Genomic DNA, 72,089 nt, shown 5'->3' with positions numbered 1-72,089 from the left:
AGTTATAAAAGGTGATTCAGGTGCACTCCACCAAGTTGTAGCTCTGTCAAATTACAGATCACTGTTCAAATAATACTGCATACTCTAAAAGAACCCTATCAAGATAAGCAAATTCCAAGAGACCAAAAACAACAGAAAATTACAAAGCATATGAAGAAATTGGAAGATAAGGATAACCTAAACATACAAATGAGAAACCCAGAAGAGACACAGAACCGGAGCAATTAATCAAAGAAGTACTCAAAATCATTAATATTATACCTGAGGATATAAAGGACATGAAGAAGACCCTAGAAAAGCATTAAGAAGAATTTGCAAGAGTTAATAGAAAAATAGTGGATCTTACAGAAACAAAAGATACTGGTGATCAAATTAAAAATATTCTTGAGACACATAACACTAGATTTGAATTAGAGGACTGAATTAGCAAATTTGTAGATAGAATAATGAAAAGTGAAAGCACAAAACAATGACTGGTGAAAAAATTTGAAAAAGTTTAAATGTGTCTTATGGAAATGATAGATGATATGAAGCACACAAATATAAGAATTATCAGTGTCCCAGAAGGGGAAGAGAAGAATAAACCATTACAAGGAATATTTGAAGATATTGTTGGGAAAATTTCCCAACCCTTATAAATGACATAAATATGCAAATCAAAGATGCCCAACAACTCCAAAAAATAAATCTATATAAACACAAACCAAGACATATCCTAATCAGACTGTAAAATGCTGAAGAGAAAGAGAAATTTCTGAAAGCAGCAAGAGAGAAGAAATCCACCACATACAAGGGAAACAATATAAGATAGAGGACTGACTATTCAGCAGGCACAATGGAGGCAAGAAGGCAGTGGTATGTTATAGTTAAAACTCTGAAAGAGAAAAATTTTTAGCCAAGAATGTGTTAACCTGCAAAGCTCTCCTTCAAAATTGAAGGAGAGCATAACATTTTCACAGAAAAAAAAATGCTGAGAGAATTTGTTAACAACAGACCTGCCCTACAAGAATTACTAAGCGGAGCTCTACTGCAGGAGAAAAAGGAAGGAGAGAGAGGTCTGGAGAAGAGCACAGAACTGAAGAGTCTTATTAAGGGTCCTTTAAAGAAAATAAAGAGAAAAAGAGTAAAAATAGATCTGACAAATAAAAACCAAAGGATAAGATGGCTGATTCAAGAACAGCCTTCACAGGAATAACATTGAATGTGAATGGATTAAACTCCCCAGTGAAAAGATACAGATTGGCAGAATGGATTAAAAAGCATGAACCATCAATATGTTGTTTATAAGAGACTCATCTGGCACCAGGTGACAAAAAGAAATTGAAAGTTAAAGAATGGAAAAAATATTCCATTCAAGGTACAGCCCAAAGAAAGCAGTGGTAGCAATACTAATTTCGGATAATATTACTTTAAATCCAAGGATGTTATAAGAGACAAAGAAGAACAGTATATACTAATAAAAGGAAAAATTCACCAAGAAGAAATAATCATAAATCTTTATGCACCCAAGCAAGCTGCTCCACACTACTTGAGACAAATATTGGCAAAACTGAAAGGAGCAATAGATATTTCCACAAAAATTGTGGGAGACTTCAATACAACAGTCTCTCCTAGAAATAAATCATCTACACAGAAGAGCATTAAGGAAATTGAGAATTGAAACAATGTGATAAACAAATTAGACCTAATGGATATGTATATAGAGAACATTACATTCCAAATTACCAGAATACACTTCTCTAGTACTCATGGACCTTTCTCCAGGATAGATCATATACGGGGACACAAAACAAGCCTCAATAAATTTTAAAAGATTAAAATTATTCAAAACAAATACTCAGACTAAAATGAAACACAACTAGAAGCTAATAACTATCAAAAAAAAAAAAAAAAACAAGACCATTCACAAGTGTCTGGAGGTTAGACAACATACTCCTAAACAATCAGCGCTTCAAAGAAGAAATTGCCAAATATCTAGAAAGGAATGAAAATAAGAACACAACATATCAAAACCTATGGGATGCAAAAAGGCAGTATTGAGAGAGAAATTTATACTCTAATGCATACACTAAAAAGGAAGAAAGAGCTAAAATTAATGAACTAATGGAAAAACTGAAGAAGCTAGAAAGTGATCAGCAAACTAATCCTAAAGCAAGTAAAAGAAAAGAAGTAACAGGAATTAAGGCAGAAATAAACGATATGGAAAATAAAACAGAAGAGAGAATAAATAAAACCAAAAGTTGGTTCTTTCAGAAGATCAAAAAGATTGACAAACCTTTAGCTAGACCAACAAAGTCAAAAAGAGAGAAGACTCAAATAAACAAAATAATAAATGAGAGGTGGGATATTACTATGGATCCTGAAGAAATAAAAAATGCAAAAGTATTCTATGAACAACTCTATGCCAACAAACCAGATAGTTCAGAGGAAATGGATAATTTCCTGGAAAGACACAAAAAACATAGATTGAATAAAGACAAAATAGAAGAACACAACAAACCAATTACACATAATGAGATCCAATTAGTTATCAAAAAGCTTCCTACAAATAAAACCTCACTTCCACATGGCTTCAGAGGGCAATTCTACCAAACTTTCCAAAAATAACTGACACAATTCCTACTTAAATTCTTTCAAAAAATTGAAGAAAATGGAACACTACCTAAGTCATTTTATGAAGCCAACCTCACACTATTACAAAACCAGATAAAGATGTTGCAAGAAAGGAAAACTGCAGGCTAATTTCCCTAATGAATATAGATGAGAAATTTCTAAGGAAAATACTTGCAAATCAAATTCAAAGGCACATTAAAAAAATTATAGGACATAGCCAAAAGGGGTTCATCCCAGGAATGCAAGGGCATTTCTACATAAGAGAATCAATTGATGTAATACAACATATTAGTGAATCAGAACGGAAAAATCAAATGATCAATTCAATAGATGCTGAAAAAGCACTTGAAAAAATCCAGCATCCTTTTAGACAAAAACACTTCAAAAGTTAGGAATTGGAGGAAACTTCCTCAATATGATAAAGGGCATATATGAAAACCCCATAGCCAGTATAGTTCTTGATGGTAAGAGACTGAAAGCTTTCCCTCTGGGATCAGGAATGAGACAAAGATGCCCGCTGTCACCAATATTATTCAACATTCAACAACTCTCCTAGAAGTTCTAGCCAGAGCTATTTGGCTAGAAAAAGAAATAAATGGCATCCAAATTGGAAAGGAAGAAGCAAAACTCTCTTTATTTGTGGGTGATATGATCCTGTACTTTGAAAACCCTAAGAAATCAATAACACGCTTACTTGAGCTAATAAACAAATTTATCAAAGTGGCAGGATATGAGATTGATGCAAATAAATCAGTAAGGTTTCTATACAATAGAAATGACATAACTAAAGAGACACTCAAGGAAAAGATTTCATTCTCAATAGCAACTAAAAAAATTAAGTATCTAGTAATAAACTTAACCAAGGATGTAAAAGACCTCTATACACAAAATTATATAATTCTACTAAAAGAAATAGAAGGTGACCTAAAGAGATGAAGAGATATTCTGTGTTCATGCATAAGAAGGCTAAACATAGTTAAGATGTCAATTCTACCCAAACTGATCTAATGATATAATACAATTCCCATCAAAATTCCCACAATATACTTTGCAGACTTGGAAAATTTATCTGGAAGGGAAAGATACCTCAAATCGCAAAAAAATATTCTAAAAAAGAAAAATGAGGTGGAGGGACTTACACTGCCTGACTTTGAAGCCTACTATAAAGCCACAGCATTCAAAACACCATGGTATTGGCATAAAAATAAACATATCAATCAATGGAATCAAATTGAGAATTCAGAAATAGACTTCCAGATCTCTGGTTGCCTGTTTTTTTTGTTTTTTTTTTCCTTTCTAATTTTTATTGGGATTGTTCAGATACCATACAATCATCCAAAGATCCAAAGTGCGCAATCAGTTGCCCCCAGCACCCTCACACAGCTGTGCATCCATTACAACACTTAATTTTTGTTCAATTTTTAGAAACTTTTCATTACTCCAGACAAGAAATAAAGTGAAAGATGAAAAAAGAAAAAAAAAAAAAAAAAAGAAAAGAAAAGGAAACTCAAATCTTCCCATATCCCTAACCAACCCCCCTCAATTGTTGACTCATAGTGTTGGTATAGTACATTTGTTACTGTTTATGAAAGAACATTGAAATACTACTAACTGTAGTATATAGTTTGCAATATGTGTATATTTATTGCCTATATGCCCCTCTATTATTAACTTCTAATTGTACTGTCATACATTTGTTCTGGTTCATGGAAGAGATTTCTAATATTTGTGCAGTTAATCATGGACATTGCCCACCATAGGATTCAGTTTTATACATTCCCATCTTTTGACCTCCAACTTTTCTTCTGGTGACATATATGACTCTCAGCTTCCCCTTTCCACCTCATTCATGCACCATTTGGCACTGTTAGTTATTCTGACATCTTGCTACCGACACCTCTGTTCATTTCCAAACATTTAAGTTCAGCCTAGTTGAACATTCTGCTCATACTAAGCAACCGCTCCCCATTCTTAAGCCTCGTCCTATATCTTGGTACCTTATATTTCATGTCTATGAGTTTACATATTATAATTAGTTCCTATCAGTGAGACCCTGCAACATTTGTCCTTATGTGTCTGGCTTATTTCACTCAGTATATTGCCCTTGAGGTTTTGTCATCAACCCATTTTTTTTTAAGATGGTTTTGTTCACACAGCATACATTCCATTCTAAGTAAACAATCGATGGTTCTCTGTATGGTCATATATTCATGTGTTCACCATCTTCACCACTATCTATATAAGGGCATCTACATTTCTTCCACAAGGCAGGAGGGAGAGTCAAAGAAGGTAGGGAGGCAAAAGAAAGAGGAAAAAAAATGACAACTAGGAAGCAGCAAAAGGAAAAATAACCTTAAATCAAAGTGGAGTAAGGAGTCAGACAACACCACCAATGTCAAGTGTCTAACATGTCTCCCCTATCTCCCCCTCTTATCTGCATTTACCTTGGTATATCACCTTTGTTATCTTAAAGGAAGCATAATACAATGATTCTATTAGTTAACATTCTCTAGTTTACATTGATTGCAACCCTCCTCCAATGACTCCCCATTTTTAACACCTTGCAAGGTTGACATTTGCTTGTTCTCCCTCATAAAATAATATATTTGTACATTTTTTCACAGTTGTTGAACACTCTAGATTTCACCAAGTTACAGAGTCCCAGTCTTTATCTTTCTTCCTTTCTTCTGGTGTCTCATATGCTCCCAACCTTCCTTTCTCAACTATTTTCATAGTTATCTTTGTTCAGTGTACTTACAGTCCTCTGCTACCATCTCCCAAAATTGTGTTCCAAACCATGCATTCCTGTCTTCTCCTATCACTCTGTAGTGCTCCGTCTGGTGTTTCTTGAAGGGCAGGTGTCCTGTTCACAAAGTCTCTCATTGTCTGTTTGTCAGAAAATATTTTGAGCTCTCCCTCATATTTGAAGGACAGGTTTGCTGAATATAGGATTCTTGGCTGGTGGTTTTTCTCTTTCAGTATCTTAAATACATCACGCCACTTCCTTCTTGCCTCCATGGTTTCTGCTGAGAGATCCACACATAGTCTTATTAAGCTTCCTTTGTATGTGATGGATTGCTTTTCTCTTGCTGATTTCAGGATTTGTTCTTTGTCTTTGACATTTGATAATCTGACTATTAAGCGTCTTGGCATAGGCCTGTTCTAGTTTGCTAATGCTGCCAGAATGCAAAACACCAGAGATGGATTAGCTTTTAGAAAGGGGGGTTTATTTGGTTACACAGTTACAGTCTTAAGGCCATAAATTGTCCAAGGTAACACATCAGCAATTGAGTACCTTCACTGGAGGATGGCCAATGGTGTCTGGAAAACCTCTGTTAGCTGGGAAGGCATGTGGCTGGTGTCTGCTGCAAAGTTCTGGTTTCAAAATGGCCTTCTCCCAGGATATTCCTCTCTAGGCTGCAGTTCCTCAAAACTGTCACTCTTAGTTGCTCTTGGGGCATTTTTCCTCTCACAGCTTCTCCAAAGCAAAAGTCTGCTTTCAACGGCTGCCTTCCATCATCTGCAGCTCCTCTCACAGATCCTGTGCTTTCTTCAAAGTGTCCCTCTTGGCTGTAACTCCTCTTCAAAACATCACTTACAGCTGCACTGAGATCCCTCTACCTGTCAGCTCATTTATATAGCCACACTGATCAGGGCCCACCCTGAATGGGTGGGGCCATGCCTCCATGGAAATATCTAATCAGAGTTATCACCCACAGCTGGATGGGGCGCATCTCCAAAGAAATACTCATAGAAATCTAATCAAAACTGATAACGTCTGCCCACACAAGATTACATCAAAGATAATGGTGTTTGGGGGACACAATACATTCAAACTGGCACAGGCCTATTCAGATCTATTCTGTTTGGTGTATGCTGCCCTTCTTGGATCTGTAATTTTATGTCTTTCATAAGAGATGGGGAATTTTCATTGATTATTTCCTCTGTTATTGCTTCTGCCCCTTTTCCCTTCTCTTCTCCTTCTGGAACACCAATGATACATACATTCTTGCACTTTGTTTCATCCTTAAGTTCCTGGAGATGTTGCTCATATTTTTTCATTCTTTTCTCCTTCTGCTCCTTTGCATGTAGGCTTTCAGGTGTTTTGTTCTCCAGTTCCTGAGTGTTTTCTTCTGCCTCTTGAGATCTGTTGTTGTGTGTTTCCATTGGGTCTCTTTCATCTCTTGTGTTGTGCCTTTTGTTTCCATAGATTCTACTAGTTGTTTTTTTGAACTTTTGATTTCTGCCTTATGTATGCCCAGTGTTTTCTTTACAGCCTCTATCTCTTTTGTGAAATATTCTCTAAACTTTTTGGATTGATTTAGCATTAGTTGTTTAAATTCCTGTATCTCAGTTGAAGTGTACATTTGTTCCTTTGACTGGGCCATAACTTTGTTTTTCTTAGTATAGGTTGTAGTTTTCTGTTGTCTAGGCATCTGACCTCCTAGGCCACCCCATTTGGGTTTTCCAAGATGAGAACAGGCTCAGGTCACAGAAGGAGGAGATATTCAGTATCTGCTTTCCCTGATGGTTTTTCTTAGAGGATTGACATGCCTGTGTTTTTCTGCCCAGCAGTTGCACCTGTCAGCCTGTCACTGGCTGATGTACGTGGGTGTGGCCCATGGCTCTCCTCCCCCAGGCTTTGGGGTCTGGTTCTGGTAAGGCAGGCAGTAGAGCTGGGCCCCTCCCTTTCCTCTTGGGAAGCTATGCCCCCTCCATAGATGTCATCTGAATATCAATAAGTTCTTTGTTTTTCTGACTCTGCCGATCAAAGTGTTTTGATTTTAAAATGGCTGAGGCTTTCTTTACTGCAAAGCACTGTGGGCTGAAAATGGCTGAGGTTTTCTCCACAGAGAGAGAAAGGGAGAGAAAGCTCCCAGATTCACCCATCAGCCAGAGATAGCACCCAATCCTCTGGGCTCCCCATCCTGGGACAGATATGTGCCCTGACTCTCCCAAGGTCAGTTGTCACCAAAAGCGTCTGTCCGCTTGTTGAGGATTCACTGTCTGTATTGAACTGTTAACATTAAAACCCCACTTGGAGTTGGGCTGAGAGAGTGCTGGTTTCTAGCACCATGAGGCTTCCATGAGGGAGGGTCTCTCGGCTCTCAGCTCTCAGTGCGGGTATGCAGTTTTTACTTACAGATTTTATGCTGTGATCTCAGGCATTCCTCCCAATTCAGGTTGGTGGATGATGAGTGGACCATCACATTTTTCTCCCCACAGTTATTCCAGGTTATTTACTAGTTTTTTGGTCATTTATGAATTGTTCCAGGGGGGATTAACTGTCTTCCACTCCTCTCTATACCACCATCTTAGCTCCTCCCTGGTTGCCTGGTTTTTGATAAGGCCCCAAAATCCACTGAATTGAGACATGACAACCTCTTTAATAAATGGGGCTGTGAGAATTGGATATCTATATCTAAAATGATGAAAGATGACCCCTACCTCATACTCTATACAAAAATTAATTCAGCATGGATCAAAGATATCAATATAAGAGACTCCACAAAAAAACTCCTAGGAGATAATGTAGGGAAGCATCTTCAAGATCTAAGTATTAGGAGGTTGCTTCTTAGACCTTATACCTAAAGCACAAGCAATGAAAAAACAATAGATAAATGGGAACTCCTCAGAATTAAAAGCTTCTGTACCTCAAAGGAATTTGTCAAAATGGTAAAGGAGAGAGCCAACTCAATGGAAAAAAAAATATTTGGAAGCTACCTGTCTGATAAGAGACTGAAATCTTGTATATATAAAGAAATCTTACAACTCAACAACATTAGTACAAATGCCCAATTATTAAATGGGCAAAAGATATGAAAAGACATTTCACCAAAGAGGAAATACAAATGGCTAAAAACACATGAAAAATGTTGATCTAAGCTAATTATTAGGGAATGCAAATCAAGACCAAAATGAGATATCATCTCACACCAATAAAAATGGCTTCCATGAAGCAAACATGAAACCACAAATGCTGGAGAAGATGTGGAGAAACTGGAATGGAACTCTTATTCATTGCTGATGAGATTGTATAAAGGTTCAGCCACCTAGAAGACAATTTGGTGGTTCCTGAGAAAAGTAGGTATTGAATTATCCTACAATTCACCAATTTCAGTTCTCAGTATTTACCCAGAGCACCTGAAAGCAGTGACACAAACAAATATTTGCACACTGATGTTCATAATGACATTGTTCACAGTTGCCAAGTGATGGAAGCAACCTAAATGTCCAACATCAGATGAGTGGATAAATTAAATGTGGTACATACACACAATGGAAAACTACATAGCTGTGAGAAGGAATGAGGTCATGAAGCATATGACAGCATGGATGAATCTCGAGGACATAATGTTGAGTGAAATATGTCAGATACAAAAGGAGAAATATTGTATGATACATTAATGGGAACTCTGTGCAAAATGTTAAGTGCCTTTTGTTGTAGAATGTAAGGGACCTAGAGATAGACAGTAACTGGTGAAGGGTGAATGATAATCTAATAAGGACAGATAAGACATTGATGTTAATCTTAATGATATGGGAATATTCAGGAATGATTATTGTGCCAGTTTGTATGATTATGTCCCTCAAAACACCATTATCTTTGATGCAATCTTGTGTGGGCAGATGTTTTAGTGTGGATTAAATTGTAATTCTTTGATTGACTGTTTCCATGGAGATGTGACCCACCCAACTGTGGGTGATAACTCTGATTGCATGATTTCCATGGAGGCGTTGCCCCACCCATTCAGCATGGGCCTTGATTAGTTTACTAGAGCACTATATAAGCTCAGAAAGAAGGAGCAAGCTTGCTACAGCCATGAGGGACACTTTGAAGAATGCACAGAAGCTGAGAGAGTGGCTGCAGATGAGAGATAGTTTGAAGATAGCCATTGAAAGCGGACTCTTGCTCTGGAGAAGCTAAGAGAGGACAAAGGCCCCAAGAGCAACTGAGAGTGACATTTTGAAGAGGAGCTGTGGTCATCCTCAAGTGAAGTTATCCAATTGTTGATGCATTACCTTGGACACTTTATGGTCTTAAGACTAACTGTGTAACCAAATAAACCCCCTTTTATAAAAGCCAATCCATTTCTGGTGTTTTGCATTCTGGCAGCATTAGCAAACCAGAACAATTATGGTTTGTTAATTTCCTTGGAGTATGGCAGGAGGATATTGGAAGCAAAGTAGTTAATTTTGGATATTTGTTTCTCTTATTACTTTGCTTTGTTTTGTTTGAAATGTTTTGTCTTATTTTTTCATAAGGTTAATAAAAAAAACAAATACCTTGCTCTCAGAAAAGTCTGATATTAAATATGAATCTCAAAGTGAATTTATTAAGAAAATTGCTGTCAGAAACTGAACAAGTGAATAAAATCTATATTTAATAACTACATAATATTTAAATATTTAATTTTATTAGGAAATGATTATTACAAAACCTGAATTAAATGTACCTTGGAAATTTTAAAGTGTGATTGTACTGAAGAACTTCAAGTTTTATTTGTATACAATTTTCCTTGCCAAAATGGAAATGGGCCATTGCCTAAGAACAAATAAACTCATTTAGATGAGAATGAGTAAATTTTTTAATTGTAGTGCTATAGCTTTTATCAAATTAGTGTTTGATGAGATTAATTATTATATATGTGAACTTGTTTTCCTGGACTCAGAATCCAGAGGATATTCTGTGTGCTGACAATGCAAATATCAAGAAAAGCCAGAACTTGTTTAATTTTCCTAAACTGCATGTTAGGTAGAAATTCAAAATCCTGATTTCCACATCTCTGTAAACAGTCCAAGCAATCTCTTTGAGGTATTTGCTATATCAAAAAATACATAAGCAGTTTATCAATGAAAAATAACCCAAGAAAGTGCAAAGTCATACTTCTGTAACAATTATGTTGTAGGTCTACCACTCACCCAGGAATCCTGGAATTGAGATAACTTTGGCATTGTCCAATTGCATTAAAGTGGATCACAACAGTCTCAAAACAAAATTTAGTGCTAAAAATAAATATCCCACAGTCAGTTTCAACACTGACTGTGTGTTAAAACTTCAACTTTCATGTGCGACCAAGGGAAGGATCTATATTTGCTAAACAATATAACTTCTACAATCAATTTGTTCACACACCATAATTACATGGAACTTTGAATAGGAAGTGAGATATGGTAGGTTTGTATTGATTGGAGCAAAATAGCAACACATCCTGCAGCAATTTGGGCAGAAAATAAAAATATATATGCAGGCCCCCCTGAGGAGCTGGGGGAAAATGCGGAAGTGTTGGACTTCCTCACCTGGATTGTTGCTGATGTTCTCACAGACATTGAGGACTGAAGCCTTGGTATGCTGAACTCTCTATCTTGGGGCTTGCCCTTACAAAGCTTGCTGCTGCAAAGGAGAGGCTAAACCTGCTAATAATTGTGCCTAAGTGTTTCCCCCGAGTGCTTCTTTGTTGCTCAGACGTGGCCCTCTCTCTCTAGCTAAGCCACCTCAGCAGGTGATTTCACTGCCCTCTCCCCTATTAGGATCTGACACCCAGGGTGTAAATCTCCCTGGCAATGCAGGTTGTGACTACCAGGGGTGACTCAGGACTTGGCATTGTGGGATTGAGAACATTTTCTTGACCAAAAGGAGGATGCGAAATGAAACAAAATAAAGCTTCAGTGGTTGAGAGATTTCAAATGAAGTCAAGAGGTCACTCTGGTGTATATTCTTACATGCTATATAGATAACACTTTTTAGGTTTTAATGTATTGGAATAGCTAGAAATAAATACTTGAAACTATTAAAGCCCAATCCAGTAGCCTTGACTCTTGAAGACAATTGTATCACAATGTAGCTTAGAAGGGGTGACAGTGTGATTGTGAAAACCTTGTAGATCACACTCCCTTTATACAGTATATGGATGGATGAGTAGAAAAATGGGGACAAAAACTAAATGAAAAACAGGGTGGAATGGGGGGAAGACTTGGGTGTTCTTTTTTACTTTTTTTTTTTATTATGATTCTTTCTAGTGTAAGAAAAATGTTCAAAAATAGATTGGGGTGATGAACTCATAACTGTATGATGGCATTGTGAACAGTTGATTACACACCCTAGATCATTGTATGGTATATGAATATAACTCAATAAAACTGAATTTAATTAAAGAAAATAAGCACAAAGATACAAGTGCTAGAAAAATAAATAAATAAATAAATGTACCCCTGTAATGCCTGGTGTAGTATCTGAGTTGAAAGAAGAATTGGGGAATGTTAGAATGTATACTAGTCAGGGATCTGCAGATACAAACTGACAGGATACACACACATACACATATACATATATATATAAAGACACATATATACAGACATGTAAGAAATTAAAGAGATTTGTTATAGGAACTGGCTCACCACAACTACAGAGATTGGCAAGTCCAGTTTCCAAAGGACAGGCCACAAGTTAGAAATTCAATTGAAATGACATAAAATTCCCCAGGAGAAGGAGGCTGACTGAAGTAGAAATAGAAACTCTTCTTTATGTCTGCTGAAATCCTCAGTTCTCTCTTTAAGGCCTTCAAATCATTGGATGAGGAGACTCTTCTCATTGCTGCAGGCAATCTCCATTGTTGATTGCAGATGTAATTAGACATAGATACGATCAATCAACTAATGGATTAAATCCATGAAACACCTTCATAATAACAATCAGGCCAGTGCATGCTTGCCCAAGTAACTGGGCATCATAACCTAGCCAAGTTGGCACACGTCATTAACCATCACAGAAAATAACCTCAAGAATAAATATTTCCCTTGAATCTAAATTTGGGCCTCAGGGAATTGGAAGCTTAAACAAATAAACTGATGTATATTCCTTTAACTATAGAAGAGACAATAAAGGCATGTCCTCTATCCCCTCGACCTGACCCTGCACAACCACTACCTTATGCTTAAAATAAATAGCAGAAACTGTAATAGTCATAGGTTATTCATCTGACACATTTCCTTCCTCTCTTATGGTGACTTTCCAAGGCATAAGCCACTAAAGCAGTAAATGCTTTCCAAGTTTGAGAAGCTCTGTGGCTTTTTGAGAACTCTGTCCCCTTTTTAAAACCAATTCACTGAACTCAAATTTATATTCAAAAATACATCCATTTTAATTGTATATAAGACCTTGGATTTTCACCAATTCATATACCCTTGTAACCACCATCACAATCAAGCTTTGAAACATTTCCCCAAAATTTCCCTCTTGCCTTTTTGTGGTCAATTCACACACACACATACACACACACACACACACACACAAACACATATATTTCCAACAACCATTGATTTGCTTTCTCTTAGTATACATTTGTTTCCTTAATTTATAATTCATATATATTGAATCATGCCAGTATAAGCACTTTTGTTTCTATCTTCTTTCCTCAGAATTTTTTTTGAGATCTATACATGTGTGGATCAGTACTTTTTTCCTTTCAGTGCTGAATAGTGCTCCATTGTATGGACTTCCCACACTTTGTTTATTTATATCCATTGTACATGCCTTTTATTTCATTTTGTTGACTTACTACTCTCGCTAGAACTTCCAGTACAATGTTGAGTAATGGTGGTAAGAGTGGGCATCCTTATCTTAGAGAGATCTTTCAGATAATAGAGAGAAAGCTTTCAGTCTTTCACCAATGGAGTAAGACGTTAGTTGTGAGTTTTTCATATATGCCCTTTATCATGCTGAGGAAGCTTCCTGCTAGTCTCATTTTGTAAGTGCTTTTATCCAAAAGGGATGCCAGATTCTGTCAGATGCCTTTTATGTATCAATTGAGGTCAGTATGTGGGTTTTTTTTTTTTTTTGCTTTGTTTTATTTATGTGATGTATTACATTAATCAATATTTTTTGTTGAACCACCCTTGCATACCTGGGATAAAACCCACCTGTTTATGCTGTATAATTCTTTTAGTGTGCTGTTGGATACAATTTGCAAGTTTGAGGATTTTTGAATCTATATACATAAAAGCAATTGGTTTATAATTTTCTCTTCTTGTAGTATTTTTATTTGACTTTAGTATTAGGGTGGTGTTTGCTCATAGAATGAGTTAGGAGGCATTCCCTCCTCTTCAATTTTTTTGATAGAGTGAGCAGCATTGGTATTAATTCTTCTCGGAATATTTGGTAGGATTTCCCAGAGAAACCATCTGGTCCTGGGTTTTTCTTTATTGCTAGGCTTTTGGATACTGATTCTGTCTCTTTACTTGTAATTAGTCCATTGAGATCTTCTATTTCTACAGTCAGTGTAGATTGTTCACATGTTTCTAGGAATTTGTCCTTCTCATCCAGATTGTCTAATTTGTTGGCACATTTTTGTTCTTATGTCTTCTTATGATCCCTTCTCTTTCTGTATGGTCAGTAGTAATGTCCCCCCTCATTTCTGATTTTATTTATTTGTGTCTTCTCTCTATATTTTGTCAGTCTAGTTAAGGGTTTCTCAATTTTGTTAATATTTTGAATGAACCATCTTTTCTTTAATGCTCTCTATTGTTTGTTATTCTCTATTTCATTTATTTCTGTTATAATCTTGTTTTTTTCTTTGTTTCTGTTAGCTTTCAGTTTAGTTTGCTGTTCTTTTTCTAGTTCCTCCAGATGTGCAGTTAGGTCTTTGATTTTAGCTCTGTCTTCTTTCTTTATATTGACAATTACAGCTGTAAATTTCCCTCTCAGTACTGCCTTTGCTGAATCCCATATGCTGTGTCATGTTCTGTTCTCATTTTCATTCATCTCAAAATATTTACATGTTTCTCTCACAATTCCTGCTTTGACCCACTGATTGTTTATGACTTTATTATTTAACTTCAATATATTTGTGGATTTTTCTGTTCTATGATTGTTAATTCCAGCTTCATTCCGTTATCATAGCAGATGCTTTGTGTAATTTCAATCTTGTTAAATTTAAGGAGACTTGTTTTGTGATCCCACATGCGGCCTACCCTGGAAAATGATCCATATGCACTGAGAAAAAGTACTTCTGGGTGTTTGGGGATGCAATGTTCTGTATATGTCTATTAGGTCTAGTTCATTTATCATGTTATTCAAGCCCTCAGCTTCTCTATTGATCTTCTGCCTAGTTATTCTCTGCATGATGAGAGTGACGTACTGAAGTCTCCTTTTATTATTACAAAGTTCTGTACTTCTCCCTTCAGTTCTTCCAGTGCTTGTCTCATGTATTTTGCTTATATGCATAAATATGTATGATTTTTTCTTAATGAATTTCCCTTTTTATTAATATATAATGTCATTCTTTGTCTCCTATAACAGTTTTTTACTTGAAGTTAATTTTGTCCAATGTTAGTATTAACTACCCCAGATATTTTGTTACTGCTTGCATGGAATATCTTCTCCATCTTTTTGCTTTCATCTGATTTATATCTTTGGGTCTAAGGTGAGTCTCTTGTAAATAAAAAAAAAAATGGATCATTCTTTTATCCATTCTATGAATCTGTTTCTTTTGACTCAGTAGTTTAAACCATTAATATTCAGTACTATTACTCTAAACTCAGTACTTACTTTGGCGATTTTGCCTCTTGGTTTTATGTGTCACATCTTTTTTTTTCTTTTTTTTTTTTTGAGTCTATTTCCTTTATTGCAAACTTCTTTTCTATATAGTTGATCTTTTGATATGTATCTATGGTTTCTTTCTATTTATAAATATATATTTATATTTTTAAAATACTTTATCTGAGGTTGATATTCTTTTTATTTTAGCCAATCTAATGGTGAAGTGCCATTTCACTGTGGTGGTACTTGTGTCTAGCTCATATCTAATGATTTAAAAAAATTTTCTCAGGCTTATTTGCCAATTGTGTATTTTCTTCCTAATCTTTTGCTTACTTTCGTTGGTTATTTTATTGAGTTGTAAGAACTCTTTATATATGCTGATAATGAGAATATTTTCTCCCAATCAGTGGCTTCCATCATATTCATAATGGTAATTTTAGAGGAGCAGAGAATTTTATTTTGATAAAATCTTATCTACTTGTTCTTTTATAGTTGTTAATTTTTATGTCCTAAAATGTATTTTCTTAAACCAATATGCAATGATTTTCTCCTATGCACTCTTTCAGATATTTTTAGTTTTAGTTTTCACATTTGGTCTTCAGAACACTTCAAGTTAATTTTTTCTGTATGGTGGGAGGTTAAATATTGAGGCTTATTTGTTTTCCTGTGTATATCTACTTGCTTCAGCACCACTGGCTGAAACAATCTCTTTTCCCACCATATTACCTTGGCATCTTTGTAAAAGGAACAATGACCACATATATGTGGATCTATTTCTGGAAACTCAATTATGTTCTATTGTTAACTGTCTCTAACAGACATTTATTTTGATATCACACTGACTTGATTAGTATAGCCTAAAAATATTTCTTGAAATCTGCTACTATGGGTCATCCAATTTTATTCTCTTTAAAAACTGTTTTGGTGACTCTAGGTCATTTGCATTTTTATTTAAATTTAAAAATCAGCTTGTCATTTTCTACAAAAAAATAAAAAGGCCACTGGAAATAATAATTTATTGTTTTGAAATGCTCATTCACTTTGGAGTGAATTGACATCATAATGGCATTTACTTCTCCATCCATAAACATGATATATCTCTCCATGTAAGTTATCTAATACTATCTGACAGCAATGCGTAATAGATTTCAGTTTCAGGTGTTTATGTACATTTTGTTCATTTTTTCCCCAAGCATCATATTTTGGCTTATAATGTCAATGATAATTATTTTGTTTTACGATTTTTCATTGCCACTCTACTAAAACATAATTGGTCTTTATATATTAACCTCATGCTACTGACATTTCTAAATTTATTCCTTAATCCTATAAGCCTTGTGATAAATTCCTTAGGATGTCCCATGTACATGATCACATCATCTGTTCATTAATAAAGAGTTTTGATTCTTCCTTACTAACATTTATGCCTTTCATTTGTTTTCTGGCCTTAATTTCTAGTTTGAACTTCCAGTAAAAGGGTGAATTGGTGAGAGGGGAATTCCTTGCCTTGATCCCAAACTGAGGATCAGTCTTTTAATATTAAATATGTTATCTCTGTTAACATTAAATACATTTTCTATAGGTTTTTCATAATTTAGGTTTTAATCATGCATCAGTGTTGGGTTTTTTTGAAAAGTTTTCTTGTATAAATTAAGATGTTCATATGATTTTTCTCCTTCACTCTGTTAATGTGGTAAAGTAGTGAATTACATTGATTAATATTTGAATGTTTAACCAGCTTTGCATTCCTGGGATAAATCTCATGTGGTCATAAGGTATTGTCATTTTTAAATATTGTTGAATTTGATCAAATTCTCTTAAGGATTTTTGTCTATGTTCATGAAATCTGTAAGTTTCTTTATTTTTCCAATTTATGTATCAAGGTAATGCTTGCCTGATAAAATGAATAAGAAAATCACTCCACTACTCTGTTCTCTGTGGTAATTTGTGTAATATTATGAGTATTTCCCCTCTAAATACTGACAGAATTTACCAGTGGAGACATTCAGGACTGGAATTTACTTTATTGGAAGATTTTTAATTAGGAATTTAATTTTGAAAATGGATTCAAGTGTATTCATATTTTCTATATTTCCCTTAATTAGTTGGTAATTTGTAGCTGTCAAGGAATTTGTCCATTTCACCTAAATTGTCAGATTTATTGGCACAAATTTAGCCTGCAAAACTGTCACCCATTACATCCTTGTTCTTTTTTTAAGTCAATCATTGTGTGGTATTTTGATAACCACACTGACAAACTAGGATACCAATCCTGACACCATCATGTAGCTGAATATATTCAGAAAAAAATGCATACACGAAGGTATCTCGCTGTGTTAGAACTATTATTCCTCATTTGTGCAATCTATTATAAATCAGCTTTTCTAAAATCTCAACTTTAATATATTCCTAACTAAAACTATCTATCCTTAATATTTCCATTGTTTCACTACAATTTTTGCCCCACTGATCCACCCCAGGTCCCCTGGTATGTGTGCTGCAAATACAAAATAATAGTCAATACTCTGCCTCAGTATAGGATCTGTATGTGTACATGCTTGCTGAATGCTAGCTAATATTATTATAGGTAATATAGGTTAACAGGGCACATGGAGTGGGAAGTTAAGGCTGAAAATGTGTAGGGTTCCCATTTGGACTGATGGAAATGCTTTGGTAATGCATACAGTGATCAAAACATGATGTAACGAACATACTTAACAGCAAAGATACATGTAACTAAATGTGATTGAAAGCAGAATTCTTTGATTATATATATGGTAACAGAATTAAAGTTTTTTTTTTTTTGAAATCCATGGAATGACACTACACAAATAATGAAGTCTAAGTTAAACCATGCACTATAATTAACTATACAATTCTACAAAATGTGCTATCATCAATTGTAACAAATGTTCCACATCAATGCAAGGTGTTAATAATAAGGTGGTATATGGGAATCCTAAACTTTATGTTTGATGGCTTTGCAAATGTACTTCTCTAATAAAGAAACAAAATAAAAATATATTCCTTCAATAAAAATGATCTCTTGAGAATTAAAAATTATCACACAGGATGGTGGCATAGAGAGGAGTGGAAGCTAGTTATTCCCCCTTGAGCAACTAATAAATAACCAGGAATGACTAGTAAATGATCTGGAATAACTGCTGGGGGACAACAATGACTGTCCACACATTGTGCACCAACCTGGATTGGGAGGAATGCCTGTGATCACAGCATAAAGTCTCTGAGTACTGCAGACACAAGCCAGCAGTCCCTTCCCCCATGGCAGCCCAAAATGCAAAGCCTCACTGTAATAGAGAGCAGCACTCTCTGAACAAGTGAATATACTCAGTCCAGCCTCAGCTGAGGTTTTAATTGCAAACATGGACTGCTCAATGAAAGCTGCAAATCTCCAACAAGCAGATAGAGGCTTTTAGTGACAACTCACCTTTAAGAGCCAGGGGAATTCTCTTTCCTGGGAGGGGGAGCCCAGAGCACTGGGTGCTATCTCTGGCTGATGGGTGAAACTGGGGGCCATGGACTGACCCTGAAAGGGGACTTTCTGTCCCTTTTTCTCTCTCTCAACCTGAGCAGCTCAGTGGAGAAAGCTTCAGCCATTTTAAGTTTGCAGCACTCAGACTGAGACAACGGTGGAGATATCAGAGTCAGAGAGACAAAGAACCTATTTAAATGCAATTGAAAACTCCCTGAGTTTGTGGTTTATCTTCCCTAATAGGAAAGAGGTGGTGCCCAGCTCTACTACCAGACTTCCATTCAGAACCAGACCCCAGGGCCTGGGGGAAAACAATCAATCCAAAAACTTAAGCTGAGAATTAAAGGGGCCACACCTCCTTACACCAGCTGGGAGTGACAGGTTGACAGGTGACAACTGTTAGGCAAGTTAGGAGAAGCACACTGGCTTGAGGTTTCACAGGGCATGTCAATCTTCTAAGACACATCCTCAGGGAAACATGGTGCTGAATATTTCCTCCTTCTGGGACCTGAGCCAGTTTTGGTCTGGGAAGATCGCATTAGGGTAACCAAGGAAACCAGATGCCTAGACAACAGAAAACTACAACCTACACTAAGAAAAACAAAGGTATGGCCCAAAGGAACAAACTTACACTTTAACTGGAATACAGGAATTGAAACAACTAATAGAAGATCAATTCAAAAAGTTTAGGGAAGATATGGCAGAAGAGATGAAGCATATAATGAAAACACTAGGCATACACAACCTAGAAATCAAAAGTTTAAAAAAACAACTGACAGAATCTACAGAAATGAAAGGTACAACACAGGAGATGAAAGATACCATGAAGGTACAACACAGGAGATGAAAGATACCATGGAGGCATACAACATCAGATCTCAAGAAGCAAAAGAAAACATTCAGGAACTGGAAAGCAACACACCTGAAATCTTACACACAAAAGAACAGATAGGGAAAGGAATGGAAAAATATGAGTAACATATCAGGGAATTGAATGACAACATGAAATACTTGAAGGTACATATCATGTATGCCCCAGAAGGAGAACAGAAGGGGAAAGGGGCAGAAGCAATAATAGAGGAAATAATCAATGAAAATTTCCCATCTCTTATGAAAGACATAAAATTACAGATCCAAGAAGCTCAGCATACCACAAACATAATAGATCTGAATAGGCCTATGCCAAGACACTTAATAATCAGATTTTCAAATGTCAAAGACAAAGAGAGAATCCTGAAAGCAGAAAGAGAAAAGCAATCCATCACATTCAAAGGAAGCTTCATAAGACTATGTGACAATTTCTCAGCAGAAACCATGGAGGCAAGAAGGAAGTGGTGTGATGTATTTAAGACACTGAAAGAGAAAAACTGCCAATCAGGAATCCTATATCCAGCAATACTGTCCTTCAAATATGAGGGAGAGTTTAAATTATTCTCTGACAAACAGACAATGACAGAGTTTGTGAACACAATACCTGCTCTACAGGAAAGGGAGCACTACAGACAGATAGGAAAAGACGGGAGTGAGAGGTTTGGAACACAATTTAGTGTGATGGTAGCACAGCAATGTAAGTACACTGAACAAAGGTGACTGTGAGTATGGTTGAAAGAGGAAGGTTAGGAGCATGTGCGACACAGAAGAAAAGAGGAAAGGTAAGACTGGGACTGTATAACTCAGTGAAACCTAGCATGCTCAACAACTGTGATAAAATGTACAAATATATTTTTTCATTGAGGGAGAACAAATGAATGTCAACCTTGCAAGGTGTTAAAAATTGGGAGGTATTGGGGGAAAAATACAATCAATGCAAAATAGAGACTATACCAGAAACATTGTATTATGCTTCCTTTAATGTCACAAAGTCAATATACCAAAGCTAAATGCATATAAGAGGGGGACATAAGAGAGGGGTATGGGAATCTTGGTATCAGTAATGCATTCTGTTTATTCTATTTTAGTTTAATGCTCTTTCATTTTGCTGCTTTCCAGCTGTCATGTTTTTTTCTCTTTCTTTTTTCTTTTTCTCTATTTTCTTTGACTCTTCTTCCTGCTTTGTGGAAAAAAAATGGACATGTCATTATATAGATAGTTATGATGTGCTGAATACATAAATACATGACTATACAAGGAACCATCATTTAATTAGGAAGGAATATATGGTGTGTGAACAAAACTGTCTTTAAAAATGGGTTGAAGAAAGCTTGAGGGCAGTGTATTCAGTAAAATAAGTCAGACACATAAGGATAAATAATATATGGTCTCACTGTTATAGACTATTTATAATATGTAAGCTCATAGACACGAAATATAAGTTACCAGGATATAGAATGAGGCTAAATAATGGGGAACAGTTGCTTACTATGAGCAGGATGTTCAACTAGGTTGAACTTAAATGTTTAGAAACACACAGAGATGATGGTAGCACATTGTCAGAATAACTAACAGTGCTGAACTGTGCGTGAATGTGATGGAAAGAGGAAACTCAGAGTCATGCATGTCACCAAAGGAAAGTTGGAGGTTAAAAGAGAGAAATTTATAAAACAGTGAATATTGTGGTAGGCAGTGCCCATGATTAACTGTAGAAATATTAGGAATCTCATGAACGAGAACAAATATATGACACTATAACTAGAAGTTTATATTAGAGGGCCATAAAGGGAAAAAAATATGCCTACTGCAAACTATATACAACAGTTAGTACTATTTTAAGATTCTTTCATCAACAATAACAAATACACTATATGAAAACTATGAGTCAACAATGGAGGGGGGTTGGCTAGGGGTATGGGAAGACTTGAGTTTCCTTTTGTTGTCTTTATTTCTTTTCTGGAGTAATGAAAATGTTCTAAAAATTGAAAAAAAATATTAATTGTGATGGATGCACAGCTGTATGATGGTATCATGGGCAATTGATGGTACATTTTGAATCTTTGGATAATTGTATGGTATGTGAGCAAACTCAATTAAAAATTGTTTTTAAAGATAATAATAATTGCAGTAAAAAATAGTGGGGAAAAAAAACTCCCATTCCTCCATCCCTCTCCCAGCCCCTGGTAACTAGGAATGTACCTTCTGTTTCTATTAATTTCTTAATTCTAGATATTTCATATAAGTGCAATCATAACATAAAAAAATTATCACACAAGAATGAAACCTAAGAGAACCCAAAAATATCTCAAGTAATTTACCTTCCAATGAAACTTTACTTCAGAAACCACCTGCTTAAATCTTCCCCTTCAATCTCATTGGTTCAGTAAAAAGAAAGACAAGGGACAGGGAAGTTGTTGCTGTCACCCTGGAAAGAGTGAAGTGATTCCTCCAGACAAGGGTGGGAAGGAGAACACAGACAGCTGATAATGAAAAAGTCAAGTAATCTAGGATGCTATTTGACTTGGTATACCATGTCCAGTGACTGCATCAACTCTTGATAGAATTTGAGCTGTGTCTCAAGCAATTTAGATGGAAAGAGTGTTTATATGTTCTGGAAAACTGTGCTAGAATACCCAAAAATGAGCTTTATGAAGGATCAAGATGCTGATGAAAAACATTTATCAGTAAAGTATGGATACAGTAATAACCACCTCAGAAAGTTATGTTGAGGAATAAGTGAGTTAATATGTGTTAAGCAATTAGAATTGCAGCTAGCAATAGTAAGAGTGATGAGACTACTAGCCATTATGACACTGCTGCTGCTGATTAGTGGATGGTGCATAGACTCTGGAGATACGTTTTCCATAATTCTGTTTCCACCACTGGTTGTGTTACTTTGAGAAATTTAGGGAAATTATCTAAGTCTTTGTATTTGCTTCTACAAAATGTTTGTGGTGATGCTATCTATTTCATAAGTTAATTCTATGAAATGAATGAGATGAGAAAATGTTGGATGCCATTCCCTGTCTTCCTGCTAAACTACTAAAAGAGTGTGTGGTAATTGGTCACAGCAACAATAGAAAGCAGATGAAGCAAACATGGCTCACAAAGTCACATCTGCCTCTCTCAACACAGCCTGGAATGATTCTCCAATTTTAAGACCCAAATAATTAGATTGGGTTCATCATAATAATTCAGGATACTCTCCATATTTTAATGTCCTTAACATAATCACAAATACAAAATCCCTTTTGCCACATAAGGTCACAAATTCACAGTTTTCAGGGATGAGGATGCAGTCACATTTGGGGACCATTTTTTTGCTTACATATGGGCATTCCTGGACCGAACTGAACCAATCATATCTTGTCTCCTGAGAACCTTAGGAGGTGATAGATGCTTGAATTTAAATGTTTTATAAAACTAAGTCTGGGTTACAAAAACAGAGAGAGAAAACTAGAGGAGAGTGATATGCTGTGAACCTTGAGACTTGTACAGGATTAATTTTGAACAGTCTACATGATGTTCCAGGCCTCTCATGTTCCTCCCAATATTGGAAAGCCGACACCATATATTGGGCGTTCCTCTAATATTGCCCATCTAAACCTCTAGGACAGACACCAAGGGGTGTGAACAGAACAATTGCCAGATGGCATCAGAGAAGGGTACTTGACTCAAGGGAGATTGTCCAGTTGTGGCTGAGGAACTTCATGAAGCCATATGTTCCAGGAGTGACAGAAAATCATGAATGGTATCAGGGTTCCAATTTCGTGATGCCTAGAAAATAAGGTGATAATGGTTATAATTACCTCTAACCTTAATTTTCCAGATATCAGGGAAGAGTAAAACAGAAAACATGTAAATGAGAAGATTAAAAGCAAATGATTTGTTCAAGGTTCTTTGTCCATGCTATTGAATACATCTATACTTCTCATTACCACTCACGATTTGAGACAATTCTTAATAAATATCCTGCTTTCTTTCAAGGCTTCCTGAATAAGTGGAAGTCACTACTTCAATTTAGACAACCAACAAGTGAGCAAACGTAATCCCAAGCATTGAGCAAGATGCTGAGAAAGCTCAAATGAATAGGTAGGCGGGTGTGTTCCTCTTCTGAACTCCAGTTAAGAACCTTCTCCGTCCACCACATCCCTCATCAGGAGAGTTCTCTCTCTTGTCTACCTGATCTCACCTGATCCACTGCTAATCTTCAAGCACTAATAAAAAGTCCCTGGATCCTATTGATTATGTGATTCTGAAGTATTCTTTCCTGAAGGAAGGAGAGAACAATTCGACAATTATTAAACACCTGTTGTATACATGGCAATGTTCTAGGTACAATCAACATTATCAAAGAAATTAAGAAGACCTCTGACCAGAAATTTCCAATAAAGCTTGAGAGACTGATCTCCACCCTAACTTGGGAAGCAACAGAAAGGAATGGGTCCCAATGCCAGAGGAGGGATGCTAGAGCTAAAGGGATGTAGGGAAGGTAGAGTGACTGTGAGATGGAGCAACCATATCTCCAGCATGGGGCCCTTGGCCTGGGTCTCAGTCTGGAACTGAGTTGATGGAGCCAAAAGGTGGAGAAGTGGAGAAGAAACCTGGTAAAAGAGTGATTTTGTGAGGAAGGGGCTTAGATTGGGGAACAATGGAGATTCAAATTTTGAAAGAACATGGACACTAGGGATGAGCAAGGAGGAGGAGAAGTTCACAGTAAGATGATGAAGGGTCTTGAATGCCAGAGACATTATTTTGGACTTTTACTTTACTCAAAACTTTCCAAACTAGTAGCACCCTGAAATCACAGGACCTCCCTTACCTCTTTGCTGGGGAAATGGCTTCCAGCCCTGGTGTGACTAACTACGTATCACAAAATATTACAAACACTGCAGTGAACCAGTTATGAACTTGTTCCCCGGGCAGTTCTAGAGAGATATGTCCTTTATGTTATAATATCCATGAGACAGATTACATCCAATCAAAACTATATGCATCATGGGTTAAAGGATTTCCAAGTGTGGATAAAAGAAAAATCAAACTCCTATTCTCTGGAAACCCTAAACATATAAGTTACAGTGAATCAAAGACAACAGAAATTCAAAAGTGAAGATTTCTCCCTATTTCAAAGATAATTTAAATTCTAGTTCAAATGCCCAATTCTCTAAAAAGCCTCCTTTTCAGACTTGGATTCTTTTGTTTTGGATACAATGCTATCCACAGTCTCCCTATGTTTCCAAACCACTACTGTACTCCTAAATTACAATAATTTCAGACAGGTGGAAATGAAACGACTTAGTTGCCTATTTGTCTTATTTGCCCATAAGTTGTGACGTTTCTCTAATGAATAATAATTGTAGCCTACTTTAATTGAGGGTTTTCCTATCTCCTTGGCTCCATAAAAACTGGTGCATGGATTTTCTTATTTATTTGCCACTTCCATGAGGTGAGTACTGTTATTCATCCTCATCCTAAAGATAAGGAAACTAAGACACAAACACTTAGCTACTAGGGAACTGGGTCTGCATGGACCCAAAGACCACGAACAGGGCCACTGCCCCAGACTGCCTCTTGGTCTGGGTAGAGCCTTCTTATATTTGTCTTTGCCTTCCCCCCATACCTGGATTACTGCCTGACACAGGGTAGTGCGCAGTCAGGGCTGACTGGTATTGAGTGGGGCAGAAACGCCAGGGACAGAGAGCACCTTGCTGTGACCTTTGGGTGTCTGACCTCTCTGCTCTGGATCAGGGACCTTCCTCAGCTTGGCAGCTCTTGGCCCTGCCTTAACTGTCCTGCTTCTTCACTCCCCTTATCTAACTGCAACAAATGGAGTGGAAGTGGGAGATTAATGCAGACAAAGAGAAGCCAGAAATCTGAATTGCATTTGTGGGACTGGGGGGGTAAATCATGAAGTAGAATAGAGCATGTGATTAAAATTTAAGTGTGAGGAAATATTCAACCAAATGAAATCAAGATAGTGTATCTGAATTTGACATGTTGCAAACAGAGTTCACTTCTGAGTACTGGTGCAGAGTCCATGTGATTCACCTTGGTCTGATAATAAACTGGTGGGTGTCACTTAAAATCCCCAAATTACACGGGTTGAAGTAGGCGTTATTCATGCAAACACAGTATTTGGCACTATATATGATTTGTGTCCTCAAACAGGAAGGAAGTCCACAAGAATTCACCAGTCTCCTGGCCTGCAGAGAAGACAGAAACATGAGCACAGCAGGAAAAGTAAGCAAAAAAACAAGTTTCTTTGGAAATATTTTTGATTTATATAATAAATAACTATGAAAATTTAAGTTATTGGTATAATAAATATGTGGATATAGCTTTTAATGAATAATTTGAATTTCTAAATTAGAAATAATAAATAAGAAATATAACATACAGTATGCTATAATATACAATGAATCTTACACTGTACAGAAATAGCTATTCCCATTTATCTTTACCAGGATATATACCATCTGTATCAGTTACTAATTCTCTCCTTCCTTTAAATAAATGCACACTAGTTAGAGTGACCATTTCTCCAAGCCTATCCTGACTACTTTGTAAACCCAAATTAGAAATATTTTTAATCAATAAATATCTTCATATTCAAAAACCATAATTTAAATGTGTTATGTGGTAATGTAAAGAAAATGATGGATGCATCTGAATTCTTGAAACAGCCAGATTTGCGACTTTGGGAAAACTATTGACTCAGTTTAAGCCTCAATATTTGCATCTCTAAAATAAGACCAGAATTCCATAGTTCTGCCCTGTAAGCATCCCTGTAAGGTTTAAAGATCTATTATGAAATGCTTCCTGGACAGGACATGGTGTGCCTGTCAATCATAGGCAACAATACTCAGGACCTACTGACTGATATCAGTGTACATTTTCCAAGAACTCTATTATCTACTGGGGCATTGGCCATAGCAAAAAGCTTGAAAATGGGAAGGTTTTGAAAAATAAATAATGGAAATGAATTTCAAAGGATTAAAATTCAATCAAATTGATTTTATCATAGTTGCAGGTGTGTAATTTCACTAATAAAAAAGCACTCTTTATTGGACAAACATTGCCTCCTCAAAAACAGGGCTTAGGGATCTTCTCACTTATTGAAAATATGTTTAACACTTATTTTGAAGAATGTCTGTAGTTAAGCTACAGGAGCTAGAAATTCAAACACAAACACAGTTCTCCTGAATTGAAATTATATATGTATTGCTATGCAAGTGTGTATTTGTATTTTTCACTTTGTAGCATTAAATGTATTCTGGAAGGAGTTGCTACATATAAATTAGATAATAAATTAGATATGCAAAAGCAATGCTCAAAATTAATAATGCAAACAAAAGCAAACAGAAATGGTGGAAAGGGGAAAAAAAGAAAAGAAAAGAAATAAAGTGTACAAATTGGAAAAATAAAATAATCCCTATTTTCAGATGGCATGATCCTATATACAGAAAATCCTGAAAAATCCACAACAAATCTCCTAGAGTGAAAAAATTAATTCAGCAAAGTGGCAGTGTACTAGATCAACATCCAAAAATCAATAGTGTTTTTATACTTAAGCAATGAACTATTGGAGGAAGAAATCAAGAAAATAATTTCATTCACAATAGCAACTAAAAGAAACAAACATACAGGAATAAATCTAACCAAGAAGGTAAAGGACTTGTATCCAGAAATTTACCTCAATGTCTCATTATGTCTAACTCTGTTTCAATTTTCCTATGTTACTGCTCTACATGTTTCTTTAAAAAATATTTTTATTATTTTCCAAATAAGAGCTTGTTCATTTGAATATAGCAGTTGTCTGTACTAGACAAAGGGCTAATTATTTCAACACAGAAATGGATTGAAAATACCCTTGACTTAAATATTAGGAGAACATGTATTATCTCCTGTTTGATCTTCCAGGTAATAAGATGCAAAGCAGCTGTGCTTTGGGAGCTGAAGAAACCCTTTTCCATTGAGGAGGTGGAGGTCGCACCCCCCAAGGCCTATGAAGTTCGCATTAAGGTGAAAATTTTTTGTACCTTTATTTAATTTTGGTTTTACAAATCAAATATTAAAGAGTTGAAACAACCAAAAATCTACCAAGAGAAGTTTTTAACATAAATTGTGGTAATAAGCCCAATTTAATTACATTGTTTGTGAATAAAGATATAAATTGCATACATCATTAAAATTTTTAAGTGATCAGAGTAATCCCACTAAAAGTGTACAGTGAAATCCCAACAAATATAAAAAGAATTCATTTGTTCATACAGAAATACAATGCAAAATGAAACATACCAAGATTTCAGAAGCAATTAGCAGTTGATGTTAGAATATTTAAGACTTCTGTTGCTAATACACAATTTTTACTTCTACAGAAAGCATGCATTATTGTATATTATATGAGCTACATGTTACAGAAACAGTTACTTTGTAGATTCCTCCAGATTGTGTAATCCTTTATAGGAAAGTACAGGATGATTTCAGACTGAATAATCTCAGGGGTAAACTAAATTTTCTATTTGGAAGAGTGGGAAATTAGGCTTCTTGAAAACCCTTTTAGAAGCCTGACTTCCAGGAATTGGAAACATTAAGTCCATCTGGGGACCATAACTTTTTGGAATGTAATTATTTTACCTTTCCCTCCTAGATGGTGGCCACAGGAATCTGTCACTCAGATGAATATGTGGTTACTGGGGATTTTGCCGTAACACTTCCTGTAATATTAGGCCACGAGGGAGCTGGCATCGTGGAGAGCATTGGTGAGGGGGTGACCGCAGTCAAACCAGGTACAGGATTCTCACTCAGGAATGTGTCTCCGTTCAGCCCTCCCAAGGTCATACAGCCTGGAGGGGGAAACTGAGGCAGTGAGAGGAGAACGACCTGCACAGGGCCCAGCAGCAGCCAATGGCAGGTCAGGACTAGACAGGGATGTCCTTGTTGCTCCTCTCCCTGCCTCACTTCCTCCCTGTGTCCAGCCATGGCCCCAGGACAGACCTCATGATTCTCTCCTTCAGCAGTGACTCATGGGTTCCTCCTAGACGTCAGGAGTCAGGGTAGATCCTGGGGATGCTGGGAGACCAAAGGACACAGAGGAACTGCCATGCTGGAGTTCACACTCTAATAATGCTGTTACAGTGTTCCTGAGCACTGCCTCCCTTCAGGGCCCAAAACAGAACCGCATGTGGGGCAAGGGAAAAACTATATGAGCCAAGGAATAAAAGTACCTCTGTTTGATATTCTGGGTTAGTATATGTTAATCTGATTTGCTGAGGCCTCAGCATGTAATCGTGAGGTTGTGACTGAATCACCTGAAATCTTTTATGTCCAGCAGTGGAGTCTGTTCACTGATTCCTCCTCCTGTATGGCCTCCCTTCTTGAACATGGTACATTGAACATACACATTCTTCTTGAGTTCACATGGATCATTCTCCAGGACAGATCATATATAAGGACATAAAACAAAAATATTGAAGTCATAAAATGTATATTCTCTGAACACAACAGATATAAGCTAGAAATCAATAACAAAGGGAGAAATGGAAAATTCACAAATATGAGAAAATTGAAAACATTCTCTTAAACAACCAATGGGTTAAAGAGTAAATTACAAACAAATTAGGAAATATCTTTAGGTGAAAGAAAATGAAAATAAAATATACCAAAATTTATGACATGTAGCAAAAATGGGGCTAAGATAAAAATGTATAGCTGTAAGACTCAGGCAAGATGGAGGCATAGAGAGGAGTGGAAGCTAAGTAGTCCCCCTGGAACAACTACAAAAAACCAGAAACAACTAGTAAATAATACAGAATAACTGCAAGGGGACAAACGAGCCCATCCACTCATCATACACCAACCTGAATTGGGAGGAATGCCCGAGAACACAGCATAAAATCTGTAAGTAAAACCTGCGGAACCAAGTCGTGAAACCCCCTCCCCCATAGCCCGAGCTGCAAAGCCTCGTGGTGCCAGAGAGAAGCACTCTCCCAGCAAGCGAATACAGCTCAGCTGAGCTCCAACTGGGGTTTTAAGTAGCGAGTATGAACTGCTCACTACAGGTACGCATCCCCAAAAAACAGACAGAGGCTTTCAGTGATGACTGACCTGGGAGAGCCGGAGGGTTGCCTTGGACTGGGTCTGAAGGGGACTATCTGTTTCTTTTTTGGCTCAGTGGAGAAAGCCCCAGTCATTTTCAGTTTCCAGGGCTGTGACTCTGGGAAGGGTGGAGACACCACAAGCAGAGAGGGAGACCATTGAAATGCTAATGACCTCCACCTGAGGGGTCTGTCTTCTCTAGGAGGAAAGGGGTGGGGCCCTTTCCATTCAGAACCAGACCCCAGAGCCTGGGGGAACACGGCCACACCTCCTCACACCAGTCAAGAATTATAGGCTAACAGGCATCACCTGCTGGGCAGAAAAGCATAGTGACCCGAGGCATCATAGGGTGGAGCAATTTTCTAAGACACACCCGCAGGGAAACCAGATACTGAATATTTCTTCCCTCTGGGACCTGAGCCTGTTCTGGTCTGGGAAAACCTGATTTGGATAACCAAGGAAACCATGCTTAAACAACAGAAAATTACAACCTACGCTAAGAAAAACAAAGTTATGGCCCAGTCAAAGGAACAAACATACACTTCAACTGAGATACAGGAATTTAAACAACTAATGCTAAATCAATTCAAAAAGTTTAGAGAAGATATTGCAAAAGAGATAGAGGCTGTAAAGGAAGCACTGGTCATGTATACGGCAGAAATCAAAAGTTCAAAAAAACAGCTAGTAGAATCTATGGAAATGAAAGGCACAACACAAGAGATGAAAGACACAATGGAAACATACAACAGCAGATCTCAAGAGGCAGAAGAAATCACTCAGGAACTGGAGAACCAAACACCTGAAAGCCTACACGCAAAGGAGCAGATGGAGAAAAAAATGAAAAAATATGAGCTACATCTCTGGGAACTCAAGGATGAAACAAAGTACAATAATGTACGTATCATTGGTGTCCCAGAAGGAGAAGAGAAGGGAAAGGAGACGGAAGCAATAATAGAGGAAATAATTAATGAAAATTTCCCATCTCTTATGAAAGACATAAAATTACAGATACAAGAAGCACAGCGTACTCCAAACAGAATAGATCTGAATAGGCCTACGCCAAGACACTTAATAATCAGATTATCAAATGTCAAAGACAAAGAGAGAATCCTGAAAGCAGCAAGAGGAAAGCAATCCGTTACATACAAAGGAAGCTTAACAAGACTATGTGCGGATCTCTCAGCAGAAACCATGGAGGCAAGAAGGAAGTGGAATGGTATATTTAAGATACTGAAAGAGAAAAACCGCCAACCAAGAATCCTGTATCCAGCAAAGCTGTCCTTCAAATATGAGGGAGAGCTCAAAATATTTTCTGACAGACAATGAGAGACTTTGTGAACAAGACACCTGTCCTACAGGAAATACTAAAGGGAGCACTACAGTGTGATAGAAGACAGGAGTGCATGGTTTGGAACACAATTTTGGGAGATGGTAGCACAACAATATAAGTACACTGAACAAAGGTAACTATGAATACGGTTGAGAGAGGAAGGTGGGGAGCATGTGAGACACCACAAGAAAGGAGGAAAGATAATGACTGGGACTGTGTAACTTGGTGAAATCTAGAGTATTCAACAATTGTGATAAAATGTACAAGTATGTTGTTTTATGAGGGAGAACAAGCAAATGTCAACCTTGCAAGGTGTTAAAAATGGGGAGGCATTGGGGGAGGGATGCAATCAGCATAAACTAGAGACTGTAACTAATAGAATCATTGTATTATGCTTTCTTTAATGTAACAAAGTTGATTTACCAAGGTGAATACAGATAAGAGGGGGAGATAGGGGAGGCATGTTAGACACTTGACATTGATGGTATTGTCTGATTCTTTATTCTACTTTGATTTAAGGTTATTTTTCCTTTTGCTGCTTCCTAGCTGTCATTTGTTTTCCTCTTTCTTTTGCCTCTCTACCTTCTTTGACTCTCCCTCCTGCCTTGTGGAAGAAATGTAGATGCTCTTATATAGATAGTGGTGAAGGTGGTGAATACATAAATGTATGAGCATGAAGAAAACCATTGATTATTTACTTGGGATGGAATGTATGGTGAGTGAACAAAACCATATTAAAAAAAATGGGTTGATGACAAAACCTCGAGGGCAATATACTAAGTGAAATAAGACAGACACATTAGGACAATTATTGCAAGGTCTCACTGATAGGAACTAATTATAATATGTAAACTCATAGACATGAAATATAAGGTAACAAGATATAGGACAAGGCTTAAGAATGGGGAGTGGTTGCTTAGTATGAGCAGAATGTTCAATTAGGATGAACTTAAATGTTTGGAAATGAACAGGATTGTTGGTAGCAAGATGTAAGAATAACTAACAGCACCGAATGGTGTGTGAATGAGGTGGAAAGGGGAAGCTCAGAGTCATATATGTTACCAGAAGGAAAGCTGGACATCAAAAGATGGGAATCTATAAAACTGAATCCTATGGTGGGCAATGTTCATGATCAACTGTACAAATACTAGAAATCACTTCCATGAACCCGAACAAATGTATGACAATACTATTAGAAGTTAATAATAGAGGGGCATATAGGGAAGAACTATATACCTTTTACAAACTATATACTACAGTTAGCAGTATTTCAACATTTTTTCATAAACAGTAACAAATGTACTATATCAATACAATGAGTCAACAATTGAGGGGGGTTGGTTAGGGATAGGGGAGGATTAGAGTTTCCCTTTCTTTTTTTCTTTTTTCATCTTTCACTTTATTTCTTGTCTGGAGTAATGAAAAGTTTCTAAAAATTGAAAAAAAATTAAGTGTGATGCATGCACAGCTGTATGAGGGTACCCAGGGGCAAGTGATTGTACACTTTGGAGCTTTCGATAATTGTATGGTATCTGAACAATCTCAGTAAAAATGAAAAAAAAATGTATAGCTGTGAATCTTACATTTTAAAAAGGGAAAGACTTCAAATCAGAAACCTCCCCTTCAGAATGGAAGAAGTACAATCAGAAAAGTAAATTAAACCAAAGCTAGCAAAAGGAGGGAAATAATGAAGATTAGAATGGAGATAAATTAAATACAAAAAGCAAATAACAGAGAGAATCAATAAAACCAAAAGTTGGTTTTTGAAATGATCAAATCATTGGACAAAACCTTTAGCTAAACTGACAAAGGAAAAAAGAGGGAGGATATAAATAATGAAAATCAGATAAGAAAAGGGGGACATACTACCAACCCCACAGAAAGGAAAAGGTCTTTAAGAGGATATTATCCCAAGTACAGACACAGGAGGAGAGGAGAGGTTACAATTATACAAGGTCTATATTGGCTTCTGGTCTGGTCATTCTTCAGGGTGGAGGCCTTTAATCCATGTCCTGGAATGCTCCCCCTTGACCCACTTAGGTCATTAGCTAAGTACAGGAGCAGGAAAGATTTCTGAAGTGTGATGGAGGGTTTTTGCATAGTTTCTGCTACTGTTCCCATCCATTGAAATAGGTAATAGAGAATTGATAACAGCAATGCCAATACAAAGGTGTGTAAAATTTGACCTTCACTGAACCTCTAAGACAGTTATATGCTTCTTGCTTGTTATTTCCCACAGTGTGTTGTTCCTGCCATATTTTTGTGTGCATTTCAATGTGTACTGTAATTTTCTTTTGTCTGCCTACCTCCATTAGTAAAATGCCTTATTCACTGTTTACAAAAATGAGGATATTATGAACAAATGTATGCCAATAAATTAGATAACTTAAATAAAATGGGCAAATTCTTAGAAACAAACTACCTACATGGATACAAGAAAAATTAGATCTCCAAAAACTAATTATTGGTAAGAGATTGAATCAGTAATCTACAACCTCCAAATTAAAAAAAAAAAAGCCCAGGACCAGATGCCTCACGGGAAATTCTACCAAACATTCTAAGAAGCATTAACTCCAATTCTGCTCAAACTCTTCCAAAATATTGAAGAGAAGATAACACTCCCTAATTCATTCTATAAGGCCAACATCACCCTCACACCAAAGACCGATAAACATACCACAAGAAATGAACACTGAAGAACAATATCTTTTTTTTTTTTAATCATCATTTTATTGAGATATATTCACATACCATGCAGTCATACAAAACAAATCATACTTTCGATTGTTTACAGTACCATTACATAGTTGTACATTCATCACCTAAATCAATCCCTGACACCTTCATTAGCACACACACAAATATAACAAGAATAATAATTAGAGCGAAAAAGAGCAATTGAAGTAAAAAAGAACACTGGGTACCTTTGTCTGTTTGTTTCCTTCCCCTATTTTTCTACTCATCCATCCATAAACTAGACAAAGTGGAGTGTGGTCCTTATGGCTTTCCCAATCCCCTTGTCACCCCTCATAAGCTACATTTTTATACAACTGTCTTCGAGATTCATGGGTTCTGGGTTGTAGTTTGATAGTTTCAGGTATCCACCACCAGCTACCCCAATTCTTTAGAACCTGAAAAGGGTTGTCTAAAGTGTGTGTAAGACTGCCCACCAGAGTTACCTCTCGGCTCCTTTTGGAATCTCTCTGCCACTGAAGCTTATTTCATTTCCTTTCACATCCCCCTTTTGGTCAAGAAGATGTTCTCCGTCCCACGATGCCGGGTCTACATTCCCCCCCGGGAGTCATATTCTACGTTGCCAAGGAGATTCACTCCCCTGGGTGTCTGATCCCACGTAGGGGGGAGGGCAGTGATTTCATCTTTCAAGTTGGCTTAGCCAGAGAGAGAGGGCCACATCTGAGCAACAAAGAGGCATTCAGGAGGAGACTCTTAGGCACAAATATAGGGAGGCCTAGCCTCTCCTTTGCAGCAACCGTCTTCCCAAGGGTAAAACTTATGGTAGAGGGCTCAACCCATCAAACCACCAGTCCCCTATGTCTGTGGTCATGTTAGCAACCATGGAGGTGGGGTAGGCAAATAACCCTGCATTCTCCACAGGCTCCTCAAGGGGGCACTACATCTTTATTTTTTTTCCTTGTTTTTCTTTCTTTTTTTTTTTTTTAACTTTCCCTTCTTTTTTAAATCAACTGTATGAAAAAAAAAAGTTAAAAAGAAAACAAACATACAATAAAAGAACATTTCAAAGAGACCATAACAAGGGAGTAAGAAAAACACAACTAACCTAAGATAACTGCTTAAATTCCAACATGTTCCTACTTTACCCCAAGAAAGTTACATAATATAGCAACATTTCTGTGAACTTGTTCCTACTATATCCATCAGAAATTAACAGACCATAGTCATTTCTGGGCATCCCTAGAACGTTAAATAGCTTATCTGTTCTTCTTGGATTATTGTTCCCCCTTCCTTAATTGCTCTCTACTGCTAGTTCCCCTACATTCTACATTATAAACCATTTGTTTTACATTTTTCAAAGTTCACATTAGTGGTAGCATATAATATTTCTCTTTTTGTGCCTGGCTTATTTCGCTCAGCATTATGTCTTCGAGGTTCATCCATGTTGTCATATGTTTCACGAGATCGTTCCTTCTTACTGCCGCGTAGTATTCCATCGTGTGTATATACCACATTTTATTTATCCACTCATCTGTTGAAGGACAATTGGGTTGTTTCCATCTTTTGACAATTGTGAATAATGCTGCTATGAACATTGGCGTGCAGATATCTGTTCGTGTCACTGCTTTCCGATCTTCCGGGTATATACCGAGAAGTGCAATCGCTGGATCGAATGGTAGCTCTATATCTAGTTTTGTAAGGAACTGCCAGACTGACTTCCAGAGTGGCTGAACCATTATACAGTCCCACCAACAATGAATAAGAGTTCCAATTTCTCCACATCCCCCCCAGCATTTGTAGTTTCCTGTTTGTTTAATGGCAGCCATTCTAACCGGTGTTAGATGGTATCTCATTGTGGTCTTAATTTGCATCTCTCTAATAGCTAGTGAAGCTGAACATTTTTTCATGTGTTTCTTGGCCATTTGTATGTCCTCTTCAGAGAACTGTCTTTTCATATCTTTTGCCCATTTTATAATTGGGCTGTCTGTACTATTGTCATTGAGTTGTAGGATTTCTTTGTATATGCAAGATATCAGTCTTTTGTCAGATACATGGTTTCCAAAAATTTTTTCCCATTGAGTTGGCTGCCTCTTTACCTTTTTGAGAAATTCCTTTGAGGTGCAGAAACTTCTAAGCTTGAGGAGTTCCCATTTATCTATTTTCTCTTTTGTTGCTTGTGCTTTGGGTGTAAAGTCTAGGAAGTGGCCGCCTAATACAAGGTCTTGAAGATGTTTTCCTACATTATCTTCTAGGAGTTTTATGGTACTTTCTTTTATATTGAGATCTTTGGTCCATTTTGAGTTAATTTTTGTGTAGGGGGTGAGGTAGGGGTCCTCTTTCATTCTTTTGGATATGGATATCCAACTCTCCCAGCCCCATTTGTTGAAAAGACCATTATGGCTCAGTTCAGTGACTTTGGGGGTCTTATCAAAGATCAGTTGGCCATAGATCTGAGGGTCTATCTCTGAATTCTCAATTCGATTCCATTGATCTATATGTCTATCTTTGTGCCAGTACCATGCTGTTTTGGCAACTGTGGCTTTATAATAAGCTTCAAAGTCAGGGAGTGTAAGTCCTCCCACTTCGTTTTTCTTTTTTAGAGTATCTTTAGCAATTCGAGGCATCTTCCCTTTCCAAATAAATTTGATAACTAGCTTTTCCAAGTCTGCAAAGTAGGTTGTTGGAATTTTGATTGGGATTGCATTGAATCTGTAGATGAGTTTGGGTAGAATTGACATCTTAATGACATTTAGCTTTCCTATCCATGAACATGGAATATTTTTCCATCTTTTAAGGTCCCCTTCTATTTCTTTTAGTAGAGTTATGTAGTTTTCTTTGTATAGGTCTTTTACATCTTTGGTTAAGTTTATTCCTAGGTACTTGATTTTTTTAGTTGCTATTGAAAATGGTATCTTTTTCTTGAGTGTCTCTTCAGTTTGTTCATTTCTAGCATATAGAAACATTTCTGACTTATGTGCATTAATCTTGTATCCCGCTACTTTGCTAAATTTGTTTATTAGTTCTAGTAGCTGTATCGTCGATTTCTCAGGGTTTTCTACATATAAGATCATATCATCTGCAAACAATGACAGTTTTACTTCTTCTTTTCCAATTTGGATGCCTTTTATTTCTTTGTCTTGCCGGATTGCCCTGGCTAGCACTTCCAGCACAATGTTGAATAACAGTGGTGACAGCGGGCATCCTTGTCTTGTTCCTGATCTTAGAGGGAAGGCTTTCAGTCTCTCACCATTGAGTACTATGCTGGCTGTGGGTTTTTCATATATGCTCTTTATCATGTTGAGGAAGTTTCCTTCAATTCCTACCTTTTGAAGTGTTTTTATCAAAAAGGGATGTTGGATTTTGTCAAATGCTTTTTCAGCATCTATTGAGATGATCAATTGATTTTTCCCTTTCGAGTTTTTAATGTGTTGTAATACATTGATTGTTTTTCTTATGTTGAACCATCCTTGCATGCCTGGAATGAACCCCACTTGGTCATGGTGTATGATTTTTTTAATGTGTCTTTGGATTCGATTTGCAAGTATTTTGTTGAGGATTTTTGCATCTATATTCATTAAGGAGATTGGCCGGTAGTTTTCCTTTTTTGTAGCATCTTTGCCTGGTTTTGGTATTAGATTGATGTTAGCTTCATAAAATGAGTTAGGTAGTGTTCCATTTACTTCAATGTTTTGAAAGAGTTTGAGTAAGATTGGTGTCAGTTCTTTCTGGAAAGTTTGGTAGAATTCCCCTGTGAAGCCATCTGGCCCTGGGCATTTATTTGTGGGAAGATTTTTGATGACTGATTGGATCTCTTTGCTTGTGATGGGTTGGTTGAGGTCTTCTATTTCTTCTCTGGTCAGTCTAGGTTGTTCATATGTTTCCAGGAAATTGTCCATTTCTTCTACATTGTCCAGTTTGTTGCCATACAGTTGTTCATAATATCCTCTTATAATTTTTTTAATTTCTTCAGGATCTGCAGTTATGTCACCTTTTTCATTCATTATTTTGTTTATATGGGTCTTCTCTGTTTTTGATTTCGTCAGTCTAGCTAGGGGCTTGTCAATCTTGTTGATCTTCTCAAAGAACCAACTTTTGGTGATATTTATTCTCTCTATTCTTTTTTTGTTCTCTATGTCAATTATTTCTGCTTTAATCCTTGTTATTTCTTTTCTTCTACTTGGTTTAGGATTGGTTTGCTGTTCGTTTTCTAGCTTCTTCAGTTGATCCATTAGTTCTTTGATTTTGGCTCTTTCTTCCTTTTTAATATATGTGTTTAGTGCTATAAATTTCCCCCTCAGCACTGCTTTTGCTGCATCCCATAGGTTTTGGTATGTTGTGTTCTCATTTTCATTCGTCTCTATATATTTAGCAATTTCTCTTGCTATTTCTTCTTTAACGCACTGATTGTTTAGGAGTGTGTTGTTTAACCTCCAGGTATTTGTGAATTTTCTAAGTCTCTGATGGTTATTGACTTCTAATTGTATTCCATTGTGGTCAGAGAATGTGCTTTGAATAATTTCAATCTTTTTAAATTTATTGAGGCTTGTTTTATGTCCCAGCATATGATCTATTCTGGAGAAAGTTCCGTGAGCACTAGAAAAGTATGTGTATCCTGGTGATTTGGGATGTAATGTCCTGTAGATGTCTGTTAAATCTAATTCATTTATCAGATTGTTTAGGTTTTCAATTTCCTTATTGGTCTTCTGTCTGGTTGATCTATCTATAGGAGAGAGTGATGTGTTGAAGTCTCCCACAATTATTGTGGAAACATCAATTGCTTCCTTTAGTTTTGCCAGTGTTTCTCTCATGTATTTTGTGGCCCCTTGTTTGGGTGCATAGACATTTACGATTGTTATTTCTTCTTGCTGAATTGCCCCTTTTATTAGTATGTAGTGGCCTTCTTTGTCTCTCAAAACATCCCTGCATTTGAAGTCTATTTTATCTGAGATCAATATTGCTACACCTGCTTTCTTTTGGCTGTAGCTTGCATGAAATATTTTTTTCCATCCTTTCACTTTCAGTTTCTTTGTGTCCCTGTGTCTAAGATGAGTCTCTTGTATGCAACATATTGATGGTTCATTTTTTTTGATCCATTCTGCGAATCTATATCTTTTAATTGGGGAGTTTAATCCATTTACATTCAACGTTATAACCGTGAAGGCATTTCTTGAATCGGCCATCTTATCCTTTGGTTTATGTTTGCCATATTTTTCCCTCTCTCTATTAATATCCTTTATTGTACCCATACCGAATCTCTTTAGTACTGAACCTTTCTCCAAGTCTCTCTGTCCTGTCTTTGTTTCTCTGTCTGTAGGGTTCCCTTTAGTATCTCCAGTAGGGCAGGTCTCTTGTTAGCAAATTCTCTCAGCATTTGTTTGTCTGTGAAAAATTTAAGCTCTCCCTCAAATCTGAAGGAGAGCTTTGCTGGATAAAGTATTCTTGGCTGGAAATTTTTCTCACTCAGAATTTTAAATATATCGTGCCACTGCCTTCTTGCCTCCATGGTGCCTGCTGAGTAGTCACTACTTAGTCTTATGCTGTTTCCTTTGTATGTGGTGAATTGCTTTTCTCTTGCTGCTTTCAGAACTTGCTCCTTCTCTTCTGTGTTTGACAGTGTGATCAGTATATGTCTCGGAGTGGGTTTATTTGGATTTATTCTATTTGGAGTTCGCTGAGCATTTATGATTTGTGTATTTATGTTGTTTAGATGATTTGGGAAGTTTTCCCCAACAATTTCTTTGAATACTCTTCCTAGACCTTTACCCTTTTCTTCTCCTTCTGGGACACGAATGAGTGTTATATTTGGACGTTTCATATTATCTATCATATCCCTGAGGTCCATTTCGATTTTTTCAATTTTTTTCCCCATTCTTTCTTTTATGCTTTCATTTTCCATTCTGTCATCTTCCAGGTCACTGATTTGTTGTTCAACTTCCTCTAGTCTTGTACTATGAGTGTCCCGAATGTTTTTAATTTGGTCAACAGTTTCTTTAATTTCCATAAGATCATCCATTTTTTTATTTAGTCTTGCAATGTCTTCTTTATGCTCTTCTAGAGTCTTCTTGATTTCCTTTATTTCCCATACTATGGTCTCATTGTTCATCTTTAGTTCTTTGAGTAGCTGCTCTAGGTGCTGTGTCTCTTCTGGTCTTTTGATTTGGGTGCTTGGGCTTGGGTTATCCATATCGTCTGGTTTTTTCATATGCTTTGTAATTTTCTGTTGTTTTTGGCCTCGTGGCATTTGCTGAACTTGATAGGGTTCTTTTAGGGTTTGTAGACCTATTGAAGTCCTTATCTCTAATTTATCAGATCTACAGCTTCGTGGAATACACTTTCTCTAACTAACCAGCAGGTGGCATCCACGAGCCACCTGTTCTCCACAAGCCAGTTCTCCCCTGCTTAGCCTTTTTGGTGAGTGGGGGAGTGAGTCTTGTGGGGCCCAATTGGTGTACCAAGCTTGCGTGTGTAGTTGGTGTTGCCTGCCCTGTATGTGGGGCGTGTTTCTGGGCAGTCGGGGAGAGGGGGTGGCCCTAACAATCAAATCTCCCTGATGATCCTAGAGTTTTAAAGCTGCTGCAATAGTCTAATCCTTCACTTCAGTCCTGCCACAGTTTGTCTCTGCCACTGACCCACAAGTCTTTGTTATTGGCGTATGGCTCCTGAGACTTGCAAGTGGGCCCCTCTTCCAGGCTGTGCACCCCGGGTCCTCTGTTGAGGGATGACTGTGCTATGTCACAGGTGAGTGCCGTCCCCCCAGGGCAGTTCTGGACTGCTGGGCTGTGTAGGGAGGCTCCCAGTCTGCTCAAATGATGGCTGAATGGGGCTTTGTTAATTCACACTGCTCTACCTTCCCAACTCTGGGACAATCAGCTGAGGTTGCAGGGAAGGCTAATGTCCACGTCCAGTTTTGTGGTGTGTGCCTGTTATTTGAAGCCCTTCCGTCACACTGGGTTGTCTGGGGCAGCTCTGGGCTATGGGGCTGGCGATGGGCAGGAGTGTTTCCTGTCCACCAGGATGATGGCTGTGAGCGGACACCCCCCTTTTCTTGGGAAGTTGTGGTGTTTAGTGAATTTTCTCAGCCACTGGATTATTGCCTTTTGTCTCAGAGCTCTCTTAGTTCTGCTCTTGACTTGACGTGCCCAAATTGAAAGTCTTTGAAGCTTTCTGTATTGGGCTTCTTAGAGTAATTGTTTTAGAAAAAGAAAAAAGGATTGAAAAAGAAAAAAAAGGGCCCTCCTCAGAGATCTAATGGGTTATTGAAATGCTAATAGACAAAGCAACCAGGGCCATTAAGGAAAGGTCCACAGGGCTGAGAGATCAGCTTTTCTTCAGGATTTGCATATGCATCTCAAGGCCTGAACTCCGCCCTTCCCCTTTCTGTGTTCACCAGAATTCCAAAAATCCTCTGCTTTTATTTTGGAGTTTTTCATGTTGTTTTTTTTTTTTCTATGCCTGTCTCCTCTCTGCTGGGCTGGCTGCTCTCAGATTCTCTGGTGTCTGGTCTCAGTCTATCTATGGTTGGAGTTTGGATCAGTAGAATGAGTTTCCGATAAGGGCTGCCACTGCAGTTCTCCCTTCTCCTTCCCGGAGCTGACAGCCCCTCCTCCCATGGGACTGAGCCTGGCAGGGAGGGGCGCGGGTCCCCTGGCCACAAAAACCCACAGATTTCGCTGATCTCAGCAGCTCGACACCCTCATGAGTGTTGTTTGAAGTATACCCAAATACGGATTGCTCTGTGGTGTCCAGTCCACGCAGCTCCCGGCTTTCTACCTACTTTCCTGGAGGAGTAACTAAAACATACAGCTCACCAGTCTGCCATCTTGCCCCGCCTCCAGAACAATATCTTTTATAAATACAAATACAAAATTCCTCAAGAAAATATCAGCAAACCATGTCCAACAGCATACTAAAAGAATTATACACATGATCACATGGGATTTATCCCTTGTATACAAGGTTGGTTCAACACAAGAAAATCAATTAATATAATATAACAAATTAACAGAATGATGAAACAAAAAAACACACTATCTTCTCAGTAGATGCAGAAATGGCATTTGACAAAATCCAGCACCCCTTCAAGATAAAAACAATTGGAAAACAAGGAATGGAAGGAAACTTCCTGAAAATCATAAGCACATATATGAAAATCCCACAGCTAACATCCTACTTAATGGTGAAAGCCTGAAAGCTTTCCCTGTAAGATCAGGCACAAGACAAGGATGCACCCAGTCACCACTGTTATTCAACATTGTACTGGAATGTCTTGCCAGAGCAATTAGTGAAGACAAAGAAATGAAAGGTATCTAAATTAGAGAGGAAGAAGTAAAACTTTTCCTATTTCAGATGATATGGTCTTATATACCAAAAATCCTGAAAAATCCAAAGCAAAGCACATAGAGCTAATAATTGAATTCATAAAAGTGGTGGGATAAAAGATCAACACCCAAAAATCAGTTGTGTTTCTATAAACAATCAATGACCAATTGGAAGAAGACATCAAGAAAATAAATCCATTCAAATTAGCAACTAAAAAATCAATTATATCAGAATAAATCTAACCAAGAATATAAAGGACTTGAAAGCAGAATACTACCAAACATTGTTAAAAGAAACAAGGGAAGACATTAATAAATGGGAAGATATTCCATATTCATGGATTGGAAGACTAACTGTCATTAAGATATCAATCTTCCCCAAAGCAATTTATAGATTCAATGGAATCCCAATCAAATGTGCAACAATCTTCTTAGCAGAGATGGAAAAGCCAATCATCAGATTTACGTGGAAGGGGCTCTGAATAGTTGAAACCATCTGGAAAAAAGAAGAATGAAGTTGGAGGACTCATATCTCAAGATTTTAAAACTTATTACAAAGTCACAGTAAACAAAACAGAATATTTTCACATGAATAGACATAGAGACCAATCAAATTGAATTGAGAGCCCAGAAACCAACCATCACATTATAGCCTATTGATTTTTGACAAGCAAGCAAAGATCACTTAGTTGAGAAAAAATAGTCTCTTCAATGAAAGGTTCTGGGAAAATTGGATCCCCATTTGCAAAAAAAAGAAATGATGGAGGATCCTGTGCTGGTATGGATATATTTTGTCTGCCAGAGGAGTCATTATCTTTTAACCAAATCTTGTTGAGTGGAACCTTTTATTGAGTGTTTCCATGGAGATGTGACTCAACCAATTGTGGGTGATAGCTCTGATTAAATTATTTCTATGGAGGTGTGGGCCCCACATATTCAGGGTGGGTCTTGACTGGTTCACTGGAGTATTTAAGAGAGAAGCTAAGAGCTAACACAGACCCAGGAACTGGCTGAGTCTTAGAGATGCTTGGAGATGTGGACAGAAGAATGTTTGGAGACACTAAGCTAAGGCAGGAAGCCCAGAGTTTGCCCTGGAGAAGCTAAGATAGTGAAACCCCCAGACACTTAGAGAGAAATGCCCTGGGAAAAAAAGCCAGGATGCAAAGGAGGTGAAAGAGAGGAGCTAGGAGAAAAACAGAGACATTTTGAAGAACACCATTTTGAAATGCAGCTTGGGAGTAAATGACCAGCAGATGCCAGCCACGTGCCTTCCCAGCTGACAGGGGTGTTACGGACACCACTGGCCATTTTTCAATGGAGGGATCCTCTTCTTCATGCCTTAGTTTGGACATGTTAATGGCCATAGAACTGCAAATTTGTAGCCAAATAAATAATCCCCTTTGTAAGAGCCAATCCTTTTCTGCTATTTTGCATGATGGCAGCACTAGCAAACCAGAACAACCCCCATCTCACATTTTATACAAAAATCAACTCAAAATGGATCAAAATCTAAACAGAGCTAGAACTATCAAACTCAAAGAAGAAAATATAGGGAAGCATCTTCAGGTCTGTGTGTTAGGCAATGTTTTCCTAGACTTCACACTCAAAGAACAAGCAACAAAAGAAAAAACAGATAAAGGGGACCTCATCAAAATTTAGAACTTTTGTGCCTGAAAGGACTTTATCATGAATGCAAAGCAACAACCTACTCTAATTATTTAAAATCAGTGTGATAAAACAATATTTTTATAGAGTCAGAATATAGAACATAGGCTACCAGGGGACAGGAAAGGAACAGAGAATGGAAAGTTAAGACTTAAAATGTACGGGGCTTCCTATTTGGAATGATGGAAATGCTTTGGTGATGGATCATGGTGATGGTAGCGCAACATTGTATGCTTAGAAACAGTAAAAAAAAATTTTTTTAAACTGTGGAACTCTACCATACAAACAGATAACTCTAAGTCAAACAGTGGACTTAAGTCAGTAGTACAATTATAAAAATATTCTATCATCAATTATAGCAAATGCTTCACACAAATGCCAGGTGTGTGGGAATCCTGTATTTTATGCATGATTATTCTGTAAACCCATAGCTTCTCTAATAAAGAATATCCTTAGCCAGTGGATGCAATCTTTCCCTTTACCAAATGTTTCACAGACCTGTGAACAGAATAAAATGTCTTCTAGCTTGAAATTGAACTTTTAGTATTTCTTTTTATAAAAATATTACTGAAAAAAATGACACAATGACACTTACTTTACACCACTGCTTACAGGGGAAATATAGATAACTCACAAGTTAACTGCCTAAATTCGCTTAAGTGAGAGTTTCTTATTCTACAACAAAGTGCCTATCTTCAGAATGATTGAGGTATTCAGAGAAATTTTTTGAATTTCTCTTCTTTGTCCCATTCTTTTCATTTTTCTTGGAAAGAGCTAAATAAATATAAACAGTAACTTCATGGTAAAAATAAGCAAGAGATTTTGTAAATCATGATGATCAAAACTCTCAATATCCTTGTAACCCAGTCAAATATCAGATCTCCATTATGATGGTCTGCTTGCAACTAAAATTTATTTTAATGCTTAGTGAGAACACTTTAGATTTATTTAACTCAGGTTTAAATGAGACAAAGCATCTACAGGTAATGATTAATACAGTAGAAATAATACAAATTCATGTTGTTTTCCATATTTACATTACTTCTTTGGGAATCTCCAGGCCCATAAAAAATGAAACTAATAAACAATGTGCAGGAGTAGTCATCAATGACATAGTGGTGATTGCATTCTATTTCTTGGGAGACCTTTCCACTACCTACGCGTCTAATATATACATTTAAGCTTTAAGTTCTTGCTCTACTGATTCTTGGATAGAAATTTAAAAAGAATTTACTTTATCCTCTTCCAGGTGATAAAGTCATCCCACTGTGTCTTCCCCAGTGTGGAACATGTGTCGTTTGTAAACACCCAGAAGCCAACAACTGTGTGAGATTGCGGTAGGTTTCTAATACTTTGCATGTAGAGCCAATGAGTTTGCACATCAGGTAAGCTCTTGTCTCATGCCCTTCTGTTTCTGTCTCTCTGTTACACTGATCAGTATGAACAACCCTCGGTGGACCAGGCAGGATGGCACCACCAGGTTCACCTGCAGAGGGAAGCCCGTCTATCACGTCATCCACACCAGCACCTTCTCTGAGTACACAGTGGTGGATGAAATCTCAATAGTCAAGATCGATGCAGCTGCACCGCTGGAGAAAGTCTGCCTCATTGGCTGTGGATTTACTACTGGTTACGGGTCTGCAGTCAAAGTTGCCAAAGTAGGAATGACCATAGGCGATAACTCCAGATATACTCGGACTGTCAGAAATTTTTTTCCTCAGGGATCATGAATCATTCCTCTAAATTAAGTGATAGCTTCCCGCCCCCCGCCCCCGCTACCGTAACAGCATTGCTATACTCTATAGAATTTGGAGTGAGTATGGGTAGAATATGGCCCCAGAAAGCATTGAAAGCATGTCTTATAGAAATTCACCTGCTTGTCAGAGAAGAACAAGCCTATGATACTTAAGCAGTTTGGAGAGAGGAGTCCGTATATTTCCTCATAACGATCAACAATTAGCACTCTTTCCAGCTTAGACTATTGCCAACAATCATTACTTAATCCATTCTTGTCCTTTCTGAAAATGCAGGTCACCCCGGGCTCCACCTGTGCTGTGTTTGGTCTTGGAGGAGTCGGCTTGTCTACTGTCATTGGTTGTAAAGCAGCTGGAGCAGCCAGGATCATAGGGGTGGATATCAACAAAAGCAAATTTGCAAAAGCCAAAGCATTGGGTGCCACTGAGTGCATCAGCCCCCAGGACTTCCAGAAACCCATCCATGAGGTGCTGATGGAAATGAGTGGGGGTGGTGTGGACTTTTCCTTTGAAGCCATTGGTCAGATCGACACTGTGGTATGTACCATGACATGCCTTGATTCATGTTTCTTTAATCGAAGGTATGTTTTAAACAGCAGAATATAAAGATTATGTGTAAGTACTATTTTTAACATGTTGCAACGTTCTATCTCTTGTTTCTTACTTATGACTATTTTATTCATTATTATAAAGAAACTTTCATTCCATAAGTTCAGCAAACATGTATGAAGATATAGTTACCCTTTAAAGGTTGCTTTGTATTAAGCAATTATGCATTTATTAAATAATTCAAACTGAAGGAAATATAGATGATACAATTTCTTTTCTCAAGCTGAGAAAATTTTAATTTCTCTACATTCTTAACAAAAATATTTTAATACTTTTTATGCTTAATGAATTCAGATTTCTTTTCACGTCATACTTTGATCAAAAGACATAATGATCAATATTAGGCAAAAAAATCATTTTATCACCAAAAAGATGCCCTAAAGAAAGTTAATGCTTTAATGTTTCATTAAATTTCCTCACACCATACAGCATGGTGCCTGTTACTTAATAGGTACCCAATATCCATGTGATGGAATAAAACCCAAAAAGGATTGACAGATTTTACTACCACACAAATTTAAGGCAATGTAACTTGAAGCATTACATGCATATAAATGCATTAAAGAGCACATATATCACATCGCATTTCCAGCATAAAGTAGCATTACATACTATTACATGCATGTACAATATTTAGCATAGTGACACTGGGCTAATGATAAGTACTCAATGAATTTTAACTGGTGGTATAATAAAACACTATTTTCAATCTTGAAGTGCTTACATTATCTCTGGAATGTCCATGATATTACTTTCAAATAAATATAAACATCATCAATTGGTATGACTAACAAATCTCCAGCTATATTTCACCTAACCAGAATTCTCTGAAACAGTACTGAAAAAGCCCCCAGATCAATAAATCCCCATTGTTGGGATTCCCATCCATTGAAGTCCAAGCTTCATTAGTCCTGTGGATCAGCACCTGCGAGTAACGATATTTGCAACCTTGTTCTGGGACAAAAACCCACAAACAGGTGACATTCCAAGAGATTTCTAACCTTTTGCAAGATGGCAGTTTTTTGCCTTAGGTTCTTTTTGTATTATTTTTCTCCCGTTTTCTCACATGGACTGGATTGTTACTCTATCTGATGATATCAAATGTCTGATAACCACAAGTTCTATGGTTATCAGGTCCTACAAATCATACTACAAACACAAAGGATTTATAATTATATATTCCTGTGGAATCCTACACCATTTTCTTATTACAGAATGTGTTCAAACCCTGACTAGAGGACAAAGCCTTCTGGGCTGTCTTTTGTGATTCCAGAACAAGAGGTGTAGTTAAAGTAAAACCAGTATCCTTTTTTGGGAGATAAATTAGCATTTATGATGTGCAATTTAGAGATGGAAAATAAAGTAGGGATCTATTAAAAGGAAAAGCTTCAAGAGGAAAAGATACAATTTGATGATGTAATGGCCATTACATTTTTTTTTTTTAACCTTCATACCTAGTTTCACCTTTTTGACATTTCACCAGACTATCTGGTTTAAGTCTGATGTTCAGGTACCTGCTAAATAAATAAAAGATAAAGGATTCACTAACATATAGATTGCTTAAGATTCATGTGATGAAGAAATATTTCCACCTTTTTAATGATGTTTTCCTCTTTTATATTTTATCAGAAAAACTATGTACACACAAATACATCCATCCATTTTTCATCCCAAAATATTTTCTGCACTTTCCTTAATGCCACAGCACTCATGGACACACAAAGGAGAACAAAGAAGCAAAACAACGAAGCAAAACGTAAAATTTCTACCCTATGCATACTACGATCTAAGCTAATTTTATGATCTTTTACTGTGTATCATGAGTGGGAACTAACAAAACCTATTTTACAATGCTAAATTTTAATTTCTTTCCAGCTTGAGGCGCTGTTAAGCTGTCATGAAGCATTTGGTGTAAGTGTCGTGATAGGGGAGCCTCCAGATTCCCAAAAGGTCTCTGTGGACCCTATGCTGCTGTTGACTGGACGCACCTGGAAAGGGACGTTTTTTGGTGGTATGTAATTAAGGTTAAAGTCCAAATTTTTATTAACCTCAAGATTTGTTCCATTTCACAATTGACAAGGCCAGGTATTGCAAAGCAATGTGGTCAAAGATAAGTTTAAAGTCCTGATGTATCTTTAGTCTCAAATTATACTAGATGTGGAACTAATGCAGACTGAAGATACCCAGACACAATTCCTGATGTCCCAGTAAACTAGCTAGGACCTACAGCAAAATTTCTTTTGACACTGGTGACCGGATGAAGCACTGAATACCCAGTAGTTCCCAGGCAATCCATAGCAATTGTTCACATCTGCACTCATTGCCCCAATTCAGGCAATTCTAAATTGGCTACGTGACTTCGGGTAGAGTCATCTGTACTACAATTTCTCTATAAGAGAGCTGATAACAAAGAGCCCTAATTTATTGGAGGATGAATAAAACTGCAAAAAAAAAGTCAAATTGCTGCAGAAGGATATTAAACCACACTGTCTCTTATTAACCCCAGTAATGGCAGTCTGTGCAATGCAGTTCATTTTACACATTTTGATTTTAATTCTTGTAGAAAAGTCTCCTGTCCAATTCTACTACTTAACTCTGAGTCTGCTAATGATGTCTCCTTTTTTCTAGGCTTCAAGAGTAAAGATTCTGTCCCTGAACTTGTGACTGATGTTATGGCCAACAAGTTTCCACTGGATCTGTTAATAACCAATGTTTTGCCTTTTGAAAAAGTCAATGAAGGATTTGATCTGCTTCGCTCTGGAAAGAGGTAGATTATTTTTTCTCTCTTAATGGTGGGGTCTAGGCTTACAAAGAAAAATATTTTTTTTTACTTAGATATTTGATATATCTATGGGAAGGTAGAAGAATGAGAAATATATTGGAGTGCTTGGTTTTCCCTTACTAGTTCATTTGCATATAGAATATTTTCATCTTACTGTGAAAAGCCAAGAATAATTGCTTTGTATTTCCTATTCTGCTAATGCCAATTTTGTGCCTTGTCACAAATCTGAAATCATCAGAGCAGTTCAGTCTCTTGACAGGAGGACACTCACCCCTGAAAGGAAAGAGGGTCAGAGCCACACAGTCATCATCAGACCATGGGGCCCCTGCAGCCTCTGCCTGGTCCCTAACACAGGCTGACCACTCATGGACGGGAATTTAGATTCTAATCAGTACATCTCAAAACTTTCATTATAGGAATAAGTGTAGCTACACTTGGATTGTTGCCTCTACAAATCTTAGTGCTTTTCGTAAAAAATACTGACTTTATTTCACTATTGAAGAGTAGAGAACAGGAAACTCAGAGAGGACATGCATTGAATAAGCAGGGGAGCTAGAATTCTAATTGAGACATCTTTGTTAGCAAAGCTGTTTTATTTCCTATTACACTGTACTAACTTGCAAGAACTCAAGCATACATACATACATATAAATATTCATAAATGCACAAATACATAAACCTATATATATATATAAAATAATACGGAACACAGTAGACAACAAATCTTAGTCATTGTCTCATGGATCTTTTGTTTAAGTTGAGGTAAATGAGATAATGCATGAAAAGCATCTACAAAGGGCATGGCAGATAGCAAGAATTTATTACATGTTAGCCATTATTGTTTTATAGTCATTAATATGAAATGCACCAGGAATTTCAAAAATGCTTTTATGAAGATGCTAAGGTAGGATAAAGTCTAAAGGGAAGTCATATTACTGTATAATGAGTGAGCCTAAGTTTGAAGAGAACGTAAGAGAGACCCAGTAAAAATGAGCTTCCTTTTTACCTGTTTGTGCTTAACTGTATGGGAATGGGAAAGGATTGGCTGGAAACACAACCAGGTTTCCACTGAGGCACATCAGATCCTCCTTAGACTCTACAAGGAAAAGTATCAAATATCTGGTGTTGAAATTATTAACTAATTATTAATTATTCATTTTCTCTTTCAGTGTCCGTACCATTCTCAAATTCTGAGACCATGAAGATGCCTTCATTTAGACCCAACTTCTGACTGTCCCATGCCCTCCTCATCTAGAACACCAGGCCAAAAACAGCATGAATCTTCCCTTACAAGATATAAATAATGTGTCAATAAATACATATCAATAAATATACATGGGAACATTCCGTAAGAAACAGAAATTGCTGTGAATACTGTTTTTTGACTAATTATATATAATTTATTTTGTAAAACAATCTTAGTTTTACTGAAAATTGCACAGAAAGTTCTTTCCATATAGTCATATTCCCCACCACTATGGGCAATTTCTCCTATTAAAAAAACTTGCAGTGGTGGGAGACATTTGTAAAAATTGACTCAATATTGATTCCGTATTATTATTTTTAGTAGTAGTAGTAGTATTAACCAAAGTTCATGGGTTACTTCAGCTTCACTCTGTGTTGCACAGTTCTATGGGCTTTTACAAATTTCATGTATCCACCATACAGTATCATTCAGAATTGTTGCACTGTCCTAAAATGCCCTGTGCTCCCTGAAATATCTTCACAAGCAGATGTTTAGATGTCAAGTGAGAGAAAGATGAAATGGTGAATATCAGCGGGGTAATGGAGTTCAGTAAATTCTCCTTCTAGATTATTCCGTATGTGTTGTCTTTTTCCTTTGAGCAAAGGTGTTTCTTGTGACTTCATACCCTTTTTGGGGCCTTTGATTTCCTTAGTTATTGAAGCCCGGTGAAGGGATCTTTCATTATTTGTACCCCCAACAAACACGGGATGGGCTAGTTTGCTTGCAGTCTTCAACTTATACCTGTATTTCCACTGCCTCTATTACCCTTTTTATTAAATGTTCAAAGTCCTAGGGTAAAAACCATAGCATGACTATGTGTACACTCAGATCTATAAGCTTAGAAGATCCAGATATCCTAAATGCAGGGCAATTCTTAGTTACTCAAGGAATATGCTACCCATTTTCATGAAGTAAAAGGAACTGGTTTTTATTGTGTATACTGTTTACTTCTAGTGAATATAGAATTTTCCCTTTAGATAAAAGCAGGTTTCCTGCTACGTGTGATAAAGTGAGGTTCAGATATCAAAGGGAAAATTAAACTATCTTAGAACCATACTCAAAATTATAGTATTTTTTACTCATTAAAGTGTTTAATTAGTTAAATAGTCTTTCTCCTTGGAATTGACTAAGAATTGAGGGTGGCTTGAAGTAAAGCAATAATAATGAAGACTTTGTGAATTGACCATGTAAAATGAATTACCAAGAAATGGCAAAAGCATCCAATACCCATAGATATAAAACATACACAGATGTACATTTTCACAATTTCAGTCTATTAACTACCATGTCTTACATCATTCTATAACCCTGTTGTCAGTTGAATAATTTGAATACATAGAACTCATGGTAGCTATTTGACATTGCTTACCCACTTTGAGTCAAGGTGTGCATTTTGAGCTTTATCTTTAAGGTTTCAGTAAAAGTTTATTGACAATTATATATTTATTTCCAAATGTCTCATTTTTTGGCATATCTACTATCTATATGTTTTTATAGAGAGGACTCCAAACTTAAAGGAAATGACCTACTACTTATTGTGTGATGGTCAGTAAGTCACTCAACCATTCTCAGCCTGTTTTACCCTTTGTTTAAAAAATTACTTCACCAACCCATTACATCTTTATTAAGATTACAGAGATGATGCTAGTGGAAAGATTGTATAACACAAAGCACCATTTAAATTTGGGAATAGTTTGATTATGTTGTCAATGATACGGAAGGAGATATTGAGGTTCATGGCAGTCTTATGAATTTCTCTGAAATGAATCATGGCCCACTGCCTGTTGTTGGGTTCTCCCTGAACTTTATATTGGTGGTGATTATGTGAAATCCCAAGGAGAGGGTAATGCACATAACAAAATAGTGGGCATAAAATCATCTGGTTGCAAAAGGGCTCCATCCATCTCCAACCCACCTCACTTGCAGACTGCGGGGAGTGGAGAAGAACGGAGAGTAGCAGGGCACTGACAGTGTTCTCACACACTGGCAAAACCCTCCATGGGCTGTGGAAGGTAGTGGGCATAGGTGCCTCCTGCTCCCACACTGGGCTCTCTGTTGTCATTAACATTGTTGGGGGAGGAGGCAGATACCATCAGCACAGGGCTTTCACAGACATCAAGAACACCCAATTGTTTCTTACTAACTTACATACAAAGATTACTGGAAGGAATACTAGTGTCCTTATCCAGACTTGTCCTTTAGTTATGTAGCTGTCAACAAATAACTCAGAAAATTTATGATGAATGAAAGCAGGTCAGAAGACCTCCAGAAAATTCTTATCTAATCTAATTATGATATTTGACAATCACCACTCACTCAGAAAGGAACAACTTACAATGTTTTGAAAGTATCCAAATGTTTTAAGGGATAAAATCACAGTTTCAAAGCAAAACAATATATTTTTTCTAAATTAGCATAATAAATATCACCTGTGTGATGCAATATTGCAGGGTGGGTGGGAGAGAGGAGGGGAAGAGCCTTCAGGACTGAGTATTTCTAAATTCAAGTTTCAGAGAACTGGTTATCAAGGGAAAGCTGGAATGTGGGGATTCCTTTATTAATGGAAGGAAATATGAAGGCATTTGGTTTTATTTTTCCAAAATCTTCAAAAACAATGAGCTGCAGAAAGGTTTTAGGGTAGTCGTTGACCATTTATTTTCAATTCACTTCCTTTTCCTCCCTTATGTATGTTCCAAAATAGGACATTTCATATATTGGTTGTGAGCATTGTGAGAAGATGGCAGATTGGGAAGCTCCTGGAATCAGTCCCTCCACCAAAACAACAATTGAATTGGCAAGAACTACCTGAATCATCCACTTTGAAATTCAGGAGTCTAGGGAAACATAGAACAGCATCCAGGGATGAGCTGAAGGAAGAGGCTGGCAAATTGCCATAAAACTTGTGATTTTTACCCTCCCTGCAGCAGTGACCATCTCCCTCCCCCCAGCCTTGTGGCAGGCAGCAGTGCTGACTGGAGCTCTGGTTCCTGGCTCATCTAGCTGGTGCCAGGTTGGGACATAAAAACCTAGTCATACGAAACACTGGGGTTGTGTGTCTTATCCCAGATCTGAACTTTGATCAGCTACTTCAGATTGCTGGGTGCTGGCTCTGAGGGAGGCCATTGTTCAAACCCAACTTGGGCAAGGGCTGCAGAGGAATCTTAAAGACAGTAACCTTCCTCAAAAACTAAAGAAAATAAAGGGCTGCATTAACTGGGGAAGTTCAGAATTGAGAAAATTCAGCTTGGAAAGTTACAGAAGTTCCTAGGTCCCTTGCTGGCCCCTTCCACTCACCACCTCCACCACACAGGGTGGTGCAACTTGAAGTCCAATTGTGGGACTCTGGCCCTGTTCCAGAAGGAGCAGAATGGTCCTGTGTGCATACTGGGGATATCTGAGAGACTGAGTGATGGAACAAGTCTCACTTAGCCCTCCTAGAGTTTGACCCGAGGGCAGAGAAGCTGCTTGCCAAGAGCTGCAACAGTGTGAGAGACAATTAGCTATGAAAGACCTGGATCAAAGGACTTATCACCTAAAGTCATTGGAAAGAGCACCCAGGAAGGGCAGGAGCTCTTTTCCAAAGGGGATAAAGAGAGTGTTCCCTCAAACTCCTGTGGACTATAAATGAGAAATTCCTGGACTTCTATCAAGCACAGGCCCAGGAGAAGGGACAGGCTCTCCAGCTCCAGCTCCAGCAGGTTCAGATAAGACAGAGAGACTCCTGCATATTCCAGTTGCTTTGGGCTGATCTGCTTGACAGGAGGACTAGGCTCTGAAGGAGACCACCAGTCAAAGCAGAGCCAATTTGCTGAAAGAGTGAAAGGTTCTTTTTACCTTGGATTGTTTGTTCTGATTAGCTCCTGGCATTCAAGAATATCTCAGCCATGTCACTAGTTGGATACAAACTCAAGGGACAGCCCAGGGGCTAAATCCCATAGTTAACGCTTTAAAATATTAAAATGTGTAGTGTGCAATAAAAAATTACAAGACAAACAAAGAAACAAAAACAGATGACCCATCCAAATAAACAAGATGGGAATCCAGTATTCATTAAAGAAGACCAGACTGGAGAGGATATGGAGAAATAAGAACATTCATTTACTGCTGGCGAAATGATTCAGCTGCTGTGGAAGACAGTTTGGCACTTCCTCCAGAAGCTAATTATAGAACTCCCATATGACCTGGCAATCCCACTTCTAATTATATACCCAAAAGACTTGAAAGTATGTACTCCAACAGATATTTGCATACCAGTGCCCATAGCAGCAGTATTCAAAATTGCCAAACAGTAGAAGCAATCCAAGCTCCCATCAACCAATGAATGGATAAATAAAGCATTGCATGTAAGTACAATGTCATAAAAAGAAATGAGGTCTTGATAAATGCAACAAAATGGATGAACCTTGAAGACATCTTGTAATAAGCCAGACACAAAAGGACAAATATTGCATGATCTCACTGATATGAAATAGTAGAATAAATGAATTCATAGAGTCAGAATCTAGACTATTCTAGATTCTCAGGGGAGAGGGTAGGGAATGTGGAGTTAATGCTTACTGTGGAGGGTTTTCCTTGGTTTGATTGTAAATTTTGGTAATATATGGTGGTAATTGTGGCACAACATTATGAATGCAATTAAAAGCACTTGATTATATATAAATATATTAATGTATTATATATTAATGTATATTAATGTAATATATAAAGGTGAAATTTCAGGTTGTATGTATGCTACTAGAAAAAATGTAAAAAAATATGGAACGGTGCAACACAAATAGGGAACCCTATTGTAAATGATGGATTATAGTTAATAGTACAATTATAAAAATATTCTTTCATAAACTTTAGCAAATATATCACACTAATGCAAGTTGTTACTAATAAAGTAGTATATGGAAAGACTGTATTTTATGCATGATTTTTCTATACACTTCAACATCTCCAATAATAAAATTCTTCATTCTTAAATATTTTAAGGAAAAAGAAGGGAATAAGGAGGTAGGAGAAGATTAACAATTACATCCAATCTAACAACTAATGGAGAAATCAGAAATGTTTTGCCTGGAATTCTGTGATTATGTACATTGCTACCTAGAGACAGAGATTTATGCCTAAATTAATAGGTTGAGAATGTGTCTGACAGAAGGAAAATTGGAAGAGAACATCCAGGCAGATGTCTCTTCACAAAGGGGCAGACTGTGTTTAGAAAATTGTAAGTGTTTTGTATTTCTGCCCCATAAACTTTGTGATGGGAAATGTGTGGGCTCAGGTACAGTGATTCCTGAACTCCATGCACATGTTTTAGATTTTATCCTCTGGGCAACGGGAGCTCTCTTAAAAATTTTTTGAACAAACTGGTGATAGAATCAGATTGGCACATTTAGCGTACATTTGTTTGGCACTGGGGATTGTGTTCTAGAGGTGAGGAAATAAAAGAAAATGAGATATCATTATTCACCTATGAGCTTTCACTCTTATTGGGAATGTGAATTTTCATAAGTTTCTGGAAAGCATTATCAATATTTATTAAAATTTACCACCATAAGAGAAAGAGACATGGGCAATTGGGAAGAGTGAGACACTACACCTCCATGTCAGTGGAAGGGTGGGCTCTGGAGGTCTTGTCTTAGTAAAACATGCTGTGGTTAGACTCATGAATTCCTAGACCCGCCTGACCCAGGCCTTGGATAACTCTGGGACACCTAAAGTGTCTCCTAATTAAATATGTTTCTCTCCCCGTTTGAAGCAACATACTTCTCCTCCCTTAAGAATCACAGAATCTCAGGCTAGCGGAAACCTCAGAAAGGTCTAGTCCCAATAGAAAACCTGAGAGGAGATGCAGCAGCAGCTGGACATCCTAGCAGGGCAGGTAAGGCTGTTTAATAAAAGTTTTACTTCAGGAAAAACTAACTGCACAAGACAGATTAGGCAGAACTGAAATGTTATATTTTCAAATTTCTCTGTACCATATTCTTAGGAAGACACCAAAGCCTATAGAAATCTGGGCAAGGGTATGGAAGGATTTACCTTATTATCTCAGAAATTCTTACTTTAAATAATATATTTATTTATTAAAATTATTGTTTATTAAAATAATATTATTTGCTAAAACTAATAAATAAAAATTGATAAAAACTAATATATATGCTTATTTAAAACCTACATGTCCTTATCCCCAGTAACAAATATTTCACTTGGTAATCAAATCCATGCAAAATAAAAGTATTTCTGTGTAAGATGTAAAGACTAGCCTTTTTGCTACCTTCTTGTTTGGAGAGTCAAAAAAAAAAAAAAAAAAAGCCTTAGGGAGAACCTAAGATGGCGGCTACATGAGACAGGGCAAAAAAACACCTCCAAGAAAATACTAGATAAAAGCCAGAAAGTGACCCAGAACACCAGTTCCAGCAATGTACTAGCTGGACAAGGTCTGGTAAATCCATAGGGATCGTGCATTTGGTGAAAATGGGAGTCTGCGTTCTGAAACAAGTGAGTGAGCCAGCTGAAAGTCTGGTGGCCACACTGTGTTGTGGGGAAACTGCGGGTTGGTGCTTGGAGATGGACTAGCTCTTTTAAAAAAAAAAAAAAAAAAACCAGGAGTGGCTGCGGATACAGCAGCAAGAACCACACAGTGAAGCAGGGCAGGAACAGGCTGTGCCAATGCCTCAATATCTGGCATGGAAGATAGCCCTTCCCACAACCGCTGCTAATTGTCTCAGAGCCAGGAGGGCAGAGGGAAGCCAAAAGGAGAAAGAAACCATGCTCCATGCAGCCATCTTCCTGGAGGGCTGGGGATGCTCCTGCCTGGGGCTGGAGCCACAGCCCAGAGCCATGCCAATGGTCCCACTGTGATGGGGAGTGCCTCCCGCAGCACCATGCACATGCAACAATATCGGCCGTGGACAGTGGCCATTCATGCACCCACAGCTAATTGTCCTGGAGCTGGGAAGGCAGAGCTGTGCAAAAAGGGGGAAATTAACATGCCCCATTCAGCCATCTTTACAGCAGGCTGGGAATGCCCCTGTACGGCCCGGTGGCCCAGGGCTTCCCTGGAGGGCCGGCGCACACTTGTGACATGACATAGCCTTCCCTCAGCAGAGCTCCTTGAACAGAATGGCTAAGAAGGGGGACCCTCTCAGAAATCCCAGGGACCATACACTAATACCAAGGACTTGTGGGTCAGTGGTAGAGACAATCTGTGGCAAGACTGAACTGAAGGCTTAGACTCTTGCAACAGTCTTAAATCTCTGGGAATACCTCAGAGGTTTGATTATTAAAGTTGCCCTGCCTCCGTAACCACTCAGACACATGCCCCTCATTCAGGGCGGACAGCACCAACAACACACCCAAACTTGGTGCACCAATTAAACCCCACAAGAATCAGATGCACACACACCACAAAGACAAAGTTGGGGAGAATTGACTTGAGGGGAATAGGTGACTCATGGGTGCCATCTGCTGGTTAGTTAGAGAAAGTGTCTGCCACCAAGCTGTAGATCTGACAAATTAGAGATTGGTGTTTTTCATATTCTGAAAGAAACCTATCAAGTAAAGCAAACAACAAGAGGCCCAAAACAACAGAAAATTTTAAAGCATATGATAAAACCAGATGATATGGAGAACCCAAACCCAAACACCCAAATCAAAAGATCAGAGGAGACACAGTACTTGGAGCAAATAATCAAAGAGCTAAAGACAAACAACAAGAGCATGGCACAGGATATAAAGGACATGAAGAAGAGCATGGCACAGTATTTAAAGGACATGAAGAAGACCCTACAAGAGCATAAGGAAGAACTTGCAAGAGTAAATAAAAAAATAGAAGATCTTATGGAAATAAAAGAAAATGTTGACCAAATTAAAAAGATTCTGGATACTCATAGTACAAGACTAGAGGAAAATGAACAATGACTCAGCATCCTCGAGGACCACAGAATGGAAAATGAAAGAACAAAAGAAAGAATGGAGAAAAAAATGAAAAAATTGAAATGGATCTCAGGGATACAATAGATAAAATAAAAAGTCCAAATTTAAGACTCATTGGTATCCCAGAAGGGGAAGAGAAGGGTAAAGGTCTAGAAAGAGTATTCAAAGAAATTTTTGGGGAAAAATTCCCAAACCTTCTATACAATGTAAATACAGAAAGCATAAATGCCCAGTGAACTCCAAATAGAATAAATCCAAACAAACCCACTCCAAGACATATTCTGATCAGACTGTCAAATACTGCAGAGACGGAGCAAGTTCTGAAAGCAGCAAGAGAAAAGGAATTCACTACATACAAAGGAAACAACATAAGACTAAGTAGTGACTACTCAGCGGCCACCATGGAGGTGAGAAGGCAGTGGCATGACATATTTAAAATTCTGAGAGAGAAAAATTTCCAACCAAGAATAGTTTATCCAGCAAAACTCTCCTTCAAATTTGAGGGAGAGCTTAAATGTTTCACAGACAAACAAATGCTGAGAGATTTTGCTAATAAAAGACCTGCCCTACTTCAGATACTAAAGGGAGCCCTACCAACAGAGAAACAAAGAAAGGAGAGAGAGATAGAGAGAAATTTAACAGACATATATAGAAATTACATTCCAGATCACCAGGACACACATTCTTCTCTAGTGATCACGGATCTTTCTCCAGAACAGACCATATGCTGGGACATAAAACAAGTCTCAATAAATTAAAGAAAAAAAAAAAAGAAACAATTGAATATATTCAAAGCACATTCTCTGACCACTATGGAATACAAATAGAAGTCAATACATCAGAGACTTAGAAAATTCACAAACACCTGGAGGTTAAAAAATGAGGGGGAGATGAAAACATTCCCAGAAAATCAAAAGCTGAGGGACTTCACCTGTAGATCAGTCCTATAAGAAATGCTAAAGGGAATTGTGCGGGCTGAAAGGAAGGGACACTAAACAATTGACTGAAACCACATGAAGACATAAATATTTCCAGTAAAGATCACATGGTAAATATAAATACCAATACTACTGTATTTTGATTTGTAACTCCACTGTTTACTTCCTACAGGATCTAAAATACATAAACTGTAATGATAAATCAGTGGTTTGGGACTCAGTGTAAAATAGGTAATTTTTGACAAGTACTACATAAAGGTGAGGGAATGGAGGAGTATAAGAACATAGTTTATGTGTCCTATTGAAGTTAAGTTGGTATCAAAGAAAAACAAGATTGTTATAGACTTGATATGTTAAATTTAAACCCCACGGTAAATACAAAGTATCAGAGAATATCACCATAGAGGTGAAAGGTAGAGTATGGGTTATGAGAAGTAGGAGAAGGGGCAATGGGGAGTTAAGAAATGAGTGTAGGATTTGTTTGGGGTGAAGGGGAATTTCTAGTAATGGATGGTGGGGAGGTGATAGCATTGCAATATTCTAAATGTGATTAATCCCACTAATGGAATGCTGGGGGCGGTGTTGGAATGGGAAGATTTAGGCATATATATGTTTCCACAATTGAAAAAAAATAAAAGACAGTCTAAATGATAATGACAATTAAATGCCAAGGATGATCCTGGATGGGATCTGAGGATGGAGGAGAGGAGGCTCAAAGGGACACAGCTAGGACATAAGAAAAATGAAAAGGAAATACAGAATGTAAGCTTTGTATCAATGTTGAATTTCTTGAACTTCTTAGCTGCACTTAATGGGATTGTGTAAAAGAATGTTCTTGTTCACTGGAAATGTATATGTGAATTATATTGTTTGTTCAAGGATGTGTGCAGCTTGCTCTCATATGTTCAGAACAGAGCAATAGATGGATGATAGGGAGGGAGGGAGGGAAAGAAAGAATTGGTGGTGTGACAGGATGTTAAAGTTGGTGGGGTATCAGGGGAGGGGCATCAGGGCATGCTGAAGTTCTGTGTATGGGGTTTGTATTGTTTTTGTAACTGTTCCTGTAAGTTTGAATTTATTTCAAAATAAAATTTTAAAAAAAATCCTTAAACCACTTTGTTGATCAACAGACAACTGATTGAATAAGGATTCAGCTCTTCCTATTTTGGAATGTTAAATGGATATTTAAAAAAGCAGATTATATCTCTAAAGAGGGATGTCTATGATGTATCACTGAGTATAAAAAGCAAGACACAGAGTAATGCATAATGTATGATTGAATTTTTTAAGAGACAAAACAAGTGAATTAGAATCCCCATTTATTCATATATAGGTTTATATAAGAGTAGAGAAAGTTAGACAAATGCATAAAACAGGCTGTTTACCTCAAGCACCTGGAACTGAAGGGAGTCCCAGATAAGGTTAACTTTTTAACTACTACTGCTTTGCTTCACTTGTGTAAATGAGCTTTATCTTTAGCTTTATTATTTTATTAATTAATTAATTTATAAACAGCAAGGAAAGGAAATAAAGAGCTAAGTTTCCAATATTCATACATAATTGTGAATTTAATTAAAAGTACTGAGATTTTTTCCTCAATTTTTCAACAACAAAAAATGATATACCCTCTGACTAAATAATTGTCAAAATACGATAAACAAATCTCAGCTGCCTATAAAACATTGAAAAATTTTTCAAAAACACTTCATCAATGTTGCATTTTATTACAGAGTCATGGGTGCATTTATTTTCCTTCTGGATCATTCAAGAGCCAGTATCTTACTTAAGGCAGATATGTGATGCAGATATGAAAATTTTCACAGATTTTCGAAGAACACATTTAGAGCTATTAAACATGAGATTATTAAAATGTCTTCTATATTTGGCTAATAATGTTTAGAAATTAGGAGAACAGACTTTCTGGATCTGCCTGCATAGTTGTCAATTATGCCTTTTTCTCCCAGATGCCTTATATTTGGATCTTCAAGCAACCCTGTGACACAGTGAAAAACTTGGCTGCTCTCTGTCCCCAGTTCCTAGGGAAGAAACCACTAAGTCTTGGGATTTTCCAAGGAGAGGAGGGTCTTTTTTTCTTCATGAGGGGCCAAGGAGAACACCTGAGAGTTACTGGGTGGGGCCAGCCAAACCTGCAGCCTTGGGGTGGGGACTGGCCACACCAAGAAGACCAACGACATATTAAGGTCTTGAGACTTTGATCCAGGTCATATCAACCCACCTTCCACAGCTCTGGGAGGACAGGGGGCTGAAGATTGAGCACCACCAGGTGGTCATTGATTCTATCAATCATGCCTACATAATGAGACCCTGTACAACCTGGGCCACTAGGAGCCCACAAGAGCTTCTGTGGATGATAAGGTACCTGTCGGTGCCAGGCATCTGATGTGTTCTGACTCCATGTGTGGAGGACACAGAAGCTTGCATCTGAGACCTTCCTAGTCCTTTCCATTTGTGTTTCTCCTTTTGGTTTCTTCTTATTTGTATCCATATACTGTAATAAAACTATAGCTGTAGGTATAGTGCTTTTAGTGACAACCAAGTCATTATAGGTAATTTTCAAACCTGAAAGGATGTTGTTAACCCCTGAAATTGTAGCCAGTTCATCAGAAGTGTGGGTTCCTCAGCCCAAGGATTGTTATGGGTACCTAAAGGGCATCTTATGGAGAATTGCCCTTAACCTGTGGAGTCTGGCCTACTAGTGATTAGAGTCAGAATTTTATTGTGTTTCTCCATTATTTACAGTTGTCAGAAGCTGTCCTTGCAGAAATTGTTGAAGCTGCAGAAGTTTCTGTTACCTGTACAGACGCCATACCCCAGTTGGACTCCAGAGTGTTGACAGCTGAGCATGTGCCCTATACATTGGATATTGGAACAGCCTCTGAAAATCTGCCCTGCCCATGAGAAAAAATCAAAACATCTTGACATTAAAGCCCAGCAGATGACTCTATGATGAATCCAAGTCGACAATTCCACCCATGTGTTTATTGATTGCAGACAGTTTGTTATGGTTGCGTTCCTCAACAGAAGCACAAAGAAAATTCATGAGACAACTAAGGTGATTCAAGCTTTCTAATATAAACATTAGAGAACAAACAAAAAACAATTGGAGGAAACAATCCCTAAAATGAAAAAACAAAAATTTTCAGAAAAGCTATTTATATTCTCAAAGAGACAAAAGGAAAGTTGTTTTCATGACAGAAGAAGTTACCCTAAAAAAAAATGCAATTAAAAAGCCTCTTGGTTATTAAAAATCATCACAGCAGGAATGAAGATTGTATAGAAACTTAAAAGACTACAAAAAGTTTGTCTCCCAGTGCACTGTTGCTCATGAACCTTCCTGAGGTAGTATGGGCTCCAATGGAACAATTAATTCAAGAAAAAGAAAGACACAGGGTCTGGGAAGATTAGGTTCACCCTGGAGAAAATATAGGTATTCCCCAAGAAGAGAAAGGGGAACCTCCCAGGATGACATGTGTGCCCAGAAGCAGCACACACCCAGACAATAGTGTAGCAAGTCATAGACTCCTGGAAGATAAGTAGTAGGGTATAAAATTTCTAGTGATTGTATCAATTCTTCATTGAAAACAAATTGTGTCTTAAGCACCATAGAAGGAAGGAAAGTTGAAATACTCTGGAAAACTATGCTAGAAGAAACAAAACTGGCTTTAATGATGACAAAGACATTACTGATAAACATTCACCTATGAAAAGCAATAATAGTAGTACTTACCTCATACTTAAGGGTAAATGAGCTGATAGATGTAAAGCAATTAGATTAGTACCTAATAATAGCAAGAGTGACAATGATTGGCTGTGATGATGGTGCTGATGATGACAATTGGTGATAGGTGCACAGACTCTGGAGTTAGGCCTCTGGGAATTCTGACTCTTGTTTTAGCTATGTTAGTCTGGAAAATTTAGGGACACTCTGTAAGCCTCAGTGTTTTCATCTGTAAAGTGCATGTGCTGTTGGTATCTATCTCAGAAATTAATTCTAAGACATGAATTAGAGGAGACAATGTTGGATGCCATTCTTGTCTTCTTGATAACCTACTGAGAGTGGATGGTAATTTGTCACAGCAACAATAGAAAATGAATGATGCAAACATGGCCATCTAAGTCACATTGGTCTTTCTACATACAGGCTATAATCATTCTCCAATTTTAAGATCACTATGATTAGATTGGGAACACATGGATATTTCAGTACAATCTCCACATTTTAAGATCCTTAACTTAATCACATCTAAAAATTCCCTTTTGCACATCAGGTGACAAATTCACAGGTTCAAGGGATGATGTTGCCAACCCATTTGGGGACCATTATCTGCCTACCTTTGGGGATTCCCTGAATAAGCTTCAACAATTATATCCTCTTTCCTGAGAATCTGAATTTTGGAGGTGATAGATGCCTGATTTGAAATGTTACATAAAACTGGGACTGGGTTACTGAGAGTGATAGAAGGAAAGGTAGAGTGATACCCTGTGCACCTTGAGAGATGTTCCAGGCCTATCTTTGTTCTCCTGCCATTGGAACACTGATACCCTAAACTGGACCCTCTTCTGTCTCCACCTGCTCATCAGAATTTCAACCACCTTATTTTATAAGTGAGGCGTATGGAAAATAAAGTCTTACAGATCTTGGTTCAAAGATGAAATAGTAATACATAGTCTTCTTAGTGTGGTTTCTTCTGCTCCATTCAGTTTGAACTTAACTTTCTAGAAGGAGATGTGTCTTCTCATTATATAAAGGAAGTAACTGCTCTCTGCTGTGCTGTGAAAAGGTGAGGTGTGCTGTGAAAATATGTGTCTGCCAACAGCCAGAGGATTCAAATCTCTGGGATGGATGGGCTTTAGAATTCATCTGGTGTGACAACTCCTCCCATCTAGTGTTGAATTCTCTCCACAGTGATTTAACGGGAGTTTTATAATCTCTGCTTGGACATCTCAAAGCATGGAAAATCCTCACTATGTGAACAAATAAGTTCTATTGCAGAAGATCCAGCCTAGAGAAGTTGCTTGTCATATCAGGCTGAACTCTGCCTCCTTCTAACTCCAAGCCTTTACACTGGCTTGTATGTCACAGAAAACAGATCTGACCATTTATTCACATTCCAGCCCTTCTTCAGATGGTGGATGATGGCCGTCAACTGCTTTTGCTCACTTCCACCCAAGCCCCTCTCTCTCCAGAGTAAGCATCCCAGTTTCTTCATGACTTTTTGGCACTGCTTAAGGACAGCAAGATGCAAAAACAACAAATCATCCCAGCACTGCCTTTGGATGCCCAGCAAAAACTCTGTCCTGTGAGGCCTCCTCTGACTGGAATGGAAAATACACCTAGAAATATGCAAAATGTCCAGGTATATGAGTTTGTAAAATTTATAATATGTTTAAAAGTTACATACATCAAGCACTGTCATATTTTTCTACTTTTAAGAGCAATTTTAAGTCTTTATGTTTCTTTTAAATTTTTTCCAGGAACTATTTAACATTATTGAGTCACAATTTCCTCATCTATAAAAAAGAGGTGATAATAACTACTTGTGGGTCTATTAAAGATGTCTGTGATGTGCTTTGCAGAGTACCTGACACACAGAGCAAGACTTCAATATATGGTAGAGATAATTATAACCTGCAGAAATATTATTTGTGCTCCCTTTCCCCTCTATGGATCCTCTTACCTCCACCACCTCCCCTTCACTCTGCAGAGCCAGAGCTCATGCTTTCCTCAAAGCCCCTCTGTTCTTCTACATAAAGATTCCACTTAACACCTGTCTCTCCTGTCTCGGAGTTTCCACCACAGGGCTAGCATCTGAATTGTCATAGTCTCAAATTGTTTCGTGTCTTAAATTTTACTAACCCCTCTCTTGTTCTACTCTCAATTCCCCACAAACCCCCAACACTCATACATAGTCTTTCCTCAATCAAACTATAGAATAATCCTGTTAAAATATTTGTCAGGCCATCCCTCTACTCAAAACCTTCCTGTGACTTTTTAGCTCATTTAGAATAAAAGTTAAAATCTTCTCAATGTCAAAGCTAAATTAAACTTGCTCCTCATTACTTCTCCGACCTCATAAGCTTTCACAATGCCCCTCGTTCAACGTACCCTCTCCACACCAGTCTCTTTGTTAACCCTGAAGCCTGCCAGGCAGACTTCAACACTTTGCTGTACCCTTTACCTGGAATCATCTTCTGCAAACAGCTCTATATCTCACTCCCTCAACTCCATCAAGTCTATGCTAAAACAGCATATTCTAAGTGAGGCCTTCCCTGATCACCCTCCTTTAAATTGTATATACATCCTGTCTCAGGAAACTCTGTGGTTCTTCCCTTCCTTAACTCTCAGCACTTATCATTGCCTGACTTACCATGCAATTTACTTATTTATTTTTTGTTTATGAAATGAACAGAGTAACCATTACTAGACTGTAAGTTACAGAAATGCAGGAATTTTTCTTCAACAGTGCCCAGCATGTATTATACACTCTGTTCATCTACAATGAACTTGCTGTGGGAAACAAAGTGATAAGGTGGGAAAACTGGGTTTTGGAGTTCAAATTCCCATTCTACCACCAACTGTGTTATTTTGCCAGGCTACAGTGATGTATATAACACAATGGATTGGCTTAATAAGAGGAATTTATTGGTTCAGAGTTTCAGAGGCTCAAAGTCCAGAATCGAGGTGTTGGCAAGACCATGCTTTCTTCCCAAATTTGGTGGCATTCTGATTCTGGTTGCTGCAATTGTTTGGGTTCCTTGGCTCACAGGTCTGTCTCCTGTCAGATGGCAATCTCTTTCTTTATGTCTGTTCTTCTGGCTTCACTGACATCTGGCTCCTCCTGCAGGGCTTTTTCTCACTTATTATGTCCAAATGTCATCTACTTATAAAAGACTCCAATAATACTGATTAAGGCCCATCCTGATTCAGCTAGGCCACACCTGAACTAAAAATAACATTTTCTAAAGGTCCTATTTTTATGAGTGTTCTCACCCACAGTAATGAGAATTAAGATTAAAATCATGTCTTTGTTGGGAAACAGAATTCAAGCTACTGCACTAAACTTTGGAAGAGTTACTTAATCTCTCTCACCTTTAATTCACTCTGTGTAAAAGAGGAGCATAACAATAACTACCTTGTAACATTTTTGTGACCAGTGGAGATGGTGAGTCTCCCCAGTTGCAAATGAAAATCCACTCTCAGGCTCTGTTTACCAAATCTTCATGAATTGTTGACATTTCCTCCCACTGCAGACATGCTTTTCCTGTGCAGTGTGTGACTGGGATATAGACAGCTCAAGGCTCATGCTACAGATCATAGCAGTCCCAAAGGAAAGAGGACTTCCCTCTCTAGGAGCCTTTGTTTAAAAAATGAAAGAGGAACGCAAACAGGCATGTTTTGGGTCATGTGCCCATTCCGTGGGCCTATATCTTTGGCCAGAAGGATGTGATTGATGATTGGCCAGGGTGTTGCAGAGGCAGCTACATTGGAAAACACGGAGGCAGGGAAGAATAAGTCCCCAAATGAAAGGTATTTAATTTCAAAAGCAGGAGTAGGAATGCTCCAGATTCAGTAATAACACACCCATGGCAAATCATGAATTTTTTAACTTTTGGAATCCAAAGAAGAATGAACAACCTAACAATGAAGGGAAGAGAAAGGCAACTGAACCTCAGCAATAAATGAACTCAGAGCAGAACATAGACTCAGAGCAGTCTCCTTCTTTATTGTTTCAATCTACTTCTTGTGTGAATGGGATTATTTTTCCTTCAGAAGTGGCTTCCTCCATATGTCTGAGACATAGCGGGGGTTAATAACATCCCCACCAGTGATTTATACCCTCTTGATAGGTGTTTTGTGTGTTGCCTTGACATCCATCATACCTTGGCTAAGCCACTTGCCTCAACAATGAACTTTTGCCCTTTTAACAAGCAGATATTCAGCCCTGGGGAATAAACTCTCCCAGAGCCCAGTCCCACATTTTCAGTCACAATCCACACTACCCACACACCTTACCCAAAACCCACAGCTGGTCCCAAATATTAAGGTAACCATCACTACTGCCTCCAGACACTGTTCCTTTTCCCTATTCATAAGAGTTTGCTTTGAACTAACCAATCATTGAATTCTTCAGGAAATCTACTAACCTCCACCCCTGGACCACAATAAAGGCACAAGACCACAAGTCCCTCTGCGTGTGTGCTCCCCACCTGCTACTTGAGCCACCTGAGTTGATCATGGCACACCTCTCTGTCCGGGACTATAAATAACAAACTATTTTTCCTCATGCATTATGTCCTTAGTTTCCCATTAGGTTGCATCTAACATCCCCTTTGACCCAAATTTATAACCCACTTTAACTTAATTGACATGGAAGAAGGAGATTTAGGGGAAACTGAGATGCAGAAGACTTTGACGTGTGTGTTCCCCACATACTCCTTCTGCCTCTTTTTGTGATCTCTCGAGTCTCCCATCTTCTGTATCTTAGCCTCCCAAGGTAGTTGCCCATATAATCTATTCTCCACACTGCTACAATTTTAAGAATGAAAACATCATTATTAATAATTATGCTGAGATAAAAGGCACAAGCCATTAGTGTCCTAGGAAGTTTGTAACTTATAGGCACACTTCCTTTAGCTTTTCACTCTCTCACTTCCATCTCCTCATTTAAGAGCAACTCTTAAAATATGTCATATGTAAGTCATTTATGTCTCTGAATGAATCAAACTGCTTCTCTCTAAGACAAATTTAAACGTTTCCTCACATGGAAAAATAAATGAATTCCTTTCCTTTATAAAAGAGGTGAGGAAGATTGCCTTTGCTATGTTTAATTTTGTTTTTAAAAGATGACTTTATGATTCAATGCCTTTAATTGAAGGCATTCCTTACTGCAGCCTGAAAAATTTTATTTGCTCTATTATAGGACTATGAACACAGCTGAATAGAAGAAGATAAAGGTAAACTGGTGACTGCTGGAAATTTAATCAAATAAGATTTCCCTGGACCAACTTCATAAGGTGTATGTTGGCTTTTTGAAAAGTTTTCTTACTGACATACAATGAACTACACATATAAAAATGTACTAGTAGATAATTTTTGACATATGTACACACATATATGTACACACACACACACACACACACACACACACACAAATTACAACCAGGAATATAAACATATTCATTACCTCCATAAGATTTCCTTGTAACCCTCAGTAATCCTTCATTCCCACCCTACCTTGTTCTCCTCCATCCTAACACAACCGCTGATCTTGTGTTTCCTTTAATATTTCTTGTACTGCAGGTCTGATGGTGCTGAATTCTTCCAGCCTTTCTTTGCTAAACATAGTCTTTATTCCTCTGATGTTTTGGAAAGATATTTTCACAGGTTACAAAATTCTAGATTGACAGATATTTTCTTCCAATACTTTAAAGATATTATTTCACCCTTTTCTCACTTGCATTGCTTACAAAAGAAATCTGCTGCTTTGGTTATCATTGTTTATCTCCACATAAGAAGTTTTTATTTTCTTGCTGCTTTTAAAGATTTTCCGTTTACCACCAGTATTGACCAATGTGCTTGTGATATGCCTTGGTGTAATGTTCTCCATGTTTCTTGTGCTTTGGGTTCACTGAGCTTCTTGGATCTGTGGGTTCATAGTTTTCATCAAGTATGGAAAATATAGTTATTATTTCTGTTATTACTATATTTTTTGTCAGTAGTGTCAATTCTACCCTTTATAACTTCCATTTTGAAGTGTTTTCTAGATTTCTTAAGTATTGTACCTCTAATTTATTAAATGTTTCCCCTTCACTTGGATTCCATTTGGATCTCAGTCTTTACTTTAGCATAGTGGATTAAAGTGCCCATTTTATGTAGGCCATACCATTTGTACCCTTGGTGATGAGCAATGATGAAATTGCTTTCTAAAATTGTAATGTTTCTTAAATAAAAGTTATTTCTCTTATATTTGGGGGCACTGCCCCTTCTGTTAGGCAGAAATATCATTTTATAAGTCCCTTCTTATATTTCCTTTATTTACTTTTTCTTAAATGACACCCATTCACATATTGCATTTGTCAAAAACAGGATGAGTGGAACAGTCTTCTTTTTCCCCATTCTATATATATATACTGGGGAGTACCGCTTACAGCTAACACTGAAGACTACAGCTGAAAATTGTGCTCCCTAGACCATGTATTTACTTAAACTTTTTATTTTGAAATATTCAGACTTACAGGAGAGTTACAAAAATACCAACCCCATACAGAGAACTCCAACATACCCTCTTCCAGATTGACAAATCCAACAATTTTAATAGTCTACCACATTTACTTTATCATTCTATCCATCTATCCATCTAGCTAGCTGTCATCAAGCTAATTAGTTGGCAATTTCCCAAACATTTGAGTGTAGATTGTATACATCATGTACTTGAACACGTAATATTTCCATGTATATTTCCTAAGAACAAAGATATTCACTTACATGACCACTATAAGTTCAGTTGGCAAGTTTAAGAATTTGAACATTGATATAAAGCTTATAGTCTATATTCCAATTTTTCATATCTCCCAATAATGTCTGTGCCAGTTTGAATGTATTATGTCCCCCAAATGCCATTATCTTTGATGTAGTCTGTGGGGCAGACATTTTGGTGCTGATTAGATTTGCATGGAAATGCACCCCCCGCCCCAATGGTAGGTGATAACTCTGATGAGATATTTCCATGGAGGCATGGCCCCACCCATTCAGGGTGGGCCTTGATCAGTGGAGCCATATAAATGAGCTGACGGGCAGAGGGAACTCAGTGCAGTGCAGCTGCAGCTGAGAGTGACATCTTGAAGTGGAGCTACAGCCAAGAGGGACACTTTAAAGAAAGCACAGGAGATACAGATGAGAGACAGTTTGAAGACAGCTGTTGAAAGCAGACATTTGCTCTGGAAAAGCTAAGAGAGACAAATACCCCAAGTGCAACTAAGAGTGACATTTTTGAGGAACTGCAGCCTAGAGAGGAACGTCTTGGGAAAAAGCCATTTTGAAACCAGAACTTTGGAACAGACACCAGCCACATGCCTTCCCAGCTAACAGAGGTTTTCCGGACACCATTGGCCATCCTCCAGTGAAGGTACCCGATTGCTGGTGTGTTACCTTGGACACTTTATGGCCTTAAGACTGTAACTGTGTAACCAAATAAACCCCCTTTATAAAAGCCAATCCATTTCTGGTGTTTTGCATTCCAGCAGCATTAGCAAACTAGAACAGATTTTGGTGCCAGGAGTGGGGTGCTGGTGCTGCTGAGTTTGCAAATACCAAACATGTTGGAACGGCTTTTTAAATGGATAAGGGGAAGATTCTGGAAGAATTGTGAGGAGCTTGATAGAAAAGGCCAAAACTGCTTTGAAGACACTGTTTGTGGAAATATGGACTCTAAAGATACTTCCGACGAGGTCTTGAACAGAAATGATGAATGTATTTTTGCGAACTGGAAGAAAGGTGATCCTTGTTTTAAAGTGGCAGAGAATTTGGCAAAATTGAGTCCTGGTGTCAGATGGAAGGAATAATTTGAAAGAGAAAACCTGGAATACTTAGCTGACGAGATCTCCATACTACATGTGGAGGATGTAACCTGGCTTCTCCTTGCAGCTTATAGTAAAATGTGAGCAGAGAGAGATAAACTTAGAACTGAACTCTTTGGTTCAAAGAAACCAGAAGCTGATGGCTTGGAAAATTACAGGCTTCCAGGGGGTGGAATCCCAGAAGCTACAGCCCAATATGAGGATGTACCCAAACATGGAACCCAGCCGCCATTTCAGTATAAGCCAAGATTGGAAAAGGAGTTAAGCAGAAAGGATTTGTGGAAAGTCCTATTGTCTGATGGCTTTGACTCCTGTGTGCTTCATGTGAAGCCAACAGAAGTTTTGTGAGATCTTTATAGACATGGTGGTGCATGTATATCACGCAGAACTATTTGTAAACCACTAGTCTGCCTCAGTCAACTGGTTGTAAGGAACTCCCCAAGATGCCCTATCTGTGGGTTGGGAAAGAGAATATAGTGTGGTAGGTATGGGGGCCTTGAGCATTTGGACCACTTCCTCATGTAAATTGTTTGGCCTTCAAGACCAGATTGAATCCTTTCTCATCTATACCACATGCTTTTATGATTAAGTGCTACTCTTGATGCCAAACTTTACGGCTTGGTGAGTCACACAATATACATTTCATGAAGGACAACTCAGGTCTCATGGTAACTTGGTGACCCATGGTTAAGCATTTGATCTCTACTAAAGCCCAGTAGCAAGCCCAAAGCTGACTCTCAAAAGAATAGTTATCTGTATAGGATGGCAAGGCTTTGCTTCAAAATCCTAATGATCTGCCTGAAACTCTATTTTCCACTAATCCTTTCAGCACCTTTGGATCTGCTATATCATATGGACCATGTAGCAGAGGAGCTTGCACAGCAGCCTGGACTTATGTCAAAGACTCCTCTTATTCCAGTGTCTATCAAAACTAGCAGCTTTTCAGGTCACTTAATAAATTAAATGGACTGAAGCAGCACAACAAAAGGAGAAAAATGTCTCTAAAATCAAAAGAGGCCAACTAGTCATTGTGCCTGTTTTGTTGTTGTTGTTTTATGGTTGTAAAGCAAACTGTTTGTAAGCAAACTGTTCTTGGTGGGCTTTTCTAACAGCAATTAAGAATAAAGCATTTTTCCTGATCAATACCTGCATACCAGGTACTAGGGGATTTGTTGATTTACTCAAGTAATGATACTATATCTTCAACAACAGCTGCAGTTGGAGTCAGCACGTGGCTAAGTTTATGATATTCCACTGTCATCTTCCAAATCCATCTGTTTTCTGTACAGGCCAAATAAGGGAGTTGAATGGGCATGTGACAGGAATTGCCACCCCTGCATCCTTCAAATCCTTGATGGTGGCACTAAATTCCACAATACATCATTATTGCATTTGATTTACTGTTTTGCTAGGTAGCAGCATGTCTAAGAGGCTTCCACTTGTCCTTTCCTACAAAAATAGTCCCCATTCCACAAGTCTGGGAACCAATGTGGGGATTATGCCAGTTGCTGAATATGTGTATTCTAATTATGCATTCTGGAACTAGGATTGTAACACAGAATGGGTCCAAGATACACTGGACCCACTATCAGATGCACCAAGCTAAAATTCCATTGATCA

General features: G+C 37.7%; 1 protein-coding gene across 2 annotated transcripts; it reads left to right on the top strand.

Moving 5' to 3' along the window:
• Positions 1 to 25,563: 25,563 nt before the first annotated feature.
• On the top strand, positions 25,564 to 50,126 carry LOC119529686 (alcohol dehydrogenase 1C-like). 2 transcript variants are annotated; one of them, XM_037830309.1, is made up of 10 exons: positions 25,564 to 25,582; positions 25,683 to 25,754; positions 27,435 to 27,536; positions 28,165 to 28,303; positions 44,869 to 44,956; positions 45,058 to 45,277; positions 45,650 to 45,910; positions 47,858 to 47,993; positions 48,611 to 48,749; positions 49,934 to 50,126. In XM_037830309.1, the coding sequence occupies exons 2-10, from the start codon at positions 25,737 to 25,739 to the stop codon at positions 49,956 to 49,958; spliced, it is 1,128 nt and encodes a 375-aa protein (XP_037686237.1). In that variant the 5' UTR covers positions 25,564 to 25,582; positions 25,683 to 25,736; the 3' UTR covers positions 49,959 to 50,126. The 2 variants fall into 2 exon arrangements, with proteins under 2 accessions (XP_037686237.1, XP_037686236.1); XM_037830308.1 differs by lacking the exon at positions 25,564 to 25,582 and having other exon boundaries at positions 25,617 to 25,754.
• Positions 50,127 to 72,089: the final 21,963 nt, after the last annotated feature.

Source organism: Choloepus didactylus, chromosome 3 (assembly GCF_015220235.1).
Source record: "Choloepus didactylus isolate mChoDid1 chromosome 3, mChoDid1.pri, whole genome shotgun sequence".
In the NCBI taxonomy this organism is placed as follows: domain Eukaryota; kingdom Metazoa; phylum Chordata; class Mammalia; order Pilosa; family Megalonychidae; genus Choloepus; species Choloepus didactylus.
The sequence above is the reverse complement of the archived record's forward strand: the minus strand, read 5'-3'. Positions and strand labels throughout refer to the sequence as shown.

Bases quoted from the DNA above. Each gene is read 5' to 3' on its own strand.
- LOC119529686 (XM_037830308.1), top strand. From the start codon at position 25,635: ATGCAAACACAGTATTTGGCACTATATATGATTTGTGTCCTCAAACAG. The intron at 47,994-48,610 runs GTATGTAATTAA...CCTTTTTTCTAG, and splicing joins GAAAGGGACGTTTTTTGGTG to GCTTCAAGAGTAAAGATTCT. The intron at 48,750-49,933 runs GTAGATTATTTT...TTTCTCTTTCAG, and splicing joins CTGCTTCGCTCTGGAAAGAG to TGTCCGTACCATTCTCAAAT.